Here is a 71,662-nt window from a genome sequence, read left to right on the forward strand (position 1 = left end):
ACAAAGGAGAAACTACAGAGTGAGAATGTCATTAACCACATTCCATTAATTTAATAAGTTGATTCCAGGCCAATCAACAAGTTGTCTGGTGCACACGTTGGTGTGTATGGCATGTGTTAAAAGAAGAAGACTAGATAGGTTAGATGTTTGAGAGGTGGGGGGGGGGGGGGGGAATCAAAGGACTCCACCAACAATCTATATAATTATCATCATCTGCTGCTTTTCCTCCCTGGCAAAGAAACACTCCAACCATTTGTAGCAATCGCCCGGGGGAACGTTACATCAAAACTAATCATAACGATTAAAATCAGCTTCTCTGCGAGAGGGAGGCAATAGGCAAGTTGGAGGCAGGAGGAGTGAGGGTGTTGTAAATGCAGGAAAAAAAAAAAGATTTCTTTATTTGATTTTATAAAAACATAAACTCAACAAAGACTGAGGCACTGCTGCTGTGATCTCTTCCTTTTGCTCGGAGTTTTATTCTGCAGATTGGTTTAGACTGGGGCAGAGACATGAGCTAATTGTATCCTGATCTTTGCCTTGAGGGGTTTCGGAGCCCTGGAGCAAGTATTCTCTGTATTTTGTTCTGTCTACCTTAGCCAAGCTATTGCATTTCTCACTGGTGTAGGAAGAGAAGCAGATCGTGGGCCAAATCGGAGGGAAAAGGTGCATAAAAAGATACTTTATGCCTCTCTATGTATCAGGTAAGCGGAGATTTATTTGGTTTGCTATTATTTCCGTGGCTGGATGGACTGGGACATTGAGGCGCAGCAGCTTTTACGCATGTGCCAAGCGATTCGAGCGGTACAGTTCTTAAAAAATATTTAACCACTTCCTGGCTATTGTACTTTAGTTACTGTACAAATGTATGCGCGTGACTACAATACACGAGGCTTTGGTACATCTACTCTAAACGAACAGCGGATTAGACTGCGATCTTGTCGAGCAAACACTCTTCTTGTCCACCGTGTGAATTCGCTCCTGGCGCGTTTCAGCTCCGAACACATCGCCGTCTCCGTGTCGCTGTTGCTGTTTAACTTGCTCGTAACTTACTCAAACCTGCGTTTGTCGTTCCCGTGAAGATTATTTGACGTCAGTTTTGTCGCGAAACAGTTCCATTTCCTGGCTGCCCTAGATCTATAATGAAAGACGCCATTGTGGAGTAATTTTGCCGCAGGCGTTTTTCTTATTCTGTAAGACAGGATGTACCTTTTACACACGTCAATGCAGAATCTGTGAATCACCCTTTAATACAGGCCGTGGCCGTGTTAAGAGAATCATATTTATGTAAACGAAGACAAAAATAGGAGCGATTTTTGTCCTCTCGTCTCCCCTTCTGGCTCTCTGACCGCGCCGTGCGTAATGAACTCTGAGGTCCGAATGCGAATTGGCAAATATAGTTTACTAAGTAATAATCTGGACCTATTTCGCCCATGGGACAATGTATTGTGTAAATAAACATCTGCTAACCTTCATAAAGTTTATACTTTAAAATTGTACATTACATCCCAAACAAAAAACTACATTGTGTGTTTGGTTGCTGAAATGTTTCTCACTGTGCTGCAGCGAGGACGATACTTTAAATGCCATTTACATCATAAACAAAAGCCTGTAAGTTTAGGTCACCTGGAATGAAAGCCAATACTCGGTTTCACCAGTTTCAGAGGCGCCCCCTATGAATAAACAGAATGAGATTGAGACGTTGGGTTGTCGGGACTGATCACTTGATGGCGCTGTAATAACAAAGCCATACAGTTTTACTGTATGTACAGCATGTGTACATCTACCTGTCTCCCAGTCAAATTACACTAAACAATCTGATCTGAAGACAACTGTTTAAAAAGAAAGTTAGTCCACATTACATTTGTCACAGTTTCAAGTTAGAGGTGTTTTACTTGCTACATGGGAACTCCTTGGAGAGAAAAACTGTTATTATATTTCATATTGTGGCTCTGCCACTCCTGTGCCCTGGGATAGTTTGGTCTATGCCAGTGAATATGCACCACAGTCTCCAACAGCCTGCGGCAACCCGGCACTGATCACACTTCCTTATCTGTGATGTCATGCTGATGTACTGCTACTGTAAAAAGGCTGATGTTGAAGTAGACAAGTAGCCCCTCTTGTAATACAAATCAGGGAATAATCATGTGTTTTTGTATGATAAACATTGGAGCGAACTTTGTACCCGTTCAGATTGCCTTTTTGTCACTGTTAACAGAGAGGCGGGAGTTCTTTGACACTGTTGATTCTGTGGATTCTCAAGCACAGATTGGATAAGCATGATCCAGAGGCGCTGCAAATGATTGTTTCCCTTATTTGCCACCTCGACTTTCTAGGGTTAAAAAATGGTTTATCCAGAAAATCACATTTCTCTTGGCTGAGGAGCAGGTCAGCAAGGTCTCTTTCCTCTGGTAACTTTTTTTTTCTCCTAAGCAACCTCTTCATCCTTTCACTAAATGCCAATGTATTTTTTTTACACTGCACACATTTCTGCATTTGTCATGACACATTTATAGAGCTGCTGCTGTTACTGAGAAATATGCTTTTAAGAAATAATATCAGCTTGAAGTTTTGACTTGTGAGGTTGACATGATGTGAACAACAGACATCTCCGTACTCATCACACAAACAAAACGGCATTATTGCCACAATTCAGGACTTATGTCAACATGGCATGAGAGGGAGTAAAGAAGTTTTATTGAAATGTTTATATCAGCAGACTACTGTAGATGTGGTGTTGCTTGGGAGCTGTGATAGTTACCTTATAATGCCTAATGTCCAGTTCTAAAATCCAAAGAGACACACACCTGACCAGATAACCAGCCCACAGTATTTACCCATGCCTTTCTGTTCTGACAGTCTCACTACCTGTTATATTTTTCTGCCTTTACAGCCGGCAGTGGCTGAAGTTAACCCAAAGTCTGTAGTTGTCTGTGTGTGGACATTTGAAACAAATGGCCACGGGCAACAAAGCAGAGACAACCCATCCAGATTATGTAAATACCAGTCTGCCTGCCTCGAACTGAATGTTAATGCTCTGATCTGAAATGCTAATTGTGTCTTGTGCGATATGTCGCAACACTGAAGAGCTGCATTGTGGGATGAAAAACTGAAAGCTTGTTTGTAGCTGGTGTTGATCCCAACAGGCCCTTTGATTATTGCAATAGCAGACTGGTACTTGCTTCCTTAAGTTTTAGCAGCATTTTTGGGTGCGTTATCTTACTAAAGATGTAAACAGAGCTATAGTGTTTGTTCCTTGAGATGTAAAGAAGAGATGTTAAAATGGTGATTTTGCATAAAAGGCTTGAAAGACTTCAGCCCAGTGATGGAAAACAACATGAGTAACTGGAGCAGTCCAAGTACTCCCGGCTTTGATGCACCGCGCCTGTTTTAGATTTGTTTGTGCATACTGTGGTGCAACAAATTTACACAAGCTGGGTAAACGAGCAAATTCCCTAAACACATACGTTTCGACTTGTTTCACAAAGGCTGGAAACTTTTGGAGCACGTCAAACAAACCCCCGTCACATGGGAGACTTTTGTAGCACTTTGCCAAATTCAAAATGGCAACAAGTAGGACAAGTGCTGGTGTTTAAGGTCTGCAGTGCACATCTGGAGATGATGAGTGATAACATGAGCATCAATGGTCAGTCCTCCGTCACATCCTTACTGATGGGTTGTGGGGATGTGGTGACCTTTGAACCGTCCTTGAGATAAAAGCGTGAAAGACAGAAATGTGATGTGGACATCAGTGTGAGAAAAAGGGCCACAACACAATGTATCTTTACTTCCAACAACTCAGAATGATTTTGTGATATAAGAGCTCATTCCCACAACCCGCTAACCCCCTTCCACCTCCCACCCACCCAGCCACCCGTTCTCTTTCACTCTCTCTTCTCTCACCCCTGCAATTTTCCATAATGCCTTACAGATTTTACACTCAATCCACCTTTGCGATGACAAGGCTTTGAGGAAATCCAATTCCACCAAGCTGTTTTCAGAACTTACTCTCCACAGGCACACAGTCACTCTCACACTCACACACACACACACACACCACCATCTCCACAAATTAGTCAGGGAACAAATTACCTGCATTCTGAGTGTGATCCCACGCACTTTGCCGGCTGCCTTACACAGGTCCCCTTTTGAAGAGCAGCCATGTGATTTCTCTCTCTTTTGCCCTGCAGGCCCCTTTGCCTTCTGCGAGGGATTCTGGAGTTGAATTTTAAAACTATGTATGGCTGCTGCCTGCGCTTATCAGCGCGTGCACAAGCGGCATGCAAATCAGACCAGGATCACACACCGCATTGGAGGCCTACACTCAAAGGCAAGCTTAATTGCTAATTGGGTATCTAGGTGTGAAACTCACACTGCCAATGCGAAGCAGGAATGTGGATGTTTTAAGGCCAGTGGTTGAACTAATTAATTTTAATCTGAATGTTATTAAAATTTGTGGATTCCCTGCATTTTCTATGGAAAAAACAGCCCAGGAGAGTGCTGTGGCAGTACTTTTAACAGCAATTGGACATGTTGTGGTCTGGTTTTATACTCCATGAAGTCATTAGTGTGGTGGTTTTGCAATGCTGATGTGGTCATCTGAGGTGGTGTTTACACACTGCAGTCATCACACAGTACACTCTTATATTTGTCAGGCATAAAGCCAATGAGAAACTGATCAAGATGTTTCAAGTGTTCTCTGAGGGACAGACTGCTTTTTTGAAGGGATGTGATGTTTCTTTGTGCACATAAAGGGCACTTGGGTTATTATTATTATTCTGCCCAAATGATGAAAAGAGCGCGTACGCACTTTATTAACAATGCTTTAGTGTGATTGGAAAGATAATGATCACTCAGGTGCTTGTGAGTGATGTGTGTGTCTGTGGGTGGAGGATGTACAGGGGCATTTCTGTCCAGGTGGTTGAGTGGGTTGGTCACCGTTTGGGCTCTTTCACTGAACTTTGGGACACCGGACTTTGAGGTTCTGTTGTGTAGAAGGAGGGTTTAACCGGCTGAGCAAACCCGCTGCTGAACAATGGGCACCAGCACCAGCAGGAGGGTGACCGCGCGCAGAAACACTGCTCCAAAAGGGCAAAGGCCAGCTGTGACAGGTCCGGACGTGCGCGTGGACCCGACTCGCATAACCAGACGATCCTCTTCTTTTTGTGAGGCAGGATTTGTTTTATTCTGAAAATGCGACACACATACCTGCCACTGAAACAGCGACAGCCCAAAAGAGCCGCAGGCGCTACAATGCTAATGTTGTCGGGGGCTTTGACTTCTCCCAGCCATTGCAAAGAAGCTGCTCCGCGTGACAGCCACGGCGCCGCTCTTCCTCCGGTGTTCGCTAGCCCGCTTTTCACGCCTCTCCACATTTGGCAGGTGCGTCGGAAAAAGCTCACCGCGTCCTGCCTGTTAACCTCAAAGCCCGCGTTGTAATGGACGAGACGGACATCATGGACTTAACGCATCAGAAAGCGAGAAAGCGACCGCGTCCAATCAGTTCTGCGGATGAGTCCGTGCACGCTTCTCTCAAACGGCTCCCGATCCGAGCGGCGGAGTGCAGGGAGCCCCCGCTGATGTACGCTGTCAGAGGAGAGCCAGTTCCCGCAGCATCTCTCAAGCAAAATGACCATTCGGTGACTTCCTCTCCAAACACAGTGATGCCGTCGCAGGTAAACGCCTAAAGTGCGGTTTTGTCTCGGGGTAAAAAAAAAAAACCCCGGAGAAATTACAGTCAGACTGAGCTCGAACTGTCACTTTTGCTGGAGGAGCGAAGTGACAGACACTTAGGTTTTATTGAATGCGGCGTGTGAATAGATTGAATAGATGCGCACAATTGTCACGTTATTTGAATATCACGCACGCACAGTCCTCTTGCCTTTGCCTGCTTTAATTTACTGTTAAACCGTGTTCAATCATTTTCAGAAAATGTTTGCAATGCCCAACTCTACAGCAGTCCTCAGACTGAGCTGTTACAGGCAGTAGTTGTTTCTAACCGTCTCACTCCGGGTCTGAAACTTTTGGGGGTAAAGTAATTTTCTTCGGAGAGCTCAACAGAAATTGTCTGCTAATGGTGTTTGTAGGTTAACAGGAGACAATTTCTCCAAATCCTATTACAGTATTCAAATCATCAAGTCATTACTGCTCATTTCCAGGACTGTAGAGATTGATGCTCCAAATTAATTTGGTTTTGGAGATTATGGCCCACAGGAGTGGTTGCTTGTGGATTGAGGCAACATTCAGGTCAAGGTCAGGCTGCTCTAACTTGCAGAGAAGAAAAATCTTCCCCTTTCACTCCTGACTGTGGAGTGTGTTATGTTACAGAAATATTAAGATTGCTGTGTCTAATTATCCGATTTATTCCCCATTTAAAAAAAAAAAAAAAAAAAAAATCTTAATGATCAAGTCCCCTGTGGTTGTAATGGTGTATTATTTCACCTTTAATATCACATCTTGATCTGCAGAAGAAATACATCTCCCTGTCTGTCTTACCTGCCTGTGTTATAATATTTTCTCCCTTGTGTTGTGTTTACAGGATAATCGCTCCAGCATGTCCAGGCCCATGATCACACGGTCACCAGTGTCTCCCTTGAGTAGTCAGGGCATCCCAACACCTGCACAGCTCACCAAGTCCAACGCCCCTGTGCACATCGATGTGGGCGGACACATGTACACCAGCAGTCTGGCCACCTTAACAAAATTCCCAGAATCCCGGTGAGTCTGCTCCACCATGTATGTGTATTTGAAGAGTGTGATAGAGATAAAGTTTTGGGTTTTTATGGCCACGAGTGAATGCTTGTGTCAAGTGTTTTTGCTTGAAACAGGGAAGGAGATTGTGGAACATTCAGTGTCTTATAGAGAGTTTCTGTTCAAGCCAAATGTGTCATCCTGTGACATTAACAGTCAAATGTCACATCTCTTCAAATCACAGAAATATCTCATGGATGCACTCGGTGGAGAAACGGAGAATATATGAAGTGTTTACTCATCTTTCCAAACAAAGCTGCAGTTTCAGTTGCTTTTATCGGGCAGTATCACACAATGTTTCCGTGTGAAGTATAAAGACCACAGTTATTTTGAGCGGTAAACAATTTGTAGGAGCTTCAAGTGCAGAATGCAGCGCACAGACAAAAGCAACTTGGTTATTCTGACAGATGTCACAGCAGCAGTAAAGGGCCAAAGGGCATGGAGCCATCTGGAGGCTGGGAGGCCGCACTGTCGCTCCGAGCCCAGGCCGGAGGGTGACTGGCACCCTGCTTCAGGCAACCAACTACCAGCTGGCCCTGACCTTTTCATACCACCTCTGTTTTTAATCTTTCTTTCTTTCTTTCTTTCTTTCTTTCTTTCTTTCTTTCTTTCTTTCTTTCTTTCTTCATGGTTGATGTGTGTATTGAGCTCAGTAATGTGTTCATGTCTGTGCGAAGGTGTGAAAAACAAAGCTTGGGAAAATGAGTGAGTCACATCCCTTTGCACATGCTCTTGCTTCGCTGTATACATTTTTTGCCTCTCTCTCTCTTACATTTATTTCTATCCCTTGTCTCCCACCATACAAGGTGCAAGAAAAAGAAACTGTCTGTGCTAAAAATGAGCTCATGAGAAGCATATGTGATCAACTTTTTGCATGCAAAAATCAAGACATATAAGATTGTTAATGTTGACATGTTGTCCCCCTGCCTCCCTCGTTCCCTCCCTTTCTGCCTAACCCACCACCCCTCCCCTCTCTGTGGGCAGAATTGGTCGTCTCTTTGATGGCACAGAGCCTATAGTCCTGGACAGCCTGAAGCAGCACTACTTCATTGACAGGGATGGACACATGTTCCGCTACATCCTCAACTTCCTCAGGACGTCCAAGCTCCTCATCCCAGACGACTTCAAAGTGAGTGGATGTCCATACTAGAAACTGTAAAGTCCCATCAGCCAGTCAGCAGTCCTACAACTTAGCACACACAATGAATGCTAAGGCCGTGGAATGCCTTTGGTCACTTGTCCTCCTTGAATTGCTGAAAAACGGTTCCCATGCTGGAGACAAAATATCAAGGCAAACAATCATAATGCATTTACTCATCATGAGATGCAATTTGCTCCCCTCCAGCTATTAGTGGCCAAAGATTCTTTTGAGATATGTAAGAAAATCAATAAGCTTGCATGAAGACAAAAAAATAAATGCTGTGGCGCCTGTGACCACATTGCATTTGCTAGATTTCTTCAGCGCTCTATGTTCTCGTGCCAAGTGTCCATCCAGGGTGAGTCTCACTGTATGTGACACATTAGCATTCCTTCTGTTTTTTACTCTTATGTGTCATTTAGTCAGTAATTACTTGACTTGCCCTGGGAGAAAACAAATAACCACATTATCTGATGGACTGTCCACAGTGTGACTCAATCAGTGGAAAGTATGTCAGCTAAAATAAGCAAAGACAAAAGGCAGGCTCAAGTTCAGGCTGAGGCCACATTCACATTGAGTAGATTTTGAGAGGAGCATGAGAAAACTCGAATGTGGTGCGATTTAGGCCCTGCAGTCCTGCGGGTAAAGGATCTGCTCCTCTACCCCACGCAACCCTGTGTTACATGTCGCACTACATCTCCTCCACTCTGGATCTTTTGTAATTTTTGCTGAATGGTGCCTTCGCTCGGGTTTATTGCTCATTCATGTAGAACAGTGGTTTTCAAGCTTCTTTGTTGTTTCCGGTTTAGATCCACATTAGAAAAAAATCCCAACCATAAACTGATTAACTTATTCTGTCTTTTTTTTTTTGCTATTTTGCTCTCTAGTATAGCAAGATGTATGCTGCATTTAGGCTTCCGGCTTCCTCCAATTCAGTTCAGTCTTCCTTAAAAGGAAGTAGTGTCTTTGTACAATATATATAAAATGTTTTTGTAGGATTGCTTGAGGGAATTCCTGAGCTTTATGCCAATTATACCGGAGAGATTATTCAAACTTCTTATTCTACACATTGGATTAATGGGACTGACACAACCCAAAGTGTGTTGGAAAGTGTTCTGCTAATCATAATCTTTCCAGTGTTGACCTCATGGCCCTGCATGAGTCACATACTGTTCTCTCGCATACTGTTTATTTTTGTAATTTTATACAGTATACAACATTTTGACAGCCTGTAAACCCCTTCAGTTCTTGTGTGGTGAATATATCCAGTTATTCACATTCACGTTGATATTTGCTTCACAAACTCAGTGAAGTATCAAAAATGTGACTAGATTAATATTAAACTACATTGAAATTTCATTTAGATGTAACCCTTTCTTAAGTATTATTCGGGCATCCTTGCCTCACTAGATGTGAGACAGTAAAGAGCTGTCAGGAAATGAGGGATAGGGGATTACATGGTCAGTGGCCACCAGGATGCCCCAAGTCTGTTCTTTAAAAAACAATTGGTATTGATGATAAGACTTGCTACTCAAACTGGTAAAAAAAAAAACTTACATAAACAGAAACACCATATCAAGCAACATATTTAAACTAATATACAGTATTAGCCAGGTTTTTAAAAATTCTAACTTTAAAAAGTTATGGCAATTGTTAAGATGTCAACGTCCTTTGCCCTTCTCCCACAGGACTACAGTCTGCTGTATGAGGAGGCGCGATACTTCCAGCTGCAACCCATGCTTGCTGAGCTGGAGCGCTGGCGCCAGGACCAGGAGCTGAGCCGGGTGTCGCGCCCCTGCGAGTGCCTGGTGGTGCGCGTTGCACCCGACCTGGGCGAGAGGATCACGCTCAGCGGTGACAAGGCCCTGATTGAAGACGTGTTTCCGGAAATCGGCGACGTCATGTGCAACTCTGTCAATGCCGGCTGGAACCATGACTCCACGCACGTCATCCGCTTCCCGCTTAATGGGTACTGCCACCTCAACTCTGTCCAGGTAATGAGAACAGTGGTCTGCTATGGGTGTATTGTCATTTATACTGATTCTGTCATTTATATATTCATTGTATTCAGCTTTCCTCAAGAAGTATAAACACTCAAAGGTTAGATAACGTAATGCCCTAGGAGTTGACTGAGGTGATGATCTGTTCATTCAACTTCTTTTCGTCTGCTGTTATACTGTAGACTTTCAGAATTTTACTGATTGCGAAATCTCTTTTTTAATCTAATCAAATCACAAGAACAGCCTCGCAGAAAAATGAGTTCTTTGATGAGTTCATCAAAGCATCAATGTAGCAAGCCATCATTACACAAGTCTACCACCATCTTTACTTTTCTGTGATCTGACTGGAATAATGATTTCGACTTTGGCTCCGGAGCTTGTGGACGGTCAGCTTTAATATCATAATATGGTCCTCACATCCCGCCCAATTGCTTGCCGTGTTCCATGTGGATGAAAAACCTTTACAATTAAATCCATAAGTCATTTTGATCGTGGGCATCAGTGCCAACCTGCAGGAAAGGGACAGTGAATGGGTTAATGGTGGATATCAACCCATTAAGTGAAGGAATGGCTGACACCTTGAGTCATGGTGGAGAGTCACAGGAATGTGCAAACTGAGGGAAAACTGGCTGGCAGCAAGAGGAAGTGGCCAATTCAGGATGCGGTGAAACACTTAAGTGGACATAAGATGATTCCCCTGAGTGTCTTGGACTGGGTTGTTGGATCAATGTTCAATCAAAATAAACCTAAGCAACTCCACATATTTTTGTTTGTAACATACAAGAAACAAACCAGTAGCACACATTTTTGAGACTCCAGATGCATAAGAACACGAATACCAGCAATTCTGTGAGGCTGTGCAGACTAGTGGTAGCTACACCGACATAAAGCAAAGTTAGAAAAGTAGTGTTGACCTATGAGGTTATTTTTGTTGATAAAAGACATTTAGTCCTTTACTGTTGTCATGATTAACATGTTTAAAGTGTTGGGAAAGTTGTGATTTCTAGGGGAGCAAAACTAAGACTTGAAGTCTTTTATTATTCAAAGACAGAGCTATAAATAGGTTTCCCTTAAGAACTGAAGGCCAGTGTACTCTTTGACTTGCTGTTACATTTATAATAGAAAGGACTTGATATTATCCCATCTAAGGCTCAATTGGTTCTAGGCAAAACCAGACTGAAACAAGACTAAAAAAAGAAAACTTCTACATTCATTCATCTTTTATACTCAGCATGTATTTGGCAATATTGTATTTCCCTGATTATATATTGAGATTCCACTCATTCATTGATGGTAAAATTCTCAGATACACATCAATAAATGATGGAGGAGAGGCATATTTGAAAAGATTTCACAATGATTTGGACTGTGTCTCCATCTGAGGAAGTCAAATCTCCATCTCCCTCCCAAAAAACACACAAACAAACCCGTCTCTGAAGTGTGTGAGTCGTGGAGAGCAAGCAAGAGAGTGAGCATGCTCCCTGGCAGGTTGTCCCCAGGCAGGGCCCATAATCCTGTTTGGTTATTAAAGCACGCCGGCGGTGGATGCTGTATCTGCGGCTAATGGAGGCAGGGCGGGGGTTTTGAGAGAAGGAAGGGGGGCAGAGAGAGCTGCCAGCAGTAGGGGGACCTTTGTAGTTTTGGCGGAGGCTTGGGCCTGGGGGCTGGGGGGAGAAATGGGGAGAGGGGTTTTTGCTGAGCAGCCCACACTGAGCCAAGTGGCAGAGAAAAAGCCTCACTGCTCCCTGGGGCCTCTTCGATGGAATGTGATCCTACAGCCCCCCCGGACACGTCTGTAGATGTCTGCAAGGCTACGAGATCAGGAACAGCTACACACACACACACACACACAGACATACACACATATACACCAGAAAACAATGAAAATGAGGCAGGAGGCAAAATGAGAGGCTCTTGGTTTTATGAAAGTCTTGTGAAAGTCTCATCCAAATTCCCGTCACAGGCCGTATGTTGCTGCAGCTTACTCCCAAAGCTGTTTCCAATGCTAGTCTTAGCACTAACTCTGCAGCATGTAACGAGAAGAATTTCGGAGGACTCTGTGCTTTCCAGTCTTGCAGTAGTAAACAAAAGGTTAGAGGTTACATTAATGTTTTAGCATCATAGTTTGTGGGGACTGGTAGACCTCCACAAATGATTTATCTGGCATAAGTAAGCACTGCCTGTCACTGGAGTGCTAATAAAGGATGCTAAAGATGCTCTGTGATTGGAGTCCCATATTGCTCCTGACATCTTCCTCCTTCTATCCCATCCCACCCTTTCCAGGTTCTAGAGCGTCTCCAACAACGTGGCTTCGAGATTGCTGGCTCCTGTGGCGGAGGCGTGGACTCATCCCAATTCAGCGAGTACGTCCTGAGGAGGGAACTGAGGAGGACGAGTCAGCGAGGATCCAATTCAAACAGGATAAAGCAGGAGCAGCTGGACTAGAAACCTCCCGAGCAGCAGGAGGTGCTAGACTTTTCAGTGGCAGCCAAACGCTCGATGCTGCAGAGCTCTGTGGACTCTGTTTTTCTTCGTTTCCTTGTTGATGTTTTTGTTTTCTTAATCTTGAGAAACCATCTAGAGAATAAAAATGAGGTGCAACAGGAGATTTTTTGCCATAAGAAGATACAAGACATTTGACAAGTTTGAGATTGCAAGGACATTTGTGATTGTCTAGCCCCCATAAACCAATTTAAAAAGGATTTATATACGCTGGATCCCCTAACAAAGTTTGTTTTAAAACTTAGAGCCTACATTAGGTTGAATATGATTTCTACTACACCCATATAAATTTAAAAGGCTTTTATTGCTGATGTAGTATGTTGCATAGCTTGTCACCAGTGACTTGATTTTGATGTCTCACTGGCAAATTGGCTAAGTCTGTTTTTATCCCTCACTGTAAAAAGGTCACTAATGTGTTGCTTACAGTACAGAATGTCTCAGTAGTCATAAACAGTTAGTTTCAACAAAGCATCTTTTTTTCACAATTAACATGATGTTGAATATTGTGATACCAATGAAGTGTTTATTTTTACTTTAATGGGAGTTATTTTGTTTGATTATGCCATAATATATAGTTGACAATAGCATCATCAAAATTAAACATTTCTCAGACGGTTCTATACGCAGTAAAGAAAATAATTTAGTAAATTATTCACACCATTTGCCTCATCGGGGAGTATGAACTACTAACCCCCATGTGCTACCTTGGGAATAATTTAATTGGATCATAATATTCCTCCGAGTCGTGACCTGTAAATTTTTTTCATTGTATATGTGTTTGTGTTTTTTACATTTAATCTTTTTAAAGCAGATTTGTTGCCTCAGACATGACTGAACAGATTAAAGCTTATTGTACTACCCACTCCGAGATCACTTTTACTTGTAGCACATATTGATATGAAGTTGGATATAAAGTATTTCTAAGATGACTGACCCACCTACGCTCCCTAGATTTGAGTAAAGAGGAATGTAGCAAAAAATGTGAAATAAATCTCAACTAAAGTTGTCATGGTGTCCGTTCGCTGTTTTTACATTGCTGTAGGGACTGCTTTCACATGCCCGCTCAGTGTTGCATTTCAAGAAATTCGAATTTACTGCATCTCTCCTACCTCCTAAGATTCTCTCTAACATCCTGGATGTGTTCAGTGGCAAACAAGAAGCAAAACCTTTTACATTATGTAGTGTTTTAGCTCTCTACAACCAGAGAGTTAAAGCTAACTTCACCAAGGCAATATTGTACCTTGGAGGATTTATGCTGGTGCATCAGTGACTACATGGGGCATTCTTTACTTAGTTATATTGAATAGAGCCGACTTCTCCACGCAAGTCCTGTCAGTTGTGCTTCCACATATCCCTGCAGGGCCAAAATCCAAAGTGAAATCCCACACGGAGCCCTGTCGTCTTGTCTTCATCCCTTTTGGCAGAATTTCCACTTTCTTTGGCTATCTGCGGTTTATGCTATATGTCTCCCTTTCAGGCCTCTTTGCCCTAGATTCCCTTTTGACTGACTGTTATTCTCATAGGCTAGAGGTGCAACTGTGAGTGGTACACAGCCATGCTTTGCTTTCAATCATGAAATCAAAATTTCAGTGCCTGTGTGTCTCATATTCATGGAGAAGACATCAAACACATCAACACTCAGCTAAAACAGTTTGCAGACATAAAATAAGTTAAACTCAGCATTCAAGTGCCAGAGGCGATACATCACTGATGGATCATATTTTTTTAACAAATCAAAATATAATCATTCCAATGTTCAATCTGCATCATGAGCCGTTTTTTCACATTTGCTACAAATTCTCAGTATTGATCACTTCAAATAAATAATCTGATAAATATTTAGAACATGTCATTTTCAATAACTGGCTATGGTTTTACAGGAATAGTTTGACCCTTTCTTGCCGAGAGTTAAATGAGATGATTGATATCACTCATGTCCGTACAATGAATATAAAGCTAGCTTAGCGTAGCACAAAGACTGTAAAACCACTGTTATTCTTACACTTTGGTTTTTGTACAGATTAATCAAAGAAGATATAACATGTTAAATGGTGAAGTTGACAGGTGCTGGTAGGCAAATTTTGTTAGCTAGACTAACTGTTTCCAATCTTTATGCTAAGCTAAGCTAACGGGCTGCTGGCTGTAGCTTCATATGTATTGCACAGACGTGAGAGTGATCATCAACTCTCAGCCAGAAAGCAAATAAGCGTATTTCCCAAAATGTGGAACTATTCCTATAATACATATCAATAAAGATTTTCAGAAATGATTAACATGTTTCTGTGTAGCAAGTTTGTTTAGCTACATGAATGGATGGCCATTGTTTTCCTAAAATAAAATATTGTAAAGGGTGGAGTAAGAGAGAGAATGAACATGTGTTTAGTTGAAAATTCAGCAGTACTTTTTTTTTGCACCCTATGTGATTTTTAAGTTTGTTACCTGTGGGGCAGCCTGAGTATAATGAGACCCTGTCCAGCCCTATCTCTTCTCACTTCCTGGATTCAGAATAACATGAAAAGGAATTAGAGATATCCTCCTCTCCGGACACAGCCTGTTGGAGAAAAGATGAATGGTATTAAGAAACTGACTTCCAGTTCTTTAGAGGACAGGGATTTTGAGGAGAATAAAGTAATTTGAGATCCTCCTCTCTTCTGTGGTGTGTCTGTGATCATGTCTCGCTCACTCGCTTTCTCTCTAGTGATTATTTTCAGTCATCAAAAGGCAGAGTAGGGCCTGGAGAAAGTGGCCGTGGCCATCTTTCTCTTGCTCCCCGGGCTCTGCTTACTCACCACTAGTGAAGGTCAGTGGATGGACTCATTCACCTCGTCTTCAAATCATCAGTCCTCACAGTGCTCTGTTCTACAGCACCGTGCAAGCAGTGGCCACTGTTCCTAATGAATGGCCAAACTAAATACACTTATTAGATGATATACTTTGTGCTCTGGATTTAGTCCTATTCTATTTGCAGTCCTCTCTCTTGTTCTCTGTTGATCTGTAGGTAATATTCTGTAGTGTAGGTGCCTCCTACCTTTATTGAAAAAGCCTCTTGGCCATTTTATGCCAGCAAGATAATTATAAATGTAACCCGTGGCAAAAAAGCAAAACACAACTCCCACATCTCTCCCTTGCCATTTCTCGCTCTCTCTTTCTCTCTCTCTGTCTCTCTGTCTCTCTCTCTCTCTCTCTCTCTCTCTCACTCTCTCTCTCCCTCCAGCCTCGGGAGCTGATTTCAAATTTTCAAAGATATCTCATAGTGAGGCTGCGAGATTGAAGGCTCATAAATACCTTTATTATAATATAATGACCACATATTTCTAGCAATTATTTCTAGTGGAAAAATTAGTTCATCTGTGTGATGAATGCCTGCACAGTCTTTGGGGCTTTAGATGTTCTTAGATGGACAATCGCTGGTAGGATAATACCTCAAATGGACACTCACTAGTAGAATAATATGTCACAGTGGCTTTGCTTGAGTTTTAGAAATTGACTTATTTTCCAGCACCTGCAATGATGGGTTCTTGGGCTTGAACATGTTTGAGAAGAAGGCTGCATGCAAAAGAGAAACCCTTGCTATTTATGTTTCTGTAGTACCATATTAACACATAATCCTTAACGTCCCCCAAGTTTTCTATTTTGTAGGAGCCCAAGGCAACTTGTAGTAATCCACTTTTAATGTATAACAGCTTTTAACCCAGTAAGCTTTGATAACCTCCATGGTGGTTTTGTCAACTCAGTCATACAAGATATTTTGGCATCGGCGCTTTTTCTTGGATAACAAAGCAACAAAGGAGGGGGATAGCTAGTGACAAAAGCCAATAGCCAGTCTATAAAATTGGGGGATTTCGTGAGAAACACATTAAAAAAAGAGAGAGAGGGTTGCTGTCAAAAGCGATGCAAGCTCCAAAAACAAGAATAACAAGAGTGGTGCTTTAAGCTAAATGCTAATGTCAGCATGCTAATATGCCGATGTTTAGCATGTATAATGTTTACCATGTTCACCATTTTAGTGCATGCTAACATTTGCTAATTGGGGGTAAACACAACATACAGCTGAGGCTGATGAATGTCATTAGTTTTGCAGGTATTTAGTCATAAATCAAAGTATTGGACAAAATGAAATTTAAATGGCTCTATGAAGAGTCAGGATCATCAACAACCACAACTTTATTGTTTGACTGTCACTGGAGTTTTGACCTCTTCATACTTTTTTCCTTCCCCATGCACCTTAAAAGTAGGTGAAGTTGTGCCCCTACTCTGCTAAACATTTGTAGTCCCCAAGCCCAAGCTGCATTTACTCAAGTGAATAAAATAAAAAATAAAGAACAGTGAAAGGGAATGAAACGGGTAATCACTCTAGTTGCTTAAAATAAAACACTCTGTTAACTCTCTACTATCAAATGTAAATCTTTATTATTATATATGAGTTATTAATAAAGACCCTGAGAGTGCAAAGTTCCACTGATTTTGCTCAGTGTTATATACATGTGTGCTGCATCATGCTACAGAAGGACTACACTTAGCTTGCCTCCTTTGTCAAAAAACGGTAGATTTTTATACACCAACCTTCATCAGACCCTCCACTCACCTCATGCTGATTGTGCTCTAATATGTGACAGTGCTCCAAGTGGAGGATTTGAGGTAATGCTCCACAACATGCTGCGCTTTCCATTCTTTATTTATCAGTCAGGCCTTGAGTTATGGTGCGCTTGCAGTGAGGAATTTTAGACCGGACTATGGTCGCTGCAGGCCCCTTGGCATACACTGTACACTGAGAGGGAATCATTTATATTCTACTCCAGAGGTAACAGAAGAACATGAGATTGGGAAACAGCTCAAACACCACTCTGCTTGTGAAGCTTAAGGCACAGAAAAGTCAAGCTGTTTTTTTGGGGGGGCTGCAGAGCATATTCAAGCAAGTTCTGTTTTTCTTTTCTATCTTTTTAAATAGTTTCTCCAAAAATCTCCTAATATATATGCTGTGCTCAGTTATACCTTCATGCTCACCCATTTTACTCTGACGCTTTATGGCTCAGTGGAGGCGTGATGGTATGCTGGCTTTGGTGAAATTTTCAGCAGCAATGAAATCTGACCAGTGAAGCTGCCTGTAAATGCTATAGGTGCCACATTGTAACCTGTATTGAAAAAGCCCTGAGGGCGTTTTAAGCCACTGAGATAATTGCGAATGTATCCTTTGGCAAAAACATCAGCAAACTTGGCCCCTCCCTCACTCCATTTCTCTTTTCTCTCACTCCCTCCCTCTCTTGGTTGAGAATTAATAAGGGCTACCTATCCTTGATTAAAAGGTCTCAACTGTACTGTATTGCTCACCGGTAGCACCCCTCCCTGCACCATCCTTTCACATGGGTAGACCTGCATGTTAGGAGTGCTCTAATGATTCTGGAGCTTGCCATTCGAGGGCCACCCATCCATCATAGTGGTAAGGCCAGCGGCTTTATTATAATACAGAGGACAGACATGCTCTGAGGCTATGTGGGACACAATAGAGGTCTTTCAACAGACCTATAAATACATGATCTGTCAGAGTTGCTGTCCTGAGGGCGCTCTCAGCTAGGCTCTAGCCCTCCGGTTGGCCATCACTTATGCTAAGATATGCGCCAGCCCCCGGGCTAAGGCTAAGGCTCAGTTCATTTCAGCCCCTCATCAACCACCCCATTCTACCTCCAGCCATGAGAATAAATAAGAACAAGATGAAAAAAGTGATTCATTATGATGGAGAGTAAAACCTTAACAAAACAAACAAATGGAGGGAGTGAAAACAAACAGTGACTCTTTGGCAGCAGCATCTGAAAAGCTGTTGCTGAAATAACACGGGGGGGATTTTGATCCAACAACACACTTCAATATAAGGTAAAAGGCTGACCATACGGGTTACATGCGGAGACATTTGTTTTGTTATATCACTGCTATGAACAACTATATGCAGGATTCTGACAAACAGCTCTACGCCTGCAACTGTGTGCACTAAATGAAATACATGTCTTGTGGATGGGTGTCAGTTTAGAGGAAGAAGTGGAAGATCACTGTCTCCCATCAGCTTTTCCTCCAATATGATGTTTTTGTGAGTATATTTTAAGTGATATATGCAGCTCCTCCTGCTCCTCTTCTCACCTTATCTCAGGTGAGAATCTCCTTTCACTGTTGCCTCCGAGCCAAGATCAGCAATCTGGGAGTTGGGTGTGTTCTTTTGGAGATTAGTGTGGATGGAGGCTGTTGCATGTTAGAATAATAAACAGGTGAACACTTTAACTCTGCATAATCTCTATCTCCGTGCCACCTTAATGTATTAAAATCATATTCTTCCTTGGGGCAGAAAACCAGCAGCAGATTATGTCCAGGGCACGGTGAGCGGAAACCCAATGACAAATCTCACCACTTGCACAACAATTATCACCTGGGCAGGAGGCGGCTATTTATCATGCTTTTCACCAAATCCTGGCATTTAAGGGTGTGATTCTAGCTGTCTGAATTGTAAGTATTGCTAATGTGACTGGTGATGTTTTAATGTTGTGTTTACAGTGGGACACACTTCGCTGTATCTGCAAACAACACCTTACTCCAAACACATGTTCATGTGCGCACCGCCCAAGTTCTTCCTGTTCCCATCCAGAGCGTGCCCACTCCACCAGCCCCCTCTTTGAGTACTCCGAGGGTTATTCCGGTCCCCTTGACAGCCAAGCCAGGTAGGGGGTCGTGTTCGTAATGGCTGGTGTTCTCAGCTAGATTTTAGTGCCCCCTCCCTTCACACACACACACACACATGCACACAACAACGCCCCCTGCACCAGTCTCATCCACCCCCCAGCGCTCCCTCCCCAACTCACTCCTCTTCTTCTTCTTCTTCTTCTACTTCTTCTTCCCCCAGATCTCTCTTTGCCACAGCTGCTGCCTCCTGGCCTTGCCCAGAGCCTTCAGGAGGCTTCCCAGCTCCCTCTCCTTTCCCCTGCAGCCAAGAAGGAAAAGCAGGCAAAGGAGGAAAATAAAACTTCAGGCACACCACGCAAGGCCATCTGGGTAATCTTGTTCAAAAGGCTTGAGGTGATAGCTGCAATTTACACAGGCAAGAAAAAAAAGGAAAAAAAAGAACAGACCTCATTTCCATACCTACCAGCCTCAAGGAGATGAAATTGAATAAACTAAGAATTAGAAAAGAATTACAGTAAAACCAATACGGAATATTCAACATTAGTTCATTTTGTCCTTGTAACTCCCCCCTCCTCACACACACACACACATACATACACACACACATCGTGTGATTTACTAAGAAAGAGAACAGTTGGGCTGACATGAAGGTGCCATGGACAACTAACAGAGGCACACAAGCGTACACACACTCCCATGCACACATACACTGACACAGCTCCACTCAAATACACGTGCAGACACACACAGCCGAGGGGGGAAACAATATTTGCGATGAAAGCAAATCAAACTGAAATCCAACATGTTAAAGTCAAGTTGATTAGTGTGAAAATGTAAAAGCATCTTCAACTGGCATATCCCACAGTCATAAAGATATGTTAATTTGCAACTTAATGGCTGAAAGCATAATTTTGCTTATATAAACCTTGAAACATGCTGCATTTTTAAAAATGTGCCTTAATTTAATGAAGTAAACACCACCACAAAACAATAAATGCCCCAATTAAAGAACAGGCATGAAGAGAAGTGTCTATTTCCCATTTTGCCCCCGCGGACATATGTACCCAAGCGTGTCTGTGCATTTACCCACACGCAGAAGCATATGCATCGTGTGCAGCTCATAAACTTCATGCCTTCACGTTTCACATTAGCATATGTGCCATGTTGTTTAAGATGTAGGTTATCTGGTGTGAGATCCAGGCTACATGTTTGTGGCGTGCATGTACGTGTGTGTTGGGGGTAGGAGTATGTCTGATTGTATGTAAGTGTACATCTGTGATGGTATGGTGTTACCGTATAATTAGTACATAATATAGTCAGGGTTACCATTCGTAATTGCACGCATGTTATTGGAACATATTGTGCATTAAAGGCAGGATGTGCTATCCTCTATTCTTCCTTCCTTCTTTGCCTCCCCTGTGTCTGTATGTCATCTGGCCTGCTTCGCACCCCTGGGGGGCATATCCCATCAGGCTCGCTGTGCTCCAATGTGTCCCGACAGACCTGATGTGATCTGAGTGGCTGACGGGTTTGTCCCTGCTGCCCGCTGTCTTTTCTCTTCCCTGCTTCACTCACACATGTGCCTAAGAAACACACAACCTGATGCAGGCTGACTGCAGTTTGCACCTCCTGAAGAAAGCCTCAAATCAGTGCATGTGTAATTATCTGATGCATGTGGCTCCACCAAAATGTGTCCAGCATGTAGGAGTCTTATGCATGATGCCTCAGAACAACAGTCTTAAGTTTAGTCTTTTCAGTTTCACTTTTGCCATGGATTATTCAAGTGTAGAACATGGTTACGTGCTTCACTTCTACTTTTAGCATCCATTTGAATGAGTGCATAAATGTGAACGTTCAATTATGAAACCCCGCTGGAGAGAAACAATGCCCTCTTGGTTCAGTAGCCATCTTACACACACACAGGAGCCTGAGGGGATGCAGAAAGAGTGGGGGTTGGATACCATGAGACTAGGGCATCAAACTGGGGCTTAGAGACAGAGATATACCAACTGGAACCTTATACCTACAGGGTGTGTGTGTGTGTGTGTGTGTGTGTGTGTGTGTGTCTGCTTGCATCCTTGTGTTAACACAAACACACATATGGAGGAAGCAAGTGTCATACCGAGTGCTGCATAGGGGGAATACAGTTTGTGGAGGCTCTCCGTGTGTGTATGTGTGTTTGAATATAATCTAATTGCTTACTAGTGGAGGACAAAATTGTTTTGCCTGCAGGTATAAGTATGGGTGGTGCTGATGAGAACTGGTCTGATATCTCAATCCACCAATCAGCTATGCAGGACCACCCCACAGCGTACCTCTTAAAAATCACGTCTTTCATGTACAAATACTGTGTACGTTAAATTTAAAATTTGGGTATTTGTTGTTGTTTTTTTTTTTCCAAAAAAGGACAATAAAAATTAGGATGGTTTAAAGTCTTTGTTCAGTACAACAGCAGCAGAGAGCATCAGGCTTTTAGCCTTTAATTTAAAAAAAAAAGATCAGGGGGATTTTTATTGATATTTCTCTGCACACTTCAGGCACAGAACTATAACGCCTCAAGTCCACAGTAATGTTTCTTTGATCAATGATTAACTACCTTAGTTGGGATCTTAGATCACCTTTAGGTGCTCCTCACAAGCTAGTTTGTCTTGTGGCTAAAATGAACCACAACATGGAGGAAATGGCTGCAGAAATGGCTTAGGGAGGACGGTGACGAAGCAATGTTATTATCCAGCTTGTGTCCATTCAAGCAGCACAACTGTATTTGCTTGAACTCAAGGTAAAGGTCCAATAAGACAGGCGCCTTCTATCACTTATTTGCTCTCAGTGACTATGGCAGAAATGATAGATGGCTTGCTTAGTTTTACTGTAGTGCTCAAACTTCTTCCACATGAATAATATTGCAGCTGTACAGCTTTAAGATGACACATAAGGTTGGCAATTTCTGACATGATGTTTTGACACTGACAACTCGGAAAATTCTTCCTTCAAAAGCCCAAGGACATAACCGCCATTTTGGGGGGGCAAATGTGACCCTTACACTGTCTGTGATCATTTTAACCGACTCGCCAACAGGAGGGGAGGGGTCTCAGGAGGCCAGGCAGGTCAGGAGTCACTCGAGTCATGTGACAACCCCAGGGCGTTGTTGGGAGTGACAGAGAGACCCAGAAGCAGAGCTGTGGTGTAGCTGCAAGCCCACGGGTGAAAAGGAGGTCAGTGGCCACAGGAAGCAGTGCAAAAGTGCCCAGAGCTACTGTCCTTAATGAGAGCACATCCCCTGGGGTGTATATCCCAGCAGCCTCACTGCCACATGAAAAACTCCAATCTATATAGAGTGCTGTAGGCACATGAGAGCAGCCATTTTCATGGTCCATTCCCTAAGCCAGGAGCCATCTTGTGAGGTAAACAAACCCAAGTACAAAGATGTGCACCTTGGTACTGGGCCATAGCTGTTCCATCATTCACACTGTGCTCCATGAGTCCTTGTCTTACCATTTGTTTGGTTTGAAAGATCTTGCCTGCTCGAGTCTCAATAGGGGCCTCCTCCAAAGCATTGTAAATTGATTTATTAATAAAGTTTTTGTGCTGCTGAGGAACAGGGGCTAATAAAACAGGAGCCCTATAGGGCGAGTGGGAGAAATACATTTGAAAATAAACTTTGAGTAACTCATTAGATTAAGAAAATTATAAGAATAATAACCCTGAGCGCTGCCTGGGGAGGGAAATCTCATTAACAGGTTTTTCGATTCCTCCTTTCAATACATTTGTTAAAAGTGCCAGGGAGTGTTCAATTATCACCCGCCCTCTCACCTCCAAGACATAGGGTGACAAGAAACCCCAGAGAAACCTGCAGGGCCAGGGAGGGGCCATGCACACAAGAGCATGCACACAAGAGCATACACACATATCCACACACATGCACACACGGTTTCACTTCATCCCCCCCTGAGTAATGGGCTTTCTGACCATTTGTTTAATACTGTCAACAAACAAGACAAGAGCTGGAGGGCTACTCAGGAAATGCAATCCCACTCTTGAATGAGTATGAGCACATGAAATGCACACACACGTATACTCATATACACGTATATACATGTCCAAGTGTACCACCAAGAAAGGAAGCTTATGCCTATTGAGTCTTTCAACAAAAATATTTCTCACTAAAGAAAACACTTTCATTCAGCAGGGTTTCATAAGAGCAACCAAGAGCCCCACCAAAGTTTCTTTCTTTCATCTGTTTCCAATCTTCTTATAGGCCTTTGGGCTACATCCTTGAGGCAGGAGGTTTGGAAGGCTATATTTGCTCTGGAACCATTTACTGTGCCCTCCTTCTTCTTGAGACATGGCAGAGCCCCGGAGGGGGTTGCTACTCGGCCCACCTGGAGTGCTGTGTCTCCACCCAACCCCCCTCTGGTGGTAGTCACCAACACTGTGCAGCAGTGGTTCGTGCCTCGCAGGCCTCCAACTACAGCAACGGCTTGGAAAGACATCACAATCTGGAGATCAAGATTGAATACTGCCAGCTTCCAAACACCACTTTGTATGGTACAAAGCTGAGGGAATGGATTTGAAGCATATGTGGCCAATTGAAAGCTTGACCACAGCTATGTTATGGTAGCGCCCGTTACCATTTACAAGCCAGATTTTTAAAAGCAGAGATGCTGGGTAAAAAAGAAAGTTGAACTGTATGCTCAAAGTGCACACTGTACTACTCCCATGTTTATTTCTGGTACCAACTGGCTAACAGTTAGCTTCATGGCAGCAACACCTGGAGCTAACACCTCTTGCCAGCTAATATTCCTTAAAATAACCTCCAAGATCCCTGCAAAGGAGGTGTAAAATGGACCTGTAATCATGATAACTAAGACAGCTAAGTAGCTTCCTAATTAAAAAGTAAGACTTAAGTTGAGCCATATGTTGTTAGGCTGCCTATAAGTGCCAAATTCTGAACAGGCTAAAAGCTATTTATGTTATACTCGAAAAACACTAAAATCAAAATAATTTTAACTTCTGCTGAGATACACCAATTCCACTATTAGATAAAACTTATTTGGTGGATATATCCCTCTTTTGTCATCAGTGTGTCAAATAAATATGTAATGGCTTGTGCTTTATGTGTGTAATTAACTTTGTGTCTGACCCTGATAAAATAAAACTACCCATATGCCTGTTGTGGGGTTTAGAATCTGTCGTGCTTTCAAGGCAGTGAGCTACTAGAAAAGCCAGATCCACCATCGTGTCCTTAGGTAAGAATTGAATTGTGACATATGGATGCAAACTAAATCAAAACCTCTGGGAAAATAGATATGAATGTTGCTATGTTCAAGAATGTGATTAAATAACACATTGTGGAGACAGATATATGATGACAATTGGGCGTATTTACACAAAGTGTATACATGTGGCCGTTCTTATGTAAAGAGGGAAGATGATTTGCTGATAGGTAAAAATATAAAAAAGACTGTCTCTTAGCCGGAGGCAAGAGCGAAGTCATTTCTCTTCTTGCCCTGTAGCAGCAAACCTGGCATCATTCATTTCCATTTCTCTGTTGCCTACGCGACTGTTGAAACTGCAGCATGTGCTTGGCTTGTTTCATTTTATATCCAATGGATTGGCATTTAGTGTGACAGAGGAAATGAGAATAAGTGAAAAAATCAATCCTTTGAAAATGGGTTTTCATCAGGGCTACTGTGTCTGATGCTATGGGAAGTTTAAGAACAAGGGCACACAGTGACATTGATGCAAAGCACCAGGAACCAGGACCAAGTATCATCCAACTACAGAGCTGCAGTGACAACAGTTTCAGACGTGAAGTGCCAGCCCAGCATGTGCCACCTACTAGCAAGAAAACTAACAGCAATTTTTGACCTGCAGATGTAGATGATGTGCACAATAGGCCTTTTTCCCATTGGCAGGCATTATGTGGGGGCAGGGGGGGTTCGTACTCCCCCATCAATATATCATTGTAAACATAACTTTATAATTCTAAATATAATAATGATATGCATTGAAACCACTTGTGCTAATTATAGATGCAAAACAAGTTTTTTTTTAAGTTTCAAAAGATTGCGCCCCACCTCTCCTATGCTTCATAGTGGTTTGGTCCACTGTCTACCATACGCCAAACCCCACACACATTACGCTGGTACAACCCTTGAGTTATTTACCTTATTTACCAGTGTTTCAGCTGGTAACGTTTTGCTGGCAGGCCGCCACAGAGAAAAATAAATCATAAAAGAAATAGTGTTACAACAGCGCCTTTGGCAGCACCCTTGGTGTAGCCTTCAGGAATTGCTCTTTGAATTTTTTAAAGAAGTTCATTGTGCCCCCAGCAGTGAAATGAAATATCCGCCCTTGCTTTTTCCAAGCAAACATTTTGACTTGTCATAGTATGAAAAGCACAGGTGTTACTAATAACATTAACAATGGCTCTGCTTTATTCAAGTGTCTCAGTAACTAATGACGGTGTGACAGTGAATCAGCATGCACAATACTGGGACTCTGAAACTGAAGCAGCTGAATGGAATTCAGCCACCATTCATTTTATTATTCATACAGGCAAAGAAAGTACTGCCTTCTGCAATTTTGACATTAATGCCACCTACAGGCAATGATTGCTACAGCAATTATTTTCTCTTTTTTATATCTACTGTTTGTGTGTGAGTATATGTATGTGTATTTGAGGTTAACATAGGTTCACTTGGAAAAGTTTGATGTTAAGTCCAACTCATAGAAGGGGAAATAAATGACAAATTGACAAAATCTTCAAAAGCAAACATCTGTTGTTTTATAGGCACAACCACTTGGCAGATATTTTTACAGCATTTGACATCCATCGGAGGTTAGTGGACACAATGTTACATTTTGATCAATTATTTCATTTTATCTAACAAGTGGAAAAACAAAGTCAATAGCAGCTATGGAGAAAAAAGCAAAGAGCTATAACACTCATTGGCTGTAGGTGGTGCAAGTGTTGTATAATTTTCTTTGCCTGTGGATGGCGACATCATTATGTCTACATGTAGCCAAAACTTTCTGCTGGTGGCACAGGATCTGTAAAACTGGCCTGAAAATGACTAAACAGCTCCCTCTTGTGGAGAATATGCTGCATGCTAAACGTGAATGTGAGTTTGTGAGTGAGTTACATGCCACTTTAATTGTGAGATTAGCACAATAACCCCCCCCCCCCCCCCAAAAAAAAAAAAAAAAAAACAAGACCTGACAAACTATTGTTTCTCTGTCTACGGTACTCACAAACAATTATTCCCTGTCTATAAAAATACGCATTTGCTGCACAAACTATAAGGCGCAAAGCAAAGACTAAACCCAAATGGGTAATGACGCATTCATGATAGAATGTAGAGCAAAAAATGCAGGCATACACATGCACACACACATGCACAGTCAAAGTTTTAGTGCTTAGTTTTGATTCAGCTCTTCATTAGCCACAGGGCCCAACTCCGGTTAGCTCCAGTATTAGGCTCAATTAGAACAAGATCCAATTAGAGGGCTCCTTTCCCCTGGGGCAAGGAGAGGCAGGAAATGGAGACTGAGAAATGTATAAGTCGACAACATGCGGACACAGCCAACATAAACAAACTTACTTTGTTGATCTCTGCTGTTGCTACGCAGGAGTCCTCTGGGAGTTAAAGCCCTGCTAGTCTAAGCTATGAGATAAAACAAAATAAAAAAAAGCCCTGCAGCAAAACATGAACTCTGTGAACACAAGGGCTCCGACACCATGAAGGGAACGTCTGGGCCCAGAAAATGAAAAGCCCACAGGCGTTTTCCATTTACAGCTAAAAATCCAGCACTAGCTCCTAGCCAGGGTTAGTATCAGACTCTCAAAATGAACACTTACACTACGGGGGGAACAAATGAGTAGCTTTCTATTGTCGCTCTATTAAATCTGTCGGTTAATAGACATATACCTTACTACTGACAGAAATCAATAATGTACAATAAGATAAAGGGCAGGGAAGAAAGAAAGGGAAAAAAACAAGAATGGTATAATTGGTGAAAGAAGGAAAAAAAGAAAGACAAAGATCCAACTGTGTGATTCTGAGCCCAGTATTTCTGTCCTCCTATCAGTATGGTTAGAGGTGGTGATGGCGGCAATGTTGTGTGAGCTGTTTGGGCTTGCCCTTGCCTCAGGCCTCTAGTGTTCCTCCCCCAGGCGGCATGTGAGGGAAATGGTGTGTGGTGCGAGGGTAAACCTTGACCTGCCTGCCAGGAGGCTGCACACGGAATGAAATGAGCACAAACAAAGCGGGGGAGAGAGGAGGAGGAGGAGGAGGAGGAGGAAGAGGAGGAGGAGGAGGAGGAGGAGGGGTGTCAGGCAGCAGCGGAGGAGGTATATGGCTTTACTTGTACCACCGCTACACCCCTTTTTGTTGTTGTCAGATCTGACTCTGAGTGGCAGGATACACACCGTACGCACACATCTCTCTGATTGGGAGTGCTCAGGTGTTGTGGGTGGCATCCTGGTACACTGCGAAGATGGAATGTGAAATGTTGCATTTCCCTTCATGCTCTGCCAAGTTGTGTTTCAGGGAAAGATGGAAATCCCATTATGTCACATGCCTAACTTGGCCCTACAAACTCTGAAACTCATTTGTGAAATTGGGTTCAGGTCTTAATGAGTTGCAGAGTGGTTTTGGTCTTGTAAGTCTGCAGAGGATATATTTGTTAGGATGTAAGCGAATATGTGGCTATGTAACAGTCCTGATTTTAAGTTAACTTTGTAACCAACTATCAACCTGGAAACCTGAAGTTACTATTCTGCTCTAAGTCATTTGATTCTGCTTACAGTAGATGTTGTATTTGAGGATTCGACAATTTGTTCATCTTCATCCCGTGAGGACTAAATCATTTAAAATGTATAATTGCTGTAAACCAGCGTGTTGACACAAGTGTGTACGCCATATCTCCCTGCTTACCTGTGAAAAGCCCAGAGAAATCCATTACATACTTTAGAGACGACTCATGAATGGAATAATTAGCACAGCATGCTTTCCGCCCGGCTGGAAGTCTCTCTCGATAATGAACAAAGGAAAGGAAATTAGCTTTTGTCTCATAAAGTCACAACTTCAAAGATCCCTGCCATTGCATTAATACAGCCATAGCCCGCAGCAGCATGGAAGAGAATAAAATAAGCACTCTCACTCAGACCCCATTCCTATCAAGGTCTTTCTCAGGACAAATACCGGGAGCTTGGCTCTTACAGACCACACACACTGGACTGGATCAGTAAGCAAAATTAGGAGAGAAAAGTGTATGCAAATCCATCCAAGCCAGCCCTCATAAAACAGAAAAATAGCCAATTTTCTTTGTGGATTCCGACACAAAACATGGTTTACATAAAAAATGATTCTCCAGGTGTAACACTATTTCCACGTATTCTCCCTCCGTGCAGCTGGATGTACACTTAATCACATCAGGTCAACACTTTGGCCCGGGGCTTCCCAGCTGTGGCCTGGGCGACCTGCGACCGTCTCGCCTAACTGCTGTTCCAGTCAGCTGCCCTCAGGAGCATGAGTGGTACACTGATCTGGTGCTGGGTCATCCGGCCTGGCACTACTACATTACAGCACATTAAAAAAAAGGCCTAAACAGCCCACTGTTTGTGGTCCAGCTGACAAGATTGATGGTGACGGATGCAGTTTAGGTCACAAATTGAATCAATATGAGGGGGTTTTACAAATACTGTGCAGTGCCAAACAACTCTGTGTGAAGGGAAAGCATTGACAAATTGTATTTAATATGTAGCTTAAAAGATGATTGAAAAATATGTGCGACTACAAAATGATTGGTCGTTTTTCAGCTTTCTTAGTGTATGCTCAACGTCCTCATAATGAGCAGTATTTTCCCCTAATCGTCATTGTCAGCAAAAGGAAGCAGCACTGAAGACCAGGCCGAGGCAAGTATTGTCCGAGGCACTCTCTCCTCGCCTATCTGCACCTTTATCTGCCAGGATCAGTTGTTAGTGCTGGCAGTTTTCCTCTCCTGTCCTCTGGAGAGAGGTGGCTCTCAGCTGGAGAGAGGCGCCAGAGGCTATGCACTGTCTCCATTGTGTGGAGAGACACATGGAGGACTTGAGAGACTCAGTGCAGGTGCAGAGAGGAAGAGTGAGAGGGAACACACCTGAGGGGGCTGATTTTTTTTTTTCTCTCACAAAAGTCAGCGTTGTTTTTTGTGGGGCCTTTTAGATGCAGGGACATTTGTTGTTGGGAGGACAGATATACTGGAGGTACACTACACTGGAGGGAGGGAAAGGGCCCTCAGTTAGAACGCTTCCTCTCTAACTGCCAGAGACATCTGGTTACAGATGCAGGCTGCCAGAATAAATAACATTTTCAGCATTGAGGACAAAATGACAGTGCTATCACTGCTACCAAAACAATCTTATGTATTCAATGATTCAAAGCAGCACTTAATTTGAATGTATACTACGGTGTGATGAGGCGTGAGACCGGTACATGGGTAAGGTCGTATTCCTTACGTCAATCCCAGGGTGGGTCTTCTCATATATGGACAGGACACAACAAGCTAACGCTGATAACCTCACCTCAGACTGGGAGGTTTCCTGTGAAAGTGATCCTTTTGCTAACTGTTTGTTTAAAAGCTGACAGGCTACAAGAGTCTCAGTGACAGCATCTATTCATCTCAGGGTGTCAGACAGAGAAAAAGAGGGAACGAGGGAGGGATAAAGAAACAGAGAGGAGGCGGATGAAGAGAGATGGTGAGAGAAAGCCCAGTAAGGAGTAAATGGGAGATTGGTGTGCTTTGACAATAGGCTAGATTTACCTTTAGCTTTGAAACATCTTCAGATCATCGTGGTAGCAATTTCAGAAATTCATCTGGCGAGTGACTGAATGAGTACTGATGTTTTCATCACTTTGGTTTTAATTATATGTCTCACTCAGCACAGTCTTCCTTCTACTCGGCTAATTTAGATTGAGATCCTTCCAGGCTTTCCCCCTATCTTTCATTTCCCTCCCCTCCTTCTCTCCTCTCTGCATCCCATCAGCCCCTTTGTAGAAAAAAAGAGGAAGGAAAAAAACCTTCATGTCTGTGACTTTCTTGCCCTCCAGCGTATGAAGCCCTCTTTTATTTTGATCATCGCAGCACAATGGATTCATGCCATTCTGGCAACTTTATTCAGTATCAGCCCAAATTTACATACTGCTTAACAAGTTTGTGCGTGACTGTTGATGCCTCTGATCAAAGTGCTTTTGGAAATCTTTCTCATCTGATTTTTTTCCCGTCCTTCATTTCAAATGCATGCTGCAGACAGGCATCTTTAACTCAGGGGCAAAGAAAGGTAACCTTAGTGCTGCACAAGCCCAAATGTCATCCAACAAGGAGGGCTCATGTCCTGGGGATAAAGATAATGTAATCTAAGCAGTATACAGTGTGTGACTGTGTGTGTGTGTGTGTGTGTGTGTGTGTGTGTGTGTGTGTATCTATGCTAGCCTCAGTGTTTGTTGGAGGCTTGGGTTTGGGGGCGGAGGGAGACAGGGGATGACAAAAGTCAAAGCAGTCATGTGTCATTTTCGGTGCTGAAGGGCTGGGACCTGCCTTCAGGGCTGTCCTCTCTGTCAGACGCACTCAGATATCTGTGCTGAACTCTCTCGCTGTCTCTTTTTCTTTTGCTCTCTCCATCTTTCTCTCTGTCTTTATCTAATGCACGCGCATATTTTGCAGCTGCATGCTCATGCACCAGCACATGCAACAATTCAGAGCTCTAGGTAGCATACAGTAACAAGGTAGAGCAACATTTGCATAATAAGGCAATGTAAAATGGTCCGTTTTAAACCCCAAACATCTGCTTTACATATATGACACGCTGTGACTCATTTCATATTTCTCATATTATTGCATCTTGACCACATCTGCCACAAGAGCAAGACTGGAAGGGATGATTTGTTCCATGACAAGTGATACAACATGTAACCCAAAACACTGTGAGGGTGCAAGAGGACGAGCAGGGAGAAATATTTGGAAAAAAATCAAGTTGTAAATCAAGTTATCAGAGGCCACGCTACAAACCAATGGTCCATAAAATTCCCATGGGGATAGAAGAGGAGGCTGCACAGAAAATGTACTGTGGCTAACCCATTGCAAGAAACCCAGTAGCCTCCATTTACAATAATACAGTGCATTCGTAAATATACGTGGCTACCAGAGCAAACAACTGAATTGAAAACATTAAAAAACTGAGAAAGAAAAATGGATTCAAAAATACAATGAAAAGAGGGTGTGGGTGGAAAGAGAGGAATCGTGGGAATGCAAGATTGCACCTCCCTCAGGCAATCGAATTATCCTATGGGCTGATGGTTCCTCCTTATGCGTCGGCTGACATTTTCCTGTAACCCCATCCCGAGTAATGCTATGTGATGTGTGTGACTGGCTTCTGCCACGGCCCTGAGAGGCCACGGAGCCCTAGGGCCATTTGCTTTTGGCCTGCAGCATCCTGGGAATTGTTTATTTTAGCTCTGTCTGCTCCTTTTTGCCTCTCCCTCTCATTTTGCTTTCCTCCTTCCTCGTCTAGCCTGTTCTCTCCATTTCCCTTTCTCTCTCTCTGGCCCAGTGGTGTCTCCTTTCAATTAGAGGAGGATGCACTTGTATTCTTGTGTGAGACAAAACCCCTGACAGGTGACTCTTGAGGGGTAACTCGAAACCATGCCTTTAGTCTCCTCACACAAACTGTTAGTATTCCAGCACCTTTCACAGGACACAAAGGTAAAAAAAAAAAAAAAACACAACTAAAGCTGTCGGTGGTATCTGTTACTCAACTGTATATGTTACTCTGTGTGATGATGATAAGAGTGGAGGGTGCGTTAAAAAAAAAAAAACAGTTGAAAATCAAGATGTGCTGTGTGTAGTGCATGTGTGCAAGGGAGCGAGAGAGGAAAGAGATTTGAGGACAGAAAAGATGAGATGTGTGATATGAGATAATAGAATGATATTCAAAATGTATCCCTGGAGCTAGAAGTTAAAAGAGAACATATTTTGATCGCTTATGGATATGTAAGCCAGCACACCAATATGCCCAAACTTTACTTCATACTGCTGCAGAGCCCTGAAGGGCATAAGTGGAGGCGGGCCAATCCCGCTATACACAAATAGTGTATGTGTGTAACTGTCTACATGTGACAAGCAGAAAAGGGACAGTGTTGAGAGCGTAGCCTTTTATGACCCAACACACTTTGACAGCTTGGCCATCGCTTGAGGACACAAGCAATGTTGCTTTTTCATCTGACAATTTTAAGCAAAACAACTCTCCCTCGATGGTATCAATTGTTCAGAAAGCCTTTGTGGTTGTGTGTTAAAGCGCAGAGACAAAAACATGTCAGTGGCCCGCAGATTCTGCTCACTGTTAGCTAGGAGGAGTCGTACTGTCAATCTGTAGGACAAAAAGTGAGATGAAAGTGTAAGTGATATGATGGGAACACTGTTTTTATGCAACACTGCACTCTGCTGGTAGAAGGTGATAACACCTTGAGTAATTCAGCTGCAGTAGTGAGGCAGTCTTAACAGAAGACTAATGTAACCTTAGTTCTCCAGGGATGCAAATGTCTGTGTGCTTTTACCCTTGAAGCAGTTGCCTTATTTAGACCTAAGGACATTCTGCACTGACAAATTTTAAACATCCCAGGAGGGGCATACTTTGAAATATGGCCACAGGGTGGCACATTAGAATGACAAAAATGGAGATCCTCAAAGTGAAATCTGCCTGTGACTTGGAAATCAGCTAGAGAGAAGAGTAATGGATATTGTTAGAAGAGGGCCAGACTATTGGTGTTAGATACAACCAAATCCTGAAAGCAGATGTGAACACATGCAATATTTTTTTCCCAGTGATTGTTCTATATTAACTACAACGTGAGAACACACTTTGCCTAAAGTGTATGTGCATGACAGATCAAGAGAAAAAGAGATGTGGGCACTGTTTTTTAAAAAAAGAAAAGAAAATCTGTTGTGTGTTCACATTAATACAGTGTTTTCTGTGTGTGTGTGCAATTGGCCTGTAAGCTCTGTGTGTGTGTGCATACAAACAATGCACTCAGTCGACAGCCCGCAGCAGTGAGCATTCTTGCTTGGAGAGTACATGTCCTCGGGCCTCGTTCCTCCGTCGATGACCTCTGGTGAAGCCATTATTTTCTGCATTAATGATGAGCAGCAGCCAGCGATGAGAGAGATGGACTTTGTCCTGAGGCACAGTAGCGCTGATTATGGGCAACAACAATGCAGGCAAAAAAAAAAGAGAAAGAAAACTCTTCCCACAAGCAGTTCAAAAGACTAGGAGTCTTAGCAGCAGCACCGAATAAGCTGCTCTAGCTCTATTGACAAGATGGATCAGATAACCTCAGTAGCTAGAGGATTACCCAGAATAAACTTTATTAAAGTTCACCTATAGCTTGTTTTGTCATCCAGTGGATTCAGCACCTCTGTCTGCAACCTGATCATCAAGCACAGTAATCTTAGCCATTTCATCCATACGCTAATTGCCACACACTAATGTATTGTGAGTCATGAGTCATAAAAAAAACATTTTTATTGCCCCCTTAGGATTTAATGGCATTACGTATGGGACGTAATATCAGAGACTTAATTGATCCTCTGACATCAGCCCAAACACCAACCTATAAGACTCACAAACAAGACAAATTGCAGACAAAGTGCAATTGCTCTAGTCAAGGCAGCCAGGGCACCCACTCAGGAAATCCTGGCTTGGGGAGATGACTCTAAATGAAGGACTTTACCATTCACTATTATGTCTTTGGTGAGAGTCAGAGGGAACCCCCGGGGCTCTTCAGCACAGCACGGCACAACTTTTCAAAGGGCTCCAGATTAAAGTCACTGAAAGTTCCCACTGGGGTCTGAGGCCAGGATCCCATTAAGCAGCCCTACCACACCGCCGGCCATAATTGTGTCGTTGAGAATTCAGAGCAGCGGTTGCTTGATAAGCGAATTTAGGGTGAAATAAAAAAGGAGAAGCAAAAAGGGGGTCTCGCTGGGCCACCATTAGACACTTTATTCGCTCATCACTAATTTGTTTTAAATGACTGAGGGAAAGGTGAGCACTTTATAAAGCAATCGGATACATTCTTCTTTTTCTTTTTTTCATTTCCTGGTCTGTGTGACAGAATGCTGATAAATGAAAACCATTGCACTTTATAGCCACACACTATACTGCCGCTAGTGGTGTTTTAAACTGTAGTTATCTTTATCGCAGTACTAGCTTTGCAGTAGGATAATCAATAAAGGCAGGGGGGGGGGGGGGGGCACATAGGAACCCATTCATCTGCTGTTTTTTTAGTCCCTCTACTCTCTTCTTTAAGACCCGTCAGTGCATCACTAGTAAAGACAATATTACTCAGTCTTATACGTAGACACATCTAGTAAAGCCACTTGGTATAACTGTGTTTAAGACTAGTTTAATAAATAACGTAGAAACATGTTACAAACAAGTCAGCTTTTATTGAGTATTTCGTTTCATTATGTTTCTGAATGTTGCAAACGGTTTATTTCAACATTTGAGATTCATCACCATCACAGCTGTTTGGTGAATGATATAAAAACCATCCTGTAAGTAGTTTAAGATCTAAACCCTAACTTGAGATCTATGTATGTGCTTTTAAACATCAGTCAACTCAATAGCTGAAATTGATATTCTTTGCAAATGGTACAGTATCATTCAGAAACAGATCAACAGATCTCAAGTTATGCTTTAGCTCTTTACAATGAAATAAATGAGGGAAGTAAAATGTACTAATATTTGCAACCCAAATATGCTATTGTCATCCAAGTGCAATAAAGAAAAACTCTGTTAACTGCTTCAAGTGGACTTTTTCTGCTTCTTCTTCTCTGCCTCTTCCTCTTTTTCCTTCTCAATCTCAGCCACCAGGGTCTCAATTTCCTTGGATTCCAAAATCTGCAAACAGCCAAGAAAGGCAATTATTAGCCTTTCAACAAAAGTTAAAAAAACAAACAAAAAAACAAATAAAAAACAGCACAAAAGCCAAAATTTTCAGCATGTCACCTTCAGTGGCTGATTCCGTCTGATAACAGCAAGTTCAATGTTCTTCCCCCCTGACTGGACAACCTGTGAAGAAATAAATACTTAGTAACAAATCCAAGCACATATCAGCATATATTATATACTGCAGCCTCAGACTCAGGTTCATGCTGAGAGGCTGTGAGACAAAGTTTTTGTGGGTATTTAAATGCAATTAAATACAGCAAGAAAGTCACTGACTACTGTGATTAACAGTTGATTGACAGTTTTTACTGAATGGAACAATACACACGTACGTTTTTGCCTGTGCTAGAGCAGGTTCAGCAGAACACAACAAGCAACATCATACACAAAAACAATTATGGCGACTTTATGGTTTACATCTGGCAGCAGTAGGTGCTCTTTGATAAATTCACTCTGTGGTAGATGTAAATACTTTTGACATACCAAATTTCTCCAGCCAATTTTGCACATTTATTATTTGTGACATGCTCTATGTAAAAAGGTCTTTAAAAGAAATATTTGTATGACAGTGTGGTAATCCTATTGTGAAGCAGTTTAGTATTTATTGAACTTCAATATATGCAGCTAATCACAGTGTGTAAATTCAATTAAGTCAATGCAAAGACTAAATATGACCTTACCTCAAGCAAAGCTTTGATAGCCAACTTGATTGCCTCATTGTCTCCAGTAATGGCTTCATCTGTGTAATTCTTCTCCAGGAACTCCCTCACAGTTTTTGCGCTGCGGCCGATTGCATTTGCCTGATTTTTTTTCAAGAATAACGTAAAATTGAATTATTAATCAATTTCTTACTGGCAGGGTACTTGTACAAGTGTAACAAAAAAAACAAAGTCATGTTCAAAGAGCAAACTCACTGACCTTCCAGGCATGGTAGGTTCCTGACGGGTCTGTCTGATACAGCCTGGGAGTTCCATCGTAGTCAAAGCCAACAATTAACGCAGAGATCCCAAATGGCCTACGGCCATTGCTTTGAGTGTAGCGCTACAAATATGACCAATATACAGAGTGATGTGACTGGTCATTCTTACAAGACTTTATTAGAAATAAAATAGCATATAGTTCCAGTTTTTCTGAACTATTACTATAGCACAAAAACTCAAAGTGTAAGCTATCTTGTGTTTGTGCCCACTGAATGTGAAATCTTACAGATGCATTTAGTGAATTAATAGAGAATAATAAATTAATGGTAAGAAGGTTAAGTACCTGTTTCAGTGTAGCTATGTATCGTGTGATGTATTCCACTGTGACTGGGTCCTCAACAGTTAGCCGGTGGCTCTGGCACTCCACCCGAGCTCTATTTATCACGATACGGGCATCTGCTGTCAGACCTTTAAAGCATTGAAAGAGGTTAAGTGTCCATACAACATACAGGTATAATACAACAGGAAATGTGACAAAAGGCTAATATATGGTATAGATATCTGCAATTACATAGTGTTTGTGACAATTGATCTTAGTCTACTGTGCCAATTTTACATACAGGATGTAATATTCAGTTATTGAAAAAGTTTTGTTGATTGAGGTACCTGCAAATGCCATGCAGACATGCTCGTCCAGGGCACAGATCTTGCGGACAGTCCTTTCCTCCTGCAACTTTGCTACAGACTTCTTCTCAACACCAAGGACGACAATGTCTTTACCTCTGATTCCCACCTGTACAGAAAAAAAAAATTACATTACATTATTAACATTGGAAACACAGAACACATCAATCCCAGGGGCTGGCAATTGTAAGTATTGAGTAGTAAAGAGCACATGTCCTGAGGACCTGTTTCAATAAGGTTGTCTCTGGATAACTTTAAGTAAAGTTCAGTACAGGTCTTTTTACTTTAGTTCATCTTTGTTTACTGAGGGGGTTCTGGGGTCCCCAGTGTCAACATCAAATTGATCAGATGAGCAGTAAAGGACTACAGTATTCAGGACAGCATAGTTTGTGAAAATTATATACTTATTTAGTGTAGTTTATTAATTTAAAACGTGCAATTATGCCACACGAAAGTACTTCGGGCTTGAAGTAACTTTGAAGGTATTTTGATGGTCTAGGTGCACATTCAACACACTTAGCGTTACCAGACTCGGGTCAGAGCCTTATGTCTAAGTTCATTGAACAAAATTGGTCTGCCATTAACCAGATTACTCCCAAACAATTGCTCTTAAAGTTACAGGTCAGTCATTACATTTTTAGGGGGTTTGAAAGGTTAACGGTAAATAACGCAGGTTTTGATGGACTTGCAATCCTAAAATCCTTCACAAGCTACCAAATTACAGTTACTGCTACACATGTTATCGGTAACCAAGGTAGAAGTGCAAATGCGGTTAACCTTACGTCTTTCTACTATATTAATGTTTTGCTCAATTGAGGAAAAAAATTCAACTGTGCTAGCCACGTAAAAATCTAATATTGTGCCCGCGAATTAGCGTCAGTTGGCACTATCCCATTGAAACTGAAACTATTGTGAGAGTGACACAGCGACAAAATGCTTGCTAGTGATACTCTGTTTTCAGTAACTGTTATACTTATTGAATTACATGTTGATGTTACAGGTTAGTAGGCCAACAAGGTTGTAAACAAAATCACAACACTTTAACAACACCTGAAAGAAACAGATAGTGTTAAACAACACAATTAGCAAAATACACGAGCTCGTCGCTAGTTTAGCTGGTTGGCTAACTGACGTTTGCTAACGCTAGCTTAGACATTAGCTAGTTTCATTTTAGGACTTACCGCTGTAGAACCTTTCTTTACAGCTTCTTGTGCATACTCCACTTGAAAGAGGTGGCCATCAGGAGAAAAGACAGTAATAGCTCTGTCATATCTTGCCGCCATTGCACTGCAATACAGGTACGATCACAAGAAAACGGGGGACTTCAACCAAAATGATTCAGCTAGTTAGCCACAACACGCTAAGCCTGTGAAGTTGCTCTATGTTGATTACAGCGCCTGCGCAAGATCTCTGAACTGGGGCGATACCAAAACTAGGGTCCGCCAGAGGAAAGTTGTAATTAAAATTTGATGTGTAAATGCTCCGCGAAACAAATATTTTATTTGAAATTTACATGACAAAAAAACTTCAAGTTTAATATTCAAATACCAATATCAAATATAATTTACTAATTTCATTTAGTGATGGTTGGGCAATGTGCAATGGGGGTGAACTTAAACACTTACAACTAGGACTAATAAATCAGCAAATAGTGGCTAAAACTGCATTATTGTTATTATTATTATTATTATTATTATTATTATTATTATTATCAATAAACATTTTCTAAAAATATATTAAAGCTCTGTGTTTCCCCTTTTTTGTTGAGCAGTCCATTTCCCGTGGCATTTTGGACTAGATCTAGACTGTTCCACTATATTAAAAAAAATAGGTGAAACTGTAATTCAATAAAGCCAAAATGTGAGTTCTTTCAACTGTGTAATTGAATCTGTTGAAATGTTCTAATATATATATTTACATTAATTTGAACACAGTGTATCGCCGTGTAATCTAAATAAACAATAATCATCAGCTATGTTTCCAAATGTGTTGTATCCCCCCTAAAACGGACCACTGCATTTCGAAATTGCATCCTATTCTGAACTGTGTGATCTGAGTTCTACCGATTTGTTAAGTGTGTTAGCTTCTTTTGACTTTTATGCTCTAGTTCAATTTAATTCCATAGAGTATCACCATGTCGGTGGCGTTTGCACCTCACAGGCAACGTGGAAAGGGTGATATAACACCCGCTGGAATACAAAAGGTAATTCATCTTTTTAGCGCGTCTCAGAATGGAGGCTATGGCATCAGACGCGGCTAGCCGTTGAGCTAATCAATGTAGCAGTGCCCATCCAAGTCCAACTGTGAATAGATCGGGAACAATATTGCAGGGTCAAAGCGCGGTGAATATGAACCTCTCTGGAGTCAGGACGCCATATGTAGACGATGGGTTTTAGGTCGATTTACATGACTAACGTATAATTTGTACTTCATATGAATGGAGGCCTGCCGTTTTGTTAGCCAAGGGCAGCTAGCTAGCAAGACGCGTCTTTTGTTACGCGCTCACATTTCACAAAACGCCCCCCATCCTTCTCGTTGTTTTCAAATTACTGCAGAATAAGCATCAGTAAGCAAACGACCAACCATACCAAATCACCAAGTATCGCTTATTTTAAATTTTGTGTTATCAGACGTAACATAAACACGTGATATAAATCTCTGCATTCACTTTTGCAGTTACTTGACGAAAACAACCAGCTGATCCAGTGTATAATGGACTTCCAGAGTAAAGGCAAAACAGCAGAATGTTCACAGTAAGTCATGAAAATCCCTTCTTGCCTGCGTGTTACAGTAATTTTAAATTGGCATTAACTCAAAATCTGTATTGATGACTCTCCACCTGCCCAGGTATCAACAGATGCTGCACAGAAATTTAGTGTACCTGGCCACGATAGCAGACTCCAATCAGAACATGCAGTCTCTCCTCCCTGCTGTGAGTATTGGTCCTTGTTGATTGTTTTGAGTGAGTGAATTGTATTTAACAATGTGACTTCTCTGCCATCATAACTTTATGTTGAGCTCTTGTAGTTCATGTCCAGTACAAGTGGCTTGGGTATTGGTGCAGGTAAATTTCTGAAATCATCTGAAATAAGGAAACATGTTTTGTTTTTTTTAAAGTAAGGACTCAGATCAATATTACATTAACTCAAAAACTGTCATGTTACACTAATAGACCGTCTGACGTGTCATTTTAAGTGTGTAATTTCCCACATCAAATAATATGTAAAGTCAGTTTGATGTTTGATTTTTCCTTTTTTATGTTAAGTCCAGTCTAACTTCACTCTTGTATCAACGGGGAACTCCACTAGTTTTAACACATTCATATCAGTTTGCTTGTGTGCTAGTCAGCCCATGGAAGCAATCATATAATGTCTACTGTGGTCCTCAAGTGAGCTTTCCAAAGTCTGAAGAAATAACCTCACTGATGTCACCAAGTCTATGGTAAATGTAGAATCCAGCATTTTTGCTTAACCCATACAAGGGTTAAAAGTCAGGATATCTTGGCTTCTGCTGCACCAATGTGACCATTCTTTTTTTTTTTTTTTTTTTTTTTTGAATATCTTTTGCAAGTCCCCCAACTTTATGGATGTTTAATACAAATGCACTGGAGCACTTCTTTAAAGTATCAGTGTTACCTATTGACCTATAGTAGATTTTCTTTATAGATGCACCACCAGTGTGAACTTGTTCTGTGCACTTAAGTTTGTACAAGGTACATATTTGGGTTTGCATAGAAGCCCACTTTTTTTTTTAGAATTATCACCATATCATTTCATATCATATCGTATGTAAAGCTGAAGTAGATCAGATTGAAGTTACTATTAAGTAAGTAATAGTGGTATGTTTTCAATTTGTTAGATCTTTGTGTTTTTGGCTGACTGTGTCTTTATTGAGGAGTTTATCTGGTAATTATGTGACTGTACTGTGTACTGTGTAAATACTTAGTTTCCCTTTTAAGTATACAGTATCTTTTAAAAATAGTGTCATCATTGATTGATTAAGGTACACTCAGATCACAGTTGCACTTGATTTTATGTTATGTACAGAGATCTTGGCTTTTATCTGCTGAGTTTTTTTTTTTCTTTTGAGTGGCTCAGACTCAGATGTGTTTCTAGCCAGCTGATGTGTGTTTTTGTGTCTGTGTTGTGCGCCTGCAGCCGCCCACTCAAAACATGCCCATGGGCCCTGGTGGGATGAACCAAAGTGGACCCCCCCCTCAGCCTCCTCACGGTCACAACATGGCCTCTGAGGGTATGGTCAGCGGTGGCCCTCCAGCCCCACACATGCAGAACCAGATGAATGGACAGATGCCCGGTAAGTGCCCCCCCCATCTTCCCTCCCTCGTCCTTTTCTCTCTTTTCTTTCCCCTTCTTTTCCCTCAGTCCCTGTCTCACTTGGGTTGCCTAGCAACACCACAGAACTGTGAGGGAGGTCGCTCTGCTGAAGGATGATGTCACCCATTTGCCAGCTCTGGTGGTCTTAGACTTGTGCTCCGTTTTGATTATGATTATCCTCTCCTCTTTAAGTATCATGGTTTGTTTCAGTGTGTGCTTTGTTTATTTTTTTGTTTGCAAATGTATATATTTTATTAAAAAAACATAGATAGCTTGAGATACTTTTATTAAGGCACTGATCACTTATATATAATTGATGATGTATATGTAATCATTGATGTGATGATTATATAGACACACACAAAGAAAATGATAAAAACTCTTAATGAAAGAAATCAAAACCAACAGGTTCGATCACCCTTTGTTTTGAACCTAGACTCTGGAATCGCTAAAAGACCTGAGGAGCCTGTCCGGACAGTACGGTGTGAGGAGCTCAGTTATATACTCTGGTGCCAAAGCATTCGGAGTCTTGTATGTGATTAAAACACACTTTAAAATGGATTCTAAAAGAAACTGGAAGCCAAAATTGGTGTGACGTGTGAGAATTGCTTTGTGTTGTCAGTATTCTAGCTGCTGCATTTTTAACAATTTGGAGCTGCTCCATAGCTTGATTGTTTAGGCAAGTTAACAAGACATTACAGTAATCGAGGCAGGAGAACGTAAGAGCATGTATGATTTACTCTGCGTTACTGAAGGACAGAACTGATCTAATTTTGGAGATATTCCTCAGTTGATAAAAACACGACTGGACTACTTTCTTTACATGTTGCTCCAGGCTCGAGTTACTATCCAGGATAACACTCAGACAGGGACTTGTTTTGGTGGAACATTTGCACATGGGGAAGCGGGCCTTGGCAATAAAATGGCTAAATCCCTGCAAAAGAAAACGCCACATAAAACAGTGAAAGACGTATGTCAACTATGTGATATGACTTACTGATAACTTAACACAACATAACTTGATCAGCGGTGCTCCAGAGGTGAAGCCTGCCTATACATGAGCTCTGGAGGAGCTCACTTATAGCTGTATATAGCTTGTGCAGAATGTTATTAAACTGATATCACAGAAGCTTGTGTGAAATGGAACGGATCAGTACATTGGTCAAGTCAATGTCAGTGGCGCATGCCGTTGCTAGAGTTAAAAGATGTGCCAAATCAACTCCAACTGACAGTGGCAGTGTCAGAAAACAGATCATCTTCGGGCATGAGAGTCTTGCGAGACAGAGTCTCTGAGGTTGTTGTTGTTGTTGTTGTTTGAAAGGTGACTAGAAAGTAGGCACCATCTATAAGCTTGTGGCTGGTTGGGAGTACTTTCGCAGCTCCTGCACAACGGAAGAGTTGCCGTCCATTGGAGTTCCCTTTACCTTATGACTTTACATTCTTCATGTAACAGATGGGAACCTGAGTTTTCTCTGATATGCTATTTTTGCCATATTATGGGAACTGTAATGAAGTCAGTTGCAGTGTTAATACAGTGCGTTATACACATAGTGTTGACTTGGTCACTAGCGCTAGGTGATAAAAGACAACTGGTAAATAGTCTGTATACATTTAAATTTGAAAGATTCAGTTGTGGATAGATCAGCTTTATACATTACAAGAGAGGAATGAATGAAAAGAAGATGCAAACTCAAATGAACTACTTAGACAGAGGTGCAGGTGGTTAGTTACAGTAACTTAAACTTTGGGTGAACCGCAAATATCCCAACATGTCATAATAATAATAATAATAATAATTGTTGATGCCATTCCTGTTGTTCATATGGAAACACAGCCTCAGATTACAGATTTTCACAGAGCAGCACAGTGCACATATCACAACGTGATGGAAATTACACTTAAGTATGTGTGCTAAATATTTATGTAGTTTTTCAAAGAGAGGCATGAATCATCTCTGCTGCTTTTTTCCAGGGCCTAATCACATGCCCATGCAAGGTCCCGGTCCAGGCCCCAACCAGCCCCCAAACATGCCCAGTGGCTCTATGAATATGCCCCCCAGCAACCATGGCTCGATGGGTGGTTACAATCACACCGTCCCTTCTTCCCAGGGCATACCAGCTCAGAGCCAAATGAACATGACCCAGGGCCAGCCCATGGGAAACTATGGGCCTCGGCCAAACATGAACATGCAGCCCAATCAAGGTAAAACCACTAATTTTGTTTGTTTCCACTTGGTTGTATTCATTTCCTGTGCCTTATTACTGTTGTACAATCATTCACCTGCATTTGATTAGCCATACACTGCTTGTATGGGTTTTATACCTAGTACAGTTTAAGAGTTAACTCTGTTGGTTTACCACAGGCCCCATGATGCACCAGCAGCCTCCCTCCCAGCAGTATACCATGCCTCCTGGTGGCGGCGGACAGCACTACCAAGGACAACAGAACCCAATGGGTATGATGGGCCAGGTCAGCCAAGGGAACCATGTCATGGGGCAGAGGCCAATGCCGCCTTACAGACCCCCACAGCAAGGTATACCCCTCAGAGTGTGTCTGTTAAGTGTGCAAGTTGTGAGTGTTGGTCTTTCTTCTCCCTAACCTTCTTACTCTTGTTCCTTTCAATTTCCTCTATTTCCACTTCTGTAGCTCCCAGACATCCTGATGACTAAACATGTAACCTAAAGCCTCCGATCATAAAATTAGTCAAGTGACCAAAAGAAAGCTTTCTAACAAGAGCTAGCGGCAAGGAATCCATCCTCTCCACTCTTCCCCTCACACAACCGATCCAACAACACCTTGAATCTACTTGTGTGTATGTTGTGTGTATGTGTATGTAGGACCCCCTCAGCAGTACCCAGGGCAGGAAGACTACTATGGGGACCAGTACAGTCACGCAGGACAGGGAGCCTCAGAAGGTAGGATAACCCTCCAGTCACCTGGAGAATCAACAAAAAATGAACCCAGGAGTTGTGTTAAAACACAAATGATGCAAAGAGACTGTGACAAAACCAATATTTCAGTTTCTTCATTATTTTCTGGGAAATCAAAGTGACTTTGGGCTCTAACAAAGAAAAAATATGGCATCTAATTTTGAGGAAACATCCACATGCACCCAATTCCAAATGGTGCTGCAGTCCATGGATACTGGAAGTTAGCACCTACCCAGTCTTGAAATGTCACCCCCCTAGTCATGGCTGGTGCTCCACCTGTTGTGAAGAATAGTCAGGGACAGAGTCTTGTGTGAATCTCAACGGTCAAAGCTGTACCAAAGTTGTATTAAAGGAAAAATTTTAACCTTCAGGTTCTCATGAAAAAATGCCACATGTGATACTTTTATAACTGCATGGCATAGTATTACTACATTAGCAGCCACACTGAAATATTACAGATTCATAATAAACAACTTCTTCTCTTTCTTTGTTCAATTAACATTTACTTATTTGTTGTTTGTTTTTGTTTTGTTTTCTCTACTGACTACACTATTTTGCTTTCGACCTTTCAAACAAGTGTTTTCCTTTTTTGAAGTTTTGAAGACAGTTTGAAGGGGGAAAAAAAACACACAAAAAACATGGCTGCCTCAAAAACCGCTGCCATCAAGACACTGTTGTGCGTCCCTGAACCCCTCAATAACATGACCAGTTTCATTTTATCCCCCTGAGATTATCTTAACTTGCCAGGTACTGCTTGAATAAATTGAAGGTACTGGCTTCTGTTAGCTTCATGTCTCCGTGTTGAGGTGATGTGGGTCATAGTGATTACGGTTTGCCTCCACCATATCCTGATCAAGGCATTGGGAGGCCTCACAACACTGCTATCATGGAAGGGATCTTTATACCTTCCTCTAATATGTGTATGCTCATGACAGTGTTGACATAGCTTCATTTAGATGAGGATGCCTTTTAAGATACCACACACATTACACAAAGATTTTTTTGTGTAAGAAAAAAAAAACAGTAGTGCCTAAAAATGTGATGTTGACATGCTCAATATCTTATCCAGCTTATACATTATTTGGTACTTGATCCTTTCTTTACTTTTACTTGAATGTCTTCACTGCTATTATTTTACTTGTTTACTATTAGATAGTATCTATCTAATAGTAAACTTTACTTTTGCTAAAGGACGAGTGTGTTGCCCCTTGAGGCAAATCAGTGATTTGTGATATTGGGCTATATAAATAATATTGACTTGACTTATAATATCTTATTACATAATGCTGTTGTATTTTTTTATTGGCAGCTAATGTTGTGTTGCAATTGAAGGTGCATCTTAACAGCACCATCCAAAATTGATGGACAATGTATTTCTTAAGTAATAGCATAGAAAAAAATCCTTACTCAGCGTCTACCTGTCTGCTTTGCTGTTGTGCTGTAGTTGTCTCCGTGTTATTCACATTGCCTGCTGTTATCCCCTGAAGGTAATGCCCAGTATGGCCAACAGCAGGAAGCATACCAGCAAGGCCCTCCCCAGCAACAGGGCTACCCTCCTCAACAGCAGTACCCGGGTCAACAGGCCTACCCACCACAGCAGCAGGGTTACGGTGAGTTACCCTCTCTTGAATAGGGGCACATGTTTGTCCTGTAGGAGGCACTATCAGCTCTCTTTGGCTACCTTTTTGTAACTGTTGAATTATAATTCCCCCTGAGTGAGTTGGTGGTTACGGCCCCTTGGAAATGTAACTGTGCCAAATGCATGTCAAGACATCATCAAGAGCAAGGAATTAAAGGACCAGCTTAATGAATGGTTAGGGGATTGGAGCTTGGTGGAAGAGAAATTTAATCAGTAGTGGTGGCTGGTACCACATTAGCATTTCTCCTGGTGCTTCAGTTTGGTATGACACACTGTTCTGAGGGAGAGGAGCTTTGGCTGATGGGTACAGACATTGGGCAAAGTGTGTGCACACTGCCAGCCAAACCTTTTGAACTCCTTGCATTTTGGATAAATAGTTAAGCAGGTAGCAAAGGTATTCACAATGAGCGTGTTGCATTGGGATTTAACCAAAATGAATAAAGTAAAGGATGTTAAAAAAAAGTTCCACATGCAATGTAAGTATTTAGGTTCCTACACGTCTTTGGTCTTTTTCTTCCTCATCCCATTTTTCACTGGAACTTTCCATCACTCACCCTCTGTCTGAGCCAGAGCTCATGTTAGTAATGAGCTAGCGGAGAGGCAGAGGCTGTGAGGTGAGATCCATCTGGCACACACACGCTTTCTCTCGCAGGCCCCCACAAGGTTATGCTCAACAGCATAAGGCATTATGAGCGGCCTAACGATGCTGCGTGGGCCTCATTTGACTTCAGCCCCAGTCAAGCTTTGCTCGGTCCTTCACAGCACCTGCATAGACAGCTACAGTATACGGGGGCTGATGAAGTGAAGTTTTTTTTTTACCTTTTTTTAATGAAGCCTGCTCCTCTAATGAAGACCAACACAATCTCCTTGATGTCTCCTTGCATTAGGGATCCAGCCGCCTGGCTCCAACCTGACTCACTCATTCTCATTCATTACTGAGTCAGGCATTGTGGAGGCAGCCTAAACAAATGGGTCTGACATATCCACCATCATCTCTTTGTCATCCATCAGCTTTTTTATTGCAGCCCATTAGTGATAGTAAACTAACAGGGATTCCCTAGAGTTCTTAGAGTAACAAGTAGGAAACAAGAACAGTTAATGAGCAAAACTTGGGCCGTTTTCACACCGGGTTCCTTTCTTTGAGTCCAAAGTTGCATCTCTTTCTAAGCAGGTGATAAGACTGAAAATTACTGCATTAAAAGAAAAATATGTGCAAAGGGCTGCTCTTTTAATTGTCAGTCATCAAGCTGGGCCTGAATATTATTCGCTGCTCATACATCAGTGAGGTACTTTATATCTCCCATTTTTTGAAAGCCATTAATGTTGAACATGCACCCATGAGAAATTGTCCTGCTAGAGTACAAATTGTCTTGTGATTATTTGGGTGGGTAGCTAGCTATGTTTTGTTTTTGTCTATATTACCAAATTTGTAGACAAACTGCTCCTGGATTCAAACTAAGCTGCTCAGTGTGAACCATGTGGTGCCAGAAACAAAACATGCTAATGATTTTTTGAGTTTGTGCCCCACAGCATTTTCAAATTGTTTGAATTTTACTCTGTCAAGCATATATCATTTTAAATTGGGTTCTCAATGTTTGTCGCAGGTCCCTCCCAAAGTGCCCCAGGACAATATCCTAACTATCCTCAGGGGCAGGGGCAGCAGTATGGAGGCTATCGCCCTCCTCAACCTGGACCACCACAGGCCCAGCAGCAACGCCCTTATGGCTATGACCAGGTGAGTATACCCACAACAGTGGACAGTCACAGAGACTTGTTTATACATTCGTCTTAGTTTGTCTCTTATTATGTTTATTGCGTACTTAGTCGTATATTTTGTGTAGTGAGACCAGAGACCAATGTGAGTGAAGTTAGAAGGTAAACATTAAATGCATGCTGTCATCATATTGGGAGTTAAATCTGTTCTTCCCCAAAAGAGTGTATGTGTTACTATTGTCTTTCACTTGTTAATTTGAGTCGTAGTTATATATCCTGGCTAATATGGTATGCCAATTCAGTGAAATATGAGGGCTTTAAGAGGATTCTTGCTTAAACTTGATGCAGAATGCTCTAGTGTTTAAAGGGAGATCTATTTGTTGCCCTGTATTTCCTGTGGTCTTATGTGGGGACCACAGCTACACTTTGATATCTTTATCTTTGAATATTCAGGGGCACATGAGGAAATAAAGACCCGGGGATTTGAACCCCTGACTAGCTCTGTAAGAAGCAAAGGTAATGGTTGCTGTGAAGACCTCAACGTCCAATCTAGACGTTTGACCACCTAGCCTTAATTTGCATTTGTTATGTTTCTTCTGTCTCTCTTTTGTCTTTATCTTTCTTCCATCTTTCTCTTGTTTTTTTCTTAAGCTTTTTCTTTTCTTTTTTTTTTATACTCTTTATTTTGTTAATAACCAGGGGTCGAAATGTAAGTCCTGAGGTCCAGAAACACAGCATGCTTACTCTGCAGTGACACAGCCAAACGCTTAGTGCTTTGGCTGTGTCCTTAATCTCTGCTATTTACAACACTGGTTTGATGACTATTGTGGTTATGATAACACTCATATATCTGAATTTAAAATGTATGTATATCAGACTGTCAAATCATAGTTTGTTTCCATTGTATTTTCCATTAATTCCAAACACATACGTCGACCCCTGTTTAGAAATGCATCAACTACTACTTTTCTTGAACACTGAATTTGTCTCACTTGAAACTAGTGTCCACTATTCAATAAGGAATATCATCCTTAGCCATGCTGCTGCTGAAACCAGAGCTACCAAGTTAGAATTTAGAGCTCACGAGTTGTGAGGCCATGCTGCCACCCGCTGGTCAATACCAGCAAATGCAGCCATAAATCATGGTTTGCAGTATGATATGGTTGAAACCACAGATGTTTGTTTGCACCCTATTGAGATGTGTGAATATGAGCTTTTACTTTGTGTGTTTTAGATGGTCAGTAACATGAGTCTGTCACATTTCTCTCCACAGGGCCAGTATGGAAATTACCAGCAATGAGAGATGGTCACAGCAACCCACACACCTCTGCTCTGATCTGTCTGAGCTTTGACCTCTGGTCAGCTGCTAAGCAGATATAAATGATGGTTGTAGCTCACTGAGATTCTTTCAGACACGAACATACAACACTCAAAAATACAAGATACGTTTTCCCCCTCTCTTTGGGCTCTTATCCATGCCTATAAAATGTATTCTGTTAATCATGTACATTGACTTGATAATGTCAAAGTCCATGACTCACTCTCTGGTCCAGTATGTCTCAAAGCAGCAATGCCTTAAAAATGGAACTGCCTTATCCTTTAGCATTGCAGATTGTGAAACAGGCTAAAACATTTTTGGATATCAGAGATGATTTAAAATGTACAGTTTCAATCTACTGTGGTGCATTGTTTCTCCACCCCTCAGTTCATAAGAAGCAATAATGCCAGCAGTAGGGAAATGTGTGGGGGCTTAGAGATGAAATAATGCACCAGACGAACTTCCCGCTAGGCCATGGTACATGTCTTGATGTATGTGATGATGTAAAAATATATTTTATGCTTTTTAGATCAAGCTAACTTTGTATAAGACATTGGAAACTAGTATTAAAGCTGTGTTGTTTATTTCATGAAGTGTACGTGTCAATGTTTTTTTTTTTATGATCTTTAACGATGATCCCATCCAGCACATTTTGTTTTATATTTCTTTGTTGTGTCGGCTTGTATAACTATTTGATTGGATCTGCTACTTCAGTGACATGGACACTATGAATTCTTTGTGTAAAAAATGGAAAATTAATGAAAATTGAAATTCCTTGAAGGACAAATACGAACAGCATACCTGGAATTAGTAAATGTTTAATGTCTGAAAAATCATGAAGCAATTGCTGTATCCTGTGTGAAGCTGTGTATTGAGTCAGTGAAAGAAGATATATCAAATTTCGATTAATATTTTTTTTGTACCACATTACTTGACAGAATGATGGCCACTGGCCTTTAATAGATGTGCCCAAAAAGGTGATATGTAGCAGATGCCACTGCAAATCGTAAGTTAGTGCTCTCTGGAGCCTTTTTTCTATACAAGCACCTCAGTCTTGTCCATTGACTGCAAATTGATGAATGGGAATGATCAAACTTGGTATAGTACATATTTCTGACAAGTACTTTGTTTTGTTGATCTTGACAATGCTGGAATCCCCTTTTCCTTTTTGAATAAACGTCTAAGTTGATGTCATTCAAAATAGTGTTGTGTGTGAATAATAAAGTTACTGTCAAATATGTAACATAAGATGTGAAAATAATGTTCTGAAATGGATTCCTTAATTTCACAGTAAAGACTGGTTGTGCAGTTTTATATCACTGGCTTGATATCTGTTTTATGGTGCATACTTTATTGATCCCATATGTACAGCGGCATAAAGAAGAGGAATTCATTGTCCTCTGATATTGTTTATATGGCTGTTTTAATATTTTGCATTCTGCACCCCATCCAAGTGGTCACATTTGTGTCATGGCAATGTATAACTGTACATTACAATAAATTGGAAGAATCTTTAATATATTTTGACTTGTGTTATTTATACCATTTGACCTTTTATTGAGATGCCGTTAATTAATACATAAGTGCGAGATCATTCATCCTGATGACAACATAAACAAGATGTGCACTATTGGTGCCGTCATAACGTGACAGTATGATATAATTGTTTTGTCTTCATCTGCTATCTGGTAATCAGTTTCCAACTGATAATGACCCTGCACCACTCAGCAGCATGTCTGCTTTGTCCAGATGCATCCAGAGAGGTCCAGAGCACATTTACACCCAAAATTACCTTCCGTGTCCCTCTTTCCCCTTCTGCTCCCTCCAGAGAGGGAGAGGGACTACCTGTCACATTGGGGGGAGTGATACAGATGGTACACCAGATGTGTGGCCGAAGCACGTGATGGGAGAGTGGTGTTGGTGTTAAGAGGGCCACAGACTGCCTGGGTTGCCTTGGTGCAGATGATGAGTGTTTGTGTGTGTAAATGTGGGTGAGTGCGGCAGAAGTGCTTCCAGAAAAAGAGCAAGTGTGAACTTTTTGAGTGTGCCTATGTATACAATTTGTATGTGCATTTGTGTATCCCTGCTCAGGTTTAGTGGCATCTCCTAGTCACCCCACCATCCTGCTGCTCCACAGCTGGCCGCCCCACCCTTCCCAGCTGCCACTGGGGCTCCCCCTGGCCCCTCCGCTTGGCAGAGCTGGCGTTTTGGGCGCTCCCCCACCAGTCCTCCCTGGCAGCTGCTGCCCTCAGCTGCGCTCTCGCAGACGGTATTGGGGTCGGACAAAGTCACTCCTCCTGTGACTGTGTCTGGGGCCGTTGGGGGAGGATGAAGAGGTGGCAAGGAGACTCTTACCTGCTACGAAAGATCTCCTTTAAACGCTCATGACTTCAAATTGATGTGCGCATGACTAAAAGTGAGGCAGTGGAGGAATTCTGGTTGAATATGAGTTTCTGTGGTAGTTTATTTATGACTAACTTAAGTAATTCAATATTACAAAGTGTAGTCTCACACAAAAGACATCTTTGGCTGTGTAGTTCTAAATGAGCTATTAAAAACGCTTACAGGAGAGCATTACTCCATGCATGTTCTGTGATGGTAAGGCAAATAGTGAAGTGGCAGCATCATTTAAGAGGATGATTATCTTGTTCAATATTTTGATAATTATAATTCAGGGCACCTTTCGGATGAGGCTCCTAACCACTGAGGGGAAAATGACATTGTGATCATAGCTGGCAGGCGAGATGTGATCTCTCTCTCTCTCTCTCCCTCTCTCTTTCCCACTAACTCTCCCTTTCACTCTCTCATACCCACACTCTCGGTGTGACAGAAAGTCTATGGGGAGGTATAAGAGGTAGTTATGGGGGGAATGCAGCAGCCTCCACAGTTTAATTGGAGATGTGTCACACTAAATAAATGGTGCAAAAACAAGCGCTGACTGGAGGCTTGAGGGAGGGGCCCTGGGGATGCAGCCTGTTTTATTGGGCAGGAGCTTTGCACCGCTCCAGGGTGAAACTGGGCTATGCACTGCTGAGATACCCTCCAACCACCAAACCACCAGGCCTCCCAAAGACTGCTGTGGAGGAAAAGACAAAGGCATTCATTTCACTCTGCAGAAAAGCTTCTTATTGGGGCTGAGGAAAAGGTGTGGGTGAACTTGGTGACCCCATTGTTCCTCCCCCAGTAAGGGGCATATCATTGTCCTCATCTGCAATTTCAATTTCTGCACGCTGGCAAAACAAATCCATAATTGTAAAATCTTGAGCAAGCGCTGTCTGCCTCACTCGCTCCTAGATCTTATGTATGTCAATTTATGTTTTGAGAAGACGGCAGCCAACAGCCTCCAGCCAATCCCATCTCACTGTGTAATCCATACATGACCTCCAAGTTACAAGGAGAATGTGTTTTCCAATATTCTATCAATGTTGATATAACTGTTGTCTTGCTTTGCTCATGCAGTGTGTGTGTGTGTGTGTGTGTGTGTGTGTGTGTGTGTGTGTGTGCACCTTGGATTCCAGAGTTCATGGCACGAGTTTTGATTTACCTCTACAGTGTGCCGCAGTAATTGGATGTGACACCATTCTCCCTGCTCTCCCTGGGGGATATAACAGGAATCTGACTATTATGGCCCCAGTCATGAATATGTCACGACAGCTGCAAACAAAGGCCCATGATTTGGATAAGACTCCTCTGTATGTTGTCTCTGCACTGATATATGAGATAAATTCTGCGAGGGTAAATGAGTTTTCTGTAAAGCAATTTGCAGTGTTTACAAAGAATGATTAATTGCCATTGTTTGTGGGAAAAAAAACTACGGTAGAGACGATGTTTAATATAACATGTTCATCACTATGTCTGCCAGATACATACTTGCCTCACAGATGTTTGTGTAAATGATTATATCTAGTTTCAAAACAACTGAAAAGATTTTTTGGACCTGACATCCACAAACAGGGAGATCCCCAGAAAGACATTGTTTTGCATGCATCTGATGTGCAGTGCTTTGTTTAAATCCCATCGTTTGTTGAGGGTTTAGCCATCAAATCAAATTGAGTGTGCTGTTTTGTATGCGTTCTAGTCTCATAAAAGTAGTCTCTGGGTGAAATAGCAGGTATGCTGATATCAGTATTCCCACAGCCTGCATAATTGCTGTAATTTGCTTTCCCTTTGGGTAATCTGTAAACATGGCTGTTTTGATGTTTTTGGCATCCTCCATTGGCTGAGCTCTCTACTCCTCCAGTGGAGCCCCCATCCCAGCCCAGGGTGACACAAATAGATCCTTCCCCAGAAGGCGCACGTAGTTCCACATGGGCACAATCAATACAGCCCAGTCGTCACTGGAACTGTGGCGGTATTAAAAGCACCCCGTGAGCTGGTTCTCACCACGCTGGCGTTTTAGGGAAATAAAACTATTGATCCTCTAGGGCCTCTGGCGGAGCATTAACCTGGGCCCACAAATTAGAACGTGCTCATCTGGACACATCTGCCTGCAATGTTCCCAAAAAGCAAGTCCCAGGGAGAGAAAAGGAGGGCTGTGAGGCCTGCTGCTTCCAATGATGAGTAGAGCGCTACTTGACGTCCATGTCGGAGCGGGGGAGGCGTCTGGATGCCCGGGACTTCCATTAGAGGCCCAGGATGGTGGCATGGGTCGATGTGGTAAGGTTTGGTTGGGGGTACTCCATCTCATATCAGTGTGGTTCCTTCCCTCTGATGTAGAGAGAGAGGGGGCTGACCCACAGTAAACCTGAGCTCCTGACTGGAAGGACAATGAGGGAAAGGGCTGCTGCTTTCAATGCTTGTTCCAGCGGTGTCAAAGACTTTGCCTCTTTTATACAATTTTATAACAAAAACCAGAATGTACATCATTTTCTGTCATATCACAGAAATGTCCAGAAAAAAATGTTTAGATTTTCAAGCAGATTCACTCTAAAGCACTCTGCAAACAGTAAATATTCATCGATTTATCACCTTATTTAAAACATTGCATAACATAACTCTTGGATTTAGTACAACAGTAAGCTGTAATTTCCATTTTCAGATTACATTTTTATTTGTCTGCAAAACCTAAAATCACACTTCCCTCCATGACACCATGAGGCTATTTGAGCCATTGATTCAAATATATCACTTGCTGGGGTGTCATACAAATCAGTAATTATATTTGACTAGGAGATCAGCGTCTGGAAACACGGAGATAGAAACACAAACACAGTTATGTGCTTCTACGTGCACAGACATAGTTTTAGTCAAGACCGTCTTGATTGGTATTGCCTGTTTTTTAACCATATCTTCCGGACAACAACCCACCTGTACAACTCGTGACCCCAGCCTGACCCCTCCACCACAAAATTTGATTTTAAGTAGGAATTTTTCACTTTTTGTTCACATTTTAATGTCACACATCTACTGGAGAGGGCCATTTTATGCTTAAAAAACATATGCATGGTTAGTGTTTACTGATCAAGAGAATCCATGTATTTCTCCACAACACAACACATTTCAACCAGCTACGCTCACACAGACAGAGACACTTTGGAAACTTTCCCTCTTTTTTCCGTCAGCCTGCCCTACCAGTGGGAAGCCTGGAAGTTCTCTGCCCCAGTTCTCCATGTCCTTGAGAGTTGTGCCTTCGGGCCGGGGCTGGTGGGGTCCCGCGGTGCACAATGTGTGCTTCTCACTCAGGCTCCCGCTGTACTCCGCCGCCCCTGCATGGCTCTGGAGAGTTGCCAAGCTCTGAGGGGTTGTCCGTGCGGGTGGGGGAGCGTGCGTGTTACCACAGAACCGCTCCAAACATCTCACTTCCTTCCCCCATGACAGTCCACCGGATATAAATCACTTTCCTGGATTGGCCAACTACAATGGGATGCTTGTGAAGATGTTGTTATGAATAATCAGACTAATTGCAATAAACAGTGTGAAGTGATGTGCAAATGACTGAGGATCTTGTTTTTCCACATCCTGCTTTTGCAAAGGTTAAACTACAGGGCAGAGTGCGGGATGCCTGCTTAGTGAAGTCAACAAAAGCCTATGTGAGATTTGCTTGAAACATGATGTATATATATATAAAATTTAAATATTTATGAAGAAAATCATGGTAATATTTCCTTTTTTTGAACATAATTTTACTTTTGTTTGATGATTAAATTAACATCATAAGAAAAGCCAATTATGGAGGGTGGTCATAATTTGTAGCTGTATGTGTTTGACAAATCTCTTTATATTTTATTCAGTACATATGCAATGTTTTTTTTGTAATTAATATGGATATTGGCCGAGAGCAAAGATAAAGATCCATTTTCTAATATTTTGTCCTTGGATTGTGCACTCAGGGAATTCACTCCCCTTTTTCTCTCTCGTTTCCCTGGCTAAGGCATGGGGAATTGGTGGGATAAGAGGCTATTCCCTAAATAGCCCATGGCAAGAGGTATCCTGATTAGCATGCTGCCTGCTCTCTGGCAGCAGTCCTCCAGGCCACCAGCGCTATCACTTACGTGCTGTTTGTATTTGTAGTTGATAGTGTGTGCTGTTATAATTGGAATGAGCTCAGGAACCTCGTTTGCTTTTGATCCGCTGCCAGCCACTCAGAGTGCTACTGGGCCACAGCTCTCACCTCAACACTCCCAGTGGATTATGGGAAACTGCAACGCTTATGTTCTAAAAAGCGCCTGACAGCATCTCACTCAAGGTCGAACAATACAATGGTAAGTGTGGGGAGTAGAACATAAAAAGATGGAGGGAAAAGTTACAGATATTTGATGCCACACTGGGAATTGAGTCGGAAACTGGGAAAATGGTATTTCAGACTTGTGAAACTAAGAGGCAAATATCAAAGGACCTGTATGATTGTTTGGGGTAGTTTCAATAACACAAGGATATGTGGAATTATAACCCTCAGAAGACCTTGGTGTAAATCTGCATTTTTATGGACACCAAGCTGAACAAGTGATACACATGGTGAGTCAACCATATGAACACGACATATGACAGACATTTTGACTTGTCACGGTAGGAAAAGCGCAGGTGTTAATAACATTAATGTAGTTATTTATTTACTTTTCCAGAAATACAACAGAAGAGTAACTGGTGTATCTGTTTACAGTGCAACTAAAAAATATTCTCTTGTTTTGTAGATGCATTTTTGACAATCATTGTCAAAGCTATCATCAGGGACAAATACACTTTTTTCAGTTCCTGTTACTGCTTCACAATAAAAGCCACCCTGTGTTTTGCCAGTTGTATGCTTTTAATGTGAAGCAGCAGCAGTAGGAAATGTTCTAATTGCATTAGCAGTAACTTAACATGGCTGATGACGCTGATAAGGGAGAGTGAACAGTAACAGTGAGGCTGATATTCATGGGATAAAATTACAAACTGTAACACAAATTTGAATCAAGCACGGGAATGACAGACTCAATCAAAACAAACAACATTGCATAATCAAAAATTGGGTTTGATTTAATGAAAATCTTATAATTTTTTCAACTTTACCAATGGCTCTGTTCTATTCAAGGGTCCCAGTAAGCCTGAAACTGAAGCAGCTAAATCGAATTCAACCATGATTGATTTTAATGTCTTCTATGAAACAGGCTTATTACAACAAATCCTGATTCTGTCCTTAACCCTATAACCTATCATGCAATGCTAAACATATAATTCTGTGATTCAACAGGCATGACCCAAGTTAACTTTCCACAGTGTTACTCATCTGGACCTCATCAAGAACTAACATGTCAGATGTGAAGAAGACTCTCAGTTGATGTATGCTTGTGCTTCATTTCCTCTCACTCCATGACATTTCTACAGTTTGATCTGCTGGCTCATCACTTTTCCAGAGTGGACCAACTCCAGGGACTTATGGGAGTTTGATGCTCCCTCGCTGCCAAATGCCAGCAGGCCAATGAAAAAAGATATCTGAAACTTCTAAGCTCAATATTTAATCAAGCGCTGGGTTACATTTGCTGTTTGATTAGGTAAGAGAATTCCACCTCCCAGAGTCTTTGATTGCTTTGAAAATATTTGGCCGAAAAATTAATACTCCTCTTTGAACTGTGTGCTCTCAGCACCAATATCTCAGCACCAGTAACAGTTTGTAATTGTCACGGTTACATTTGTATTCTGTTATAGATGACACTGAATTACTATTTTTCCTCTTCCTCTACTTCTTCTCCTTAGTTTCTTCTTCTTCTTAGATTGTTATTATTACTAATATTATTGTTTATATTATTATTGAGGCCATTTTTTGTTGTTGTTATTGTTGTCCTATCCAGCAACTTCATTATTATCCATTTTTTTTTGACCATGAGTCCATCTTGTCGCATCATAATCATCCAGGACTGCAGTGATTCACCTGAGAATAACCCTGATGAGCTTGTTCCAGGAGGGCATTACCACTGGTTAAGTACAAACACCTGCTAAAATATTGGCAATTAGGACATAATTAGCTGCTAATGTATTTCTAATCCGAAGCGGGCCATAGATTTGTCTTTTTTTGCGTAGACTCCCTTTTTTAATGTTCTCCGTTGTTATTGTTTTCCTCAGGTATTTGTATCCCGAGAACATTGACTAAGTGCCCTAGTTCATCATATGCAAATGGCTTATTAATTACACATGCATTATGCCCGTATTCCGAAGACATCAAAGGACCTGCGAGTCTTCAGATGGTCCCCCTCTGTACCACACTCAGGTTACAAATGCCTGCGTGTGCACTTTCCTGCATGCCTTTTCGGGCAGAATAACTACATCCTCAATTAAAAATTTTCACAGGAATCTCTTTTTTCTTGCCTCCTAATATTTGAAAAACACCTCCGGTGGTCTGTGGTTGTTTGGTAACCGCAAATTGCAAATAATCATTTGAGCCTAGATTACATAGCATTATTAGAAAGCAGCGAGACTGAAAGTGTATCTTTGTGGCAAAGCCAAACCAATATTTGCTTGACTGAATGAGAGATGCCTGTGGTCGTTTAGTATATGACCTCACTAAGTTGTACCAAATCTTTCCATTAATCAGCTCCTTGATCACCATAATAGTGTTTTGGTATCAATGCCTCCGCCTGATCTTCAGACATTTCTGTTCTGTGTGTCTGCATGCTTGTTCTGTCTATTCCTCCCTGGTGAGTTCTCTGTTAACGACCCATACAGCAGGTGTCAGAGTGTGATTTATACAACCTATAATGCCTCACATTGATTAGCAATAGAGCTCTAATGGGATGCCAGCTCTCAAACTCAGGTTAAAAAGAAAAAAAAACACTTCATACCACACCCTCTTAGTGCTGTTCTATATCATTATCCATCCTGTTTTTGCTTGAATATCAGCAACCCAACGTGTCCAATGAGATGGCGTAGAGGGAGTTTGTGGTGTGCAATCACTGTAACCCTGGGCAGTCCTCTGTTATCAGTCTCTGGTGGGCTGCTCTGACTGGGTGCTGCTAGCATAATTAGCACAGCACTCACTTTGATGATAAAATGGGTAATAGAGCATTCCTTCCCTCCCCTGCCTACCTGATTTTACCATCGTTTATTGATCTAATTAAAATAATTCTGCTGTTAATGGTGTGTTTTTTTTGTCATGGAAAGGAAGTTTTGATTACAGACACTTAAACAGATTACGTGTGTGAGTATGTCTGCTGTCAATATCAGCACACACACACACTCAGAAGACATTTAATTTAAAGGTAATTCTTGCATTTCTTGCATCTGTTTAGAGTGTGTTGTATTCATACTATCAGTGCTTGAATGTGTAGACTTTGTGCTGAAAATAAAAGTCTGAAGCCCCTCCTGTGCTGATATAACATGTTCTAACCATCCAAGACTGCTGGGGAAAAAAAACTCTCATTGAAGATACTGCAATAATACAGAAGTGCTGTGGATAACTGATACTAATGTAGAACTATTTTTCATCCCAGTGTATAGGAGTGTATTGTGTACATCAAAGCCACCAGGTGGGGCTGATTCTTTCATTTTTGGCATTTTTAGAAAATGCTTAAGTGAGGTGTTATTCTATAGCAGTTTTGTATGGCACCTCCAAAACTATCATTTCTCATTAGGAGACCAAACTGTTTGTGGTTGTCCTCATTACTAAAAAGATAGAGCTCTACCCCCAAAGGTAACTTCATCAACACCAGAGACAAATCTATCTTAGGTGCTCTATTTATATTTCTGACTCACTGCCACAAAGATTTATTCTGTACTCCTGTCAATCCATCTCTCTAATGGGCAATGGCATCCTTTTTAGTTTAGATGGCTGGTGTGTGTGTGTGTGTGTGTGTGTGTGTGTGTGTGTGTGTGTGTGTGTGTGTGTGTGTGCGTGCACATTCTTTAGCACCAGGATTTTTTTTTGTCAGATGTGCACACAAAAACAAATACCTCGAAGTCACAGAGCCCGTCTCATCTCTAAAGAGAGTCATCTTTAGATAGAGAGCTCAGATGTCATGTAATTAAGATGATAAAAAAAAGCCCATTTGCACTTCCATGGGTTATTAATGTGGACTAATGACGCTCAGATCAACTATAAGATGTCTGCTTGTTATGGGGTTAATCTCCTCATTCTTGCAAAAGCCATAAAGATAAACATCTTTTCACAGAAATGGGCTCATGACAATCCCCTGAGAACCGCACATAAGAAAGTTTGAAGAACTAAAAATAAAACTGCTAAGCAACCTAAGCATTGTTAGAAAAAATAATTTGTTTTCAATCTTCGATTCTTTGTAATACGGCAGCCATTAAAAAATGCAAGATAGATTTATGGCACTAAAATTACCAACGTAAAATGAGAAAATATCTGTAGTATGCAATCATAAATTATTCCAAACATACTGAATAACTATTGAATACAGTCAAATATAGGGTGATTATAACGTTGGTGTTTTAACAAATTAAAGAATAACCACAAAAACCACTTGAGCTGTTTTTAGATATTTACAGAGTATAGCAGAACTTGCATTGTATCACCATAAAGCTATGAAAAGTAGACTCTATTTGTAATTCATTTTTATGTATTTATTTTTGCTTTAAAAAGGTTACAGCAGCACAAAGGCTCAGATAATTATTTATTACCTGTAGAGGAGCTTGTAATCCTAACATAAGAGTCATTAAAAGATGTCTAAGAAGTGAAGATATGATAAGTTGTTTGTTGTCACCGAAGGTCACTGTTATAAACTCTAAATTAAAATTGTTTAATCACTTCTGAGTTTCTCAAATGGATAAATTCATGAGGAGGAACCTGGGGTTCACCTGAGTGTATGGGTGGTGGACATCCTGCTAATACATCGAATGCGTAAATGTCATGCCTTCTGATGACTTTATCATGAACGCTCTGATCATTACATTGTCATTAGTTTGCAGACATGGTTGCACCTCGTTAATGCGCACAAGCAGCAGATAATGTTGTGTGGTGGTGGTGTTTAATGAGGGTCCATATTTGCATACTGGCCTCCACCCCCACTTGCATTCCCACCCCACTCTCATTTATAAAAATAAATCACATTAGAACATCACCAGCTAATAAAGTCAACTCCAGCCCACATCCCACGTCCCAGTGATAGCCAAGTCTCAGTGCAGGAAATACACAAAGCAGTCTCTCAGGATTAGAGAAAACCTATTATAGAAAATGCTCATATGGCACTAGAACATTCTTCATATTAACACTGTGCCGCTGAAGTAAATTATGCCAGTTGTTGTGCATGCTACAATCAAATACTTTATCAAAGAATCTCCTCTGGAAGTTGGACCAAATGTTGAAAGTCAGCCTATCAAATAACGCAACCACTTAGAGAAGTCAGATTTAATTACACATCCCATCACTGGAAATAGAAGTAAAATAGGAGTGCGTTTGATTTTGAAGTAGTTTCTAATCTTGATTGCACATAATTGTACAGGATACCACCTGAGGCGAGCTAGTTTCACTGCCATTTCTGCATTATTGAAAAGCTTTGATTCTGTGAAGAAAAGATTGGGCTTTGATTATGAAGCAAATGCAATTAATAGCAACACTTGCATTTTGAAGTCAGATAGCTAAGCCTGTTTTATATGCTTCTCTGGTACCATGTAGTGCTGACTGTGAACATCACTGCCCAAACTAGAGTGGTCAAGAGCTACAACCTTGTAAGGGTGTTTTGTCTTGTGTCGGTGTGTCTGTCCAAGTGTGCACACGTCTGTGCCCCCAAGTCAAAACCCGCTAAATAAACAGTGTGTTTCCTGATGCCTAACGGTGTGCACGGCCCATGCACCGCTGATGTCAATCCACCCAGGACTACCAGTGGCCCCACTTCGCTCACTTACTTACTCTTTGGCTCACTCCATCCTTCCTTCATGCTCAAATTGACACTTGGTGCAGAGGCAGGCAGACAGGGGGCCTCTCCGCCCTGCGCCTCCAGAGATGTGGCCCAGCTGTCAGCCGTCTAATCCAGTCCAACCTCCCCCTGAGCCAGGCAGGAACTCCAGGCTGCTCCCCCTCATCCTCACGCCTAGAGGCACAGCAAACAACTCAGCCCTCGTCAACACTACAAACAGCACGCCGGGAGGGGAGCACTTTGCTAGTCAAATCAGTTTTGACCATTCTTCATAAATCAAGTACAACCGTGTGAAGGTACACCCCAAAATCCTAGTGATTGTGTGTAAAAGACAACAGGTTATTGACATTATGTTGACATTGTGCTGGAATGTATTGAACCATACATAATATATCAGACAAGAAACTATTACTAATAGAAATTTGGGATTTTTTTGTAGCACAACTACTAAAGCACTGCAGACCATTTAATCATTTTTGTTTCCAATCAACTCTCCCAATCTGAACAAAGAATCCACCGGCTATATCGTCTCCTTTTACATCATAGGTGTTACTGTTGGCATTGTTACTATGGAAACCACTGTACAGAGAAAATGGCACATTGGCAAATTTAGATACAGTAGTGGAGGCAGGAATGAGACCCTATCCAATACACTGCTGTCTTAGAGATTAGAGATTTAGTCTTTTGACCTGACTTTGCAACCGTGTATCTATGGAAATATTTGAAATAAATTGAATTGAATTCATGTTTTACAATCATAGACAACTTGATTATACACAAAAAAAAGCATTTTAACAATATGGATTTATTTTTGTGTGGTTTGTGAGTGCCCCTCATGGGCATGTGTGTTTTCAGGAGTATGTCTGTACCTTTTCTTGCAGCTCCCCATGGCATTCCCAATATCAGTATTCCTGTAGATGTGTTTGATGTGTTTGAAGCCACGTAGCATACCTTGGAACATGACAGTAAACATGGCAGAGGCTCTCCCTCAGTGGAGCAGTGATGCACGTCACCCCTCAGAAGTGTGTGACGGGTGTACAAACCAAACCCACCGGGCCACATCGTCTCCTGGGATTCTCCCTTACTATGCTGCACTGACTGGCTGCATGTTGCTCCGTGCTGCGCTGTTCAGAATAATTCCACCCTCAGCCTGGAAAAGAAAAGAGCAAACTGAAACGGGAGACAAACAAAGAGGAGAAATGCAAAACAAGGACTTGGTGACAAGTTATGGAACCCACTTAACTGGTTATCTGACCCAGCCGCAGTAGATGTAGATGTCATGATATATCCTGTTCTAATGTTTTCCCTGTGTTTCATGCCTGGAAAATCACTAGTGTATGTTTCCTGCATGCATCCCTGGGGAAATTAAGAGGCACACTATGTATCTCATGAGGATTCCCCCAAGAATGAGAATAAAGCAGGCAGCATGAAAGAGTAGTGTTGGTGTGAGGGAGTTATTGGTCTGGCAAAGGGATTGCCAACACATCAAAATAGCATGGGTGTTGAACAAGACAGAAACTTGCACCATTTACACCTGCCAGGGAGAGAGAGCCACCCTGACATGGAAAATTTCCATAGCCACATACACACCGCATGATGCAAAGTGCAAGAGTTGATGCTTCATGTCAGACTGAATTTCACGAAGTGACATGTACAAGATGTTCATATGACAGAGGTGCTTTGAATGTTGTTTTTGGGTTGGTAAGATAAATCATTTGTATACAGTAGCAGTTTTAAAATGTCACACAGGCAAAGCTTTGAAAAGAGAATCCTATGATCTGGGACAGAAAAATTTCAGTGCATCAACAATTTGACAAAGTATTCAATAGTGCAAGATGTTATCAAGCTTTTTCTCAATGTGTTTGACATTGAATACCAACAGTGCTGAGAGCGGTGTTATAGCAACATAATGAGACTTTATTACTCACAATAGTGGAAAATTGTCTCTGGTCTCACCTGGGACATACTGTAACAGCAGACATACGACACTGATTAGTAAACATCCATTCACAACATCTTTAAAATGCTAAAAGACCGGCAGCTCTTAAGAGGTAAATCACTTGTACAAAATTATAAAGCAACAAATTAAGTTTTAGAAAATAATCTTAACTCAAGGTCCATTTACAAGCTTTCAAGTTTTCAATCACACAGTCTTCATTGAGGCACTGTGTCCAACTGATAGCATACAAAGCATACAAATCTGCTCCATACATAACATGCCCTGTGTTCTCCTTTAAGAGAAAATCAGACACCAAAAGGGAGAAATGTATGTACATATTTTTTTGGCTTCATGATGGCGTCTCTCTGTTAGAATATTGTTGGGTCTCACCTTAGTCATTTTCTGCAATCAAATTGCTTCATTTTAAACCATATTTGCATAAGGCAGTAACATCACCACTCCATCGTAGACAGACAGTCACACTCACAGACAGCAGCCTGCAACACAGCACAAGCACCACAGACTTTGAACAACAACCCAGATTAGCTTTCCTGCTAACATCTCCTTCTTATCTAACTTACTAACATGAACACACGTTCTGTCTTGCACTTAAGCTTTTTGAACAAGTGACCATACAAACATTCACCAGGGAGAAGCGCACTGCTAACATCAGTTTGCAGGCTAGATAGCTAATTGGGTGGTCAGCTGCAGCACATATAACAGCATAAACGTATCTGCAAACATCACTTTGGTCGGTGTAGATGCTGGTGTGGTCCTTACTCTTCAATACCACTAATAACAGCATACTGTCTGCCCATGATTTATAAACTACAGGGCAAGTTTATTTACTTTGACTCAGTCTTTCCCTACAGGGGCTCAGCCTGCCAGCTGCTGTCAATCAAACACAGACACTGACACGCCCCTTCAGTCAACTTCTTCTTCTTCTTGTTTTATGGCGGTTGGCATCCATCTTATTGGTGCCCCCTTCTGCTCCGGAGTTTGGATCAAACAATAGATTTGCAAACTAAATCCCTTCCTTCAGTCAACTGAGAGGAAATGGAGTATTTCTCCAAAGACCCTTTTTTTCTTCATTTTAGTAATAAAAAAAATTGAAAATAATAAATAATACAATTACCTAACACTAACATGTGATTTTAGTTGGATTATTTTGTCAAACTACTTTTTCCCAGGTCGAGGATGACCTGTCATGCTCACAAAATTATAGATAATGAATAGATAAACTATATAAATGCCCCCAGAGGCAGCACACGTACATCATCCAAAACAAATCTGATGGAAATTAATGGCAATATCTTAATAAGAAGCCACCAGCATAACAAGGCTTAATTTTCTCAAGTGTTGCTTTGACAAGCTATATTCTTTATAGCAAACTGTTTTTGCAGTTAGTATCCAAGAAATAAACATACTTAACTGTGCTATACTAACAGGAAATGATATATCAATAAAACTGCGACTTCCAAATGCCACTGCCAATTAACAAAGGGAAAGCAAAATGGTTTCAAAAAGATTTTATAATTATTTTGTGTTTTCTGAGGTGTTCCTGGACAACACAAAAAAGTAAGTAAGTTTGCATATAGAGACATATAGAGTTATAGAGTTAGTTAAGACTGAGTATACTTTGTTTCCTTGTGTTTCCAAGTGGGAACACACCACATACTCAAAAGCTGCTTAGCTTTGTTGTTATTGTTTACAGTAAGAAATACTGACTGACTTTTAATATTTCAAATATTAACAGGATTGCCAGAAAGAAAGCACGACAGGGCAAAGTGAATGGATGGAGAGGAGGTGTTGGAGGAGGAGGGCAGTTCATTGAGGTCAGGATGACAGTAAAGAACAGATGAGATAGGGCGGCTAAGGAGTGCTTTGTAGGTGGGATGTTATAGGAGGGGGGGTTGGTGGGTTGTGGGGAGAGAAGAGGGAGGAAACTAGGCCAGTGTCCAGACTCTGAGCACCAAAGGCCCCACATCCCTGGATGCCCCATGTCAGCCCTCTGACAGGAGAGATGGGACTTTAACACAGAGTTTTTCACCACCAGACGCTCCCCGTCTCCTCTGAAGAATACCCCTCCTCCTCGACGCACTCACCAGTCATAGTTTGAGGAGAGAAATGCACTCGTTACAATAAGGAGGGCACATGGCATGGGACCTGAGGCTTTGAGTGCCGCCTCCTCCACACTCTCAGTAGAATTGGGATCTTTCCTGCAAGTACTGTGCATTTCCAAAGTTGACGTGCAGTAAATAGAATTTTTGAGGCAAGTTCACACTGCTGAGGTGCATGACCATACAATATGTTTTCTCTGCTCGTTGGTTGTATAAAAATAACAACCTTTTTGAGCGTGAATACATGACTCGCTGATAGCTGAATTTGAATATTCCTCCTCATCCCTGCAGTCTATTCTGTGCGCTCCTACCCCACAGATAAAGCAGACTTATTGTCAGGCTTAATCAGGTGGTCTGTTACCTTGGCAATTAAAGCCTTGTTAGAGATATAAAACCTTGAGACTCAAATGGAGAGTCCCTGGCGAGTCAAACCACTGAGCAAATCCTTAAACCAAACAACCTTCCAGTGGGAACACTTCTTCTCTGAGGATAGATGTTTAATTATCTCTGCTTGTTTGGGGGGGAAAGGAAGGAAAAACTGTTTCACTCCCTCTTGTTTGTCTTAAAAGCTCATGAGTATTTATTGGAATTAATTTAAGTGGCAATCAGTGTGCTATGTTTGATCGTCACAATGTATTGACCTAAGATAGAGAATATATAGTGAACCATGTGAAAACAAAAAACCCAAATACAAAGATTAAATCATGTTTCTTTTTAAAACATTTAGTCTTTTTTCACGAGTATTAAACTGAAATACTGTTCTTAATTTACTTTAATGAATTAATTTATAAAATATTGCTGCTAAGTGTGATCCATTTATCATTTATTCCCAATTGATGCAAAACACCTAGCTCTCCTAAACTAGGCCAACTATTTTCCCGCATGAATATTCTTTTTCTGAAAATAATGCTACATATTTGAGCAATATGAAGTGATAATTTATCATTATTTAATGATCTCCCACAGACAGTACATCACACATGGTGCAGTCAGCGACAACAGCTGTGCGGAATCTTGATGGGCTAATTCTCCGAGACTCAACTTCTGTGCGTGTTCGGTCCCACATAACCCTTTGACCCCTTCTTTGATGTCCGGCATGACTTTTTCTCTCTGAAAGGGCTTTCAGTACCTCTCCTTGTCTCCTTTCATCCCACACTTTGTCTGTTTCTCCTTACCTCTCTGACATACTCCTCTAAATGGGCCTGGCATGCATCCCACTGTCTAACGAAGGCATGTGTGTGTGTGTGTGTGTGTGGGCGGTGTTTAGGGAGGTGAGACCTTCTCTGGGACACACTAATCAGCTCCAAACCAAAGCCCGGGCCGGGAGGCACTGGACAGGTGAGTGGAACCACTCGCTACACCCCCTGGCTGCTCCTTAGCGTGAGGGTCAGATCAGCTCCATCCTTTATGGCCCAGTCACTCCTTCATTCTGGTGTCCCCAATCACCTGGCTTCCATCCCTGGTCGCTGGTCCCATCCTGGGGGCCTCTGAGGGAGGAAACAGTGAGCAGCTGCTCTACCAAGGGAGCCTCCTGAACGTGCCTTCTGCCAGCCCCATGTGTGTTAACCTTTTCTTTTAATTAACACCATCCCAACTCCCAACTCGCGCAACCGTGGTCCGGAGAGAGGTTCCAGGGGCTTATGCAACTGTCAGGGAAGTGGGGGGAGTCATCGGGGAGCAAGAAAGGTGATGGGCGGGTGGGATGTGATGAAGGTGAGAGGGGTGAGGATGAGGTGGGATGAATAATGCCTGCATGGCTTGGGAGTGAGGGTTCTTCTAATCCTTCAGAGCCTTTTTTTATCCACATGCCTTCACACAACTACAACACACCAGTCATTCTACACAGCTGCCTATTTTCCAGGGACGATCCCGAAGTAAATTGGACATGCTGATGAGAAGATGGCTGCTCTTAATTTGCACTCCAGCTCATTACTCTGCAAGAGAGTCAAAAAGCTTTCATCCGAGCTGTAGTCATTGACTACGCAATTGTTAAGAGCAGTATGAGTTTTGTGTTTGTTCCCCAGGTTACGGGGTCTATACTTCATGGAGTATAATCATCAATATAACCAAAAGCAGTAGCTACTTCATTTTAGCCATGTTCTGTAGCCATGATATGTGTTTAATTCTGACTAATTGTTAGATTCAGTGCGAGATCCATTGAACCTGGTAATCCGACATTAGTACCATTCCGAAGCGAGTCTGGCTGATTGTGTAAAATGTTCTGTATGATAAGGGGCTCTGTAGCACACGTACATGCTGCAGCTTAGTTAACTACCAGCATATAGAGAGGTGAGGAGGCTTGATCTCATCTTACAGGGAAGATCTCCTAATGAGAGGGTGGTAATGAGCAAGAAAAAAAATCACTCTCATTTCAGCAAAATTAAAAAAAAAAGAAAAAAGTGTTGAAAGGTTCTTTTCCTTTCATCTTGTGTGGCAGTGCCAAGTGGAAAATGTCCATCTTTCACCGGGAGATTTTTATGTTCGTCTTGGCTCATGGTAATGCCCCCAGGGGATCCCCTTTCTTGGCATGTTCATAGTGGTCACCATTTGCTGGAGACGGGCTGTGGAGGTCAAAGCCATTTGAGAAGGACATAAAACCCCTAGAATGATTTTTGATCACACTATGAAACCGTCCCATTGTGGTTAAATGGTATTCTTCATGCCAATAACACGTCTTTGTGGAGTTTATTGTCATGTCAGGCAATTTAAAATTGGTCTAAGAGAACAAATGTACAGTCCATAGGTGTATATTCTGGACATTACAGTAATGCAGCCAGCTGGTGAGTGAGTGTGGATGTTTTAGTTTCATCTAGGAATTTTATCATGCTACAAATCAGCTAGCTGATGATATCAAATGGCTTTCAGTGGCAGGATCCAGTGGCGCAGGTGATAATATTGTCACTAAAGCCATGATAACACCCTACGGCTCGGGTCGCGATATTGCAAGTAAGGGCTACGTGCGTCTAACATCTTGCGACCTCAGTTTTATGATGGAGTAAGTAAGGGGAAAACTGCCAGGACCTTCTCCTCACGAAGACCCAGAGCAAGGGCACTGTCTCCCCAGCCCCATAGATCAGCCAGCCCTGAATGTCAAACCGCACAGCAGCCGCTGCAGTGCCAGGAGTCCCCCTCTTGCTCCCTCTCTGGCCCGTGATCTGCTGTCTGGTGACACCACTGCGCTAATGACCCGGTTTGGGAGTTGCTCCACGGGGCTCCTTGGCTTGGGAAGATGGAAGTTGTGGATATCCAGCTGGAAGGTCACTGTTGACGAGGACCACTCACTCTACATTCTTACTTTGTTGACATCCTTCAGTTTGCAAGGATGTTGAGACACGGAGGCCGTCACTGACCCTTTATTGAAACAGGCGTGGCTCTTTACTGAGTGGCAAATCAGGCATATCCTCATGAGGTATCCACGCTGTTTTTGTAATTATATGCACTAGTTCTTGGTAGAGAAAGACTCAATGTTTATGCAGACTGCATACATATGATACATTTTTTGCTCCAGTGTTTAATTGCCAAACTATTTGGATAACAGTGAAGTTGGAAAGCAGCACTCACCCTCGCTTGCCAACTCTGAAGGCTTCTGATTGTTAGCTCTCCGTGTTGTTTTTGTTCTTTTTTTAATCAGTTTACTGTGGAAGTATGTCTCAGTGCTCAGAGAGGGCAATGTTTTCAGTCACTCGCTATCTTGACTTTTTTTTCCCAGCCTCAGGAGTTTGGCTTGTTGGAGCAGAGTTAAAGTCCCCGAGGAGCGCTCCTCTGGTGATGGGGGCACTGCCTCGACCTCACTCATGCCTGGTGTGGGTGGCATCCAACTAGGGAGACACACAATGGAGAGCAAGACTGAAGATGGTGATGCTTCTAGTGGACTCTCCCAGGACTCAGCCTTATTCTCAGGGTCATGCATTCCAGCAATCTCTGTAATTATAAGCAAGTAAGAAAAAAGTTGAATCTTCTGCCTTTCTCAAAATGAACGTGCCCCGCTCCTCAAGGGAAACATTCACATCTCTGAGTTCTAGTAGCTGGATTGGTTTTAATGAGGCAAGTCAAGAGAGTGTGTGTGTGTGTGTGTGTGTGTGTGTGTGTATGTGTGTGTGTGGTTAGTGTACATGCATGTCTGTGTATCTGCCCTCCTCTAACGAGCGTAATTGACCGACTGTGCTTTTAAGCCGCCGTTTTTCACAATTTGCGAGAATATTCTACTAAATAGCCTTCAGTGATTATTATTTCTACAGGAGACACTTCATTGGGATTAAAACTTTCTCTGAGTTTTAAAGTTCACTTACTACTTGTGTTTTTTGTTTTTTTTGTTTTTTTGGACAATGTGTGGTCGGAGCCAAATGGACAGAGGGCTCACAGGCCACAGGTCAGGAAGAACTGCTGAAGGGTCCCACCACCCGAGGGCCACAGATTCCACTGGGGAACATTTCACCCTGCTGAGAGGCAGAGTGAAATCTCTGATGCTGCGGCACACACGCTTGCTGTGGCGTCTCGATGTCTAACTAAAAGCTATGGGTGGTGAAAAAATCTCCACATAACTGCTCAGTTTTACTACAAATACTGTGGTAAGGAGCTCGGGTGATCTGAAAACAGACTGTGCCTGTGAGCGTTTGACAGAATTTCAAAGGCTTGTAGTCTGCACGAAGCATTTCTGAAGGACAACACAATTAGAGAGTCGATTAAATAGTTTGATTAAATGTGAATGACTAAATATGGAGATGCACCATGCAGGCCCACACAAATAAATGAATTGTTCAATTTTGCAGTATCATATAGGTACAAGCTGAACAGACATTTCCTGGCTGGTTTGTTTTTATTACAAACATGTCACGTTTTTTTATTTATCTTTGTTTGATTCCCTTTCTCCCTCCCGCTTGGAGGTGAAACTTGAAACAGAAACATTTTTGTTGATTTTCATTGTGCCTATTTGCTTCCAAAAATGTATATTTGATTCTCCTTTCCATATTTATAAAGTTATCCCTGAGGGACAAGTCGTGTCAGACAGTTTTTGGAGCATCATGAGCAACATTCCTCACATGAGGTTTCTTCCACTTGAAGAAAAAAAAACAACAACTTCTGAGCAAGAGTGTACTGTAACTGAGAGACTGAACAGTCAAGTCAAGCCTTTTCCCAGTTACTTTGTCACTAATGAAAGTAGCAAAGAGCCCTGGAGGACTGAAGAGCACTGTTTGTTTGTGTTTGAGAGAGCATTCGAGAGGTAGGGGGGGGGAGCAAGGTGGTAAAACTTTGGGAGAGCCGCCTGACAGAGCGAGAGGGAGAACTTTGGAGCATTGTTAAGATTGAAGTTTTAAGGCAGCTGAGACCTCCTGACAGATTCCAAGCACCTACAAATAGATGTTTCATATGTGTGTGTTTACCAACTTTACTGTAGTTTGTGAGGGCTTTGAATTTACCAAAGCACATCACGTCAATCTGTGTCATACTTTGTTTTATTGATCTTTTGCACACATTCTATGGCAGCATGTGGGTGGGGAAATTATTTGAAAAGCAAAGGGTGCAGATAAAATTACAAGACACAAATTGAGCAAACAGAATGAAGAGCCTCAGCATCATATGTAGGTCATAAGTCTCCACTTATTATGTTGAAGTCTCACATCTATCTTTGATTAGGGACAAACAATGCAAAATAATAAAGCCTGTTTCAAATAAGAGGCTAATAATGACTGTTAATAATAATGACTGGATTTTCTATTGCATTTACATCACTTTGTGCTAGGTGATTAGCTCAGATGTTTGCAACAGTATATGGCCTCATTATGAACTCCAAAGTAAAACGTGGGAATACCCTATAGAATAAGAGCAGCCTTATTATGTACTCACATCATTAACTTTTATAGTTATAGTTAACTTTTATAGGGAATGTTCTTTAACAAAGTTAGATCCCGCCACAGTAAAGGCTATCAAAGGTTGTTGTTAATTTTCTTCTTCTGCAGCAGTCCGTGTTTGGGAGTTGCCCTATCGACTGTTTCTCTCCTTCCCTATAGGTGCGCAGCCAAAAACCCACATTTCCTCATACATTTCTCTCTGTGAATCAGTCAGAGTAGAAATGCATTTAAAGTGGGAAAAGCAGTTGCGTGACTGTGATTTTTAGATGGGGGGGCCCCTGGCAGAGGCTACCTCCAGGCTGCGGAGGGGCAGAGTGAGGAGTGAGAAGCCCACTGCAGGACTCCTCTCTGGATCTCATTTTCACATAGCAGGGGTAGCATGGGGCCTGGACGTCCACATGCAGGTGAGGGTGTATTCCAATGCACCATTGTGTGAGAAACAGACAGACAAACAGAGAGAGAGAGAGAGAGAGAGAGAGAGAGAGAGAGAGAGAGAGAGAGAGAGGTTGTGTGAGGTTTTGTTTTTTTACACAATAAAAGACCTTCCAATTAAATATCTTCAAAGTTTGCAGGTTAAAATGAGTTAAGGTGCATTTTACTATGCCTGAAATGATTAGCATAGAAACTATACAATAAAAAAAGAAAGACAAGAAAGCACATCCCATAATAACATTAAAGGGGAGGAGGCTACATTGTTTGACTCAACCAGAAAAAATATAATATATATAATATTTTAAATCTGAGAAAAGATATATTTCTTTATAAAACGTATTCAAAAAATTAGAGAGATTTAATAATCTAATCCATCGTGAGCAATAATAATGAAGAAGAAAAAAAACATCTGTAAAATAAACCGATCATCTCAAAAGTCCATGCGTGCCATTACATGTC

General features: G+C 41.8%; 3 protein-coding genes across 10 annotated transcripts; 2 read left to right on the forward strand and 1 right to left on the reverse strand.

Moving 5' to 3' along the window:
• The first annotated feature begins 510 nt into the window (after window positions 1-510).
• Window positions 511-12,330, forward strand: LOC139296708 (BTB/POZ domain-containing protein KCTD1). 2 transcript variants are annotated; one of them, XM_070919188.1, is made up of 5 exons: window positions 511-701; window positions 6,536-6,714; window positions 7,732-7,876; window positions 9,574-9,879; window positions 12,169-12,330. In XM_070919188.1, exons 1-5 carry the CDS (start codon window positions 693-695, stop codon window positions 12,328-12,330), a joined length of 801 nt encoding a protein of 266 aa, XP_070775289.1. In that variant the 5' UTR covers window positions 511-692. The 2 variants fall into 2 exon arrangements, with proteins under 2 accessions (XP_070775289.1, XP_070775288.1); XM_070919187.1 differs by lacking the exon at window positions 511-701 and adding an exon at window positions 5,436-5,672.
• Window positions 12,331-34,516: 22,186 nt separating this feature from the next.
• Window positions 34,517-38,016, reverse strand: psma8 (proteasome 20S subunit alpha 8). 3 transcript variants are annotated; one of them, XM_070918375.1, is made up of 7 exons: window positions 37,824-38,016; window positions 36,739-36,751; window positions 36,302-36,426; window positions 35,957-36,079; window positions 35,719-35,838; window positions 35,099-35,161; window positions 34,517-34,990 (listed from the first exon to the last, which is right to left on the reverse strand). In XM_070918375.1, exons 1-7 carry the CDS (start codon window positions 37,923-37,925, stop codon window positions 34,895-34,897), a joined length of 642 nt encoding a protein of 213 aa, XP_070774476.1. In that variant the 5' UTR covers window positions 37,926-38,016; the 3' UTR covers window positions 34,517-34,894. The 3 variants fall into 3 exon arrangements, with proteins under 3 accessions (XP_070774476.1, XP_070774474.1, XP_070774475.1); XM_070918373.1 differs by having other exon boundaries at window positions 36,625-36,751; XM_070918374.1 differs by having other exon boundaries at window positions 36,302-36,444; window positions 36,625-36,751.
• A 689-nt stretch (window positions 38,017-38,705) lies between these two features.
• ss18 (SS18 subunit of BAF chromatin remodeling complex) lies at window positions 38,706-50,097 on the forward strand. Of its 5 annotated transcripts, none has more exons than XM_070918323.1 (10): window positions 38,706-38,845; window positions 39,319-39,395; window positions 39,490-39,574; window positions 40,800-40,956; window positions 42,948-43,178; window positions 43,339-43,509; window positions 43,814-43,907; window positions 45,380-45,516; window positions 47,150-47,280; window positions 48,532-50,097. In XM_070918323.1, the coding sequence occupies exons 1-10, from the start codon at window positions 38,777-38,779 to the stop codon at window positions 48,556-48,558; spliced, it is 1,179 nt and encodes a 392-aa protein (XP_070774424.1). In that variant the 5' UTR covers window positions 38,706-38,776; the 3' UTR covers window positions 48,559-50,097. The 5 variants fall into 5 exon arrangements, with proteins under 5 accessions (XP_070774424.1, XP_070774425.1, XP_070774426.1 ...); XM_070918324.1 differs by having other exon boundaries at window positions 43,814-43,897; window positions 45,373-45,516; XM_070918325.1 differs by having other exon boundaries at window positions 43,814-43,891; window positions 45,394-45,516.
• The last annotated feature ends 21,565 nt before the right edge of the window (window positions 50,098-71,662 follow it).

Source organism: Enoplosus armatus, chromosome 14, assembly GCF_043641665.1.
Source record: "Enoplosus armatus isolate fEnoArm2 chromosome 14, fEnoArm2.hap1, whole genome shotgun sequence".
In the NCBI taxonomy this organism is placed as follows: domain Eukaryota; kingdom Metazoa; phylum Chordata; class Actinopteri; order Centrarchiformes; family Enoplosidae; genus Enoplosus; species Enoplosus armatus.

What these genes read in the sequence shown, in the direction of transcription:
- LOC139296708 (XM_070919187.1), top strand. Translation starts at nt 5,436, where the DNA reads ATGGACGAGACGGACATCATGGACTTAACGCATCAGAAAGCGAGAAAG. An exon ending in ACAAAATTCCCAGAATCCCG is followed by an intron (nt 6,715 to 7,731) that starts GTGAGTCTGCTC and finishes CTCTGTGGGCAG; the next exon opens with AATTGGTCGTCTCTTTGATG. An exon ending in TCATCCCAGACGACTTCAAA is followed by an intron (nt 7,877 to 9,573) that starts GTGAGTGGATGT and finishes CTTCTCCCACAG; the next exon opens with GACTACAGTCTGCTGTATGA.
- psma8 (XM_070918374.1), bottom strand. Translation starts at nt 37,925, where the DNA reads ATGGCGGCAAGATATGACAGAGCTATTACTGTCTTTTCTCCTGATGGC. An exon ending in TAAAGAAAGGTTCTACAGCG is followed by an intron (nt 36,752 to 37,823) that starts GTAAGTCCTAAA and finishes TTTTCTGTACAG; the next exon opens with GTGGGAATCAGAGGTAAAGA. An exon ending in ACATAGCTACACTGAAACAG is followed by an intron (nt 36,080 to 36,301) that starts GTACTTAACCTT and finishes TCATATTTGTAG; the next exon opens with CGCTACACTCAAAGCAATGG.
- ss18 (XM_070918323.1), top strand. Translation starts at nt 38,777, where the DNA reads ATGTCGGTGGCGTTTGCACCTCACAGGCAACGTGGAAAGGGTGATATA. An exon ending in AAAACAGCAGAATGTTCACA is followed by an intron (nt 39,396 to 39,489) that starts GTAAGTCATGAA and finishes CCACCTGCCCAG; the next exon opens with GTATCAACAGATGCTGCACA. An exon ending in TTACAGACCCCCACAGCAAG is followed by an intron (nt 43,510 to 43,813) that starts GTATACCCCTCA and finishes ATGTGTATGTAG; the next exon opens with GACCCCCTCAGCAGTACCCA.